Here is a 67483-nt window from a genome sequence, read left to right on the forward strand (position 1 = left end):
TTCAGCTATCACAATTCCAAACAAGATATCAACAAAAACAATCATAAGCCAAGCAAAGAGAGACACACGATATTTAACGTGGAAAACCCCTCCAATGTGAAGGGTAAAAACCACGGGGCCAAGGATACCCAACCAAAAATCTCCACTAATAACTTGAGGTAACAATTACAGCAACTCAAACACCACAATATGCTCACAAACTTAGAGCAAATACAGATTCTCAAACATACAAACGAGAATACCAAAAGCGGTGAAAATAACAGTCAAAAAAACTCACAAACGTGGCTACTGTTCAGGCCACAACATGGAGACCTTCACTACTCCATATCAGATCTCCACCGTTCCGATCGTAGGTCTATGAGTTTTGAACAATCCCACCAAATTTCAGCCAAATCGAACGACAAATGACCCTTGATCAGAATAATTGATGAAAACTACCGCGAAATGTTTTCTTTTCCCGAACAACTACGAGTTGCTTCTGTTCGACCTCAAATAACCGGCGATTCAGAGCTCCGATCAAAGATCCGACCGTTTAGAATGAAGAAAAATGAGTTATCCACTTACTTTCCAATTTTCTGCTCGATCGGACGGTGGATCGGAAAGTTCCGGCCGTTTGATGAATTCCGTGCACTGAGAAATCTGCACAGTATTTCGATTTCTCTCTTTTGCTCTCTCTCTTCAACACGCCGCGCGCAAAAGAAAATCTAACCCTAGTTTTTGTTTTTGTTTTTTTTTTTGAAAAAAAAACAGTTGGCTGAAGGAGAGTGGGCTATAATATGGGTCAATATCCCATAATGGGTTGGGCCCAACAATTCTCCCCCTCCAGCCCATGAGAGAAGGGAGACACTTCAAAAAAGGCAACTATGCAAATTTAAGGCCGGCTGCTCCGGCACACAATTCAAGCTTCTCTCGAGGCACCACTTTTGTCATCATGTCAGCAGCATTTTTGTCAGTGTGAATCTTTTCAAGTTCAATCAACTTGGAGTTCAAAACATCTCGAATCCAATGATATCTTACATCAATATGCTTCGATCTATTATGAAATGTTGGATTCTTACCAAGATGAATAGCACTCTGACTATCACAATATAAGACATACCTCTTTTGAGTGAAACCAAGTTCATGCACAAACTTTTTCATCCACAGCAACTCCTTACATGCTTCAGTAATAGCGATGAACTCAGCCTCAGTCGTAGACAATGCAACACACTTCTGCAACCTAGACTGCCAGGCCATAGCTCCCCCTGCAAAAGTAATCAAATAACCAGAAGTAGACTTTCTAGAATCAACATCCCCAACCATGTCTGAATCTGTAAAACTACAAAGAATAGGTTTCCCAATTCCAAAACAGAGTTTTAAACTAGAAGTATCCCGGAGATATCTCAATATCCACTTCACAGCAGTCCAATGTTCTCTACCTGGATTGGATAGAAAACGACTAACAACACCAACTGCATGAGCTATATCAGGCCTTGTGCAAACCATTGCATACATTAAACTTCTTACTGCAGATGCATAAGGAATACGTTGCATTTATCCTTTTTCTTTATCACTAGAAGGAGCTTGTCTAGTACTAAGCTTAAAGTGTAAAGCAAGAAGTGTACTTACCACTTTAGCCTTATCCATATGAAACCGCTGAAGTATTTTCTCAACATACTTCTCTTGAGATAACCACAACTTCTTGGCCTCTCTGTCACGAGTAATCTGCATGCCAAGTATATGTCTTGCTGGTCCCAAGTCTTTCATTGCAAAAGACTTACTAAGCTCATTTTTCAACCTGTCAATTCTAGAACAGTTATGACCAACAATCAACATGTCATCGACATAGAGCAATAAAATGATGAAGTCATTATCAGAAAACTTATGCACAAAAACACAATGGTCTGAGGTTGTCTTCTTGAATCCCTGTTGGATCATAACAAACTCAAACTTCTTGTACCATTGTCTCGGGGCTTGTTTCAACCCATATAGACTTTTCTTCAATCTGCAGACATAGTCTTCTTTACCCTCACCACGAAACCTTCTGGTTGCTCCATGTAAATTTCCTCCTCCAAATCACCGTGAAGAAAAGCAGTTTTTACATCCATCTGCTCAACCTCTAAATCAAGACTGGCTGCCAAACCAAGAACAACTCGGATAGAAGACATTTTGACAATAGGTGAGAAAATCTCCTCAAAGTCAATTCCCTTTTTCTGACGATAGCCTTTGACAACTAATCTAGCTTTGTATCGTGGATTAGAAGTATTTTCCTCAGTCTTTAACCTGTAAACCCACCGATTTTGCAAAGCTTTCCTGTCCTTAAGCAACTTGACCATATCAAAAGTATGGTTGTCAACCAAAGATTTCATCTCATCATTCATAGCGGCAACCCATTCTTTCTTGTGCTCAGACTCCATAACCTATTTCTCAAGAACTGGATTAAGATCAACCAATCCATCAATACTTGAAGACTCTGATTTCTCCGCCTTATCAATATCCTCAATGGTCTGATCCTCCATAAAAATAACATCACGACTTCTTACAAGCTTCTTTTCAACTGGATCGTACAATCTATAGCCAAATTCATCGTGACCATAGCCAATGAAGATACATTGTCTTGTCTTGACATCTAACTTGGACCTTTCATCTTTTGGCACATGCACAAATGCTTTACAACCAAAGACACGTAAGTGGTCATAGGATACATCTTTTCCGTACCACACCCTGTTAGGAACATCAGCTTGCAAAGCAATAACAAGAGATAAATTAATAACATGTGCAGCAGTATATAAAGCCTCACCCCAAAAAGATCCAGGCAACTTTGCTTCTGAAAGCAAACATCTAACTCTCTCCATCAATGTCCCGTTCATCCTCTCTACCAGGCCATTAAGCTGAGGAGTCTTAGGAGGCGTCTTCTGGTGTCTAATGCCATGCTGCTTGCAGTACTCATCAAATGGTCTACAATATTCACCACCATTATCAGTGCGAATACATTTCAGTTTCTTCCCTGTTTCCCTCTAAACAGAAGCCTGAAACTGCTTAAAAACACCAAGTACCTGATCTTTACTCTTCAAGGCATAAACCCAAAGTTTCCCTGAATGATCATCAATAAAAGTAACAAAATAAAATGCACCACCAAATGTTTTTGTCTTCATCGGACCACAGAGATCTGAATGCACCAACTCAAGCAACTCTGATTTCCTAGAGGGAGGATGGCTCTTGAAAGAGACTCTATTTTGTTTCCCAGCCAAGCAATGAGCACACTTTTCTAACATTGCACCTTTCAAACCTGAAAATAGATTCTTCCTCGCCAAACAATCAATTCCCTTCTCACTGATGTGGCTTAGTCTTTTGTGCCATAACACTGATGAGTTATCACACTCAACTGCATCCACACCATCAATGGAAACTGAAGTCTTTGTCCAGTACAGACCAAAACACTTCTTTCCACGTGCCACAACCAAAGAACCTTTCGAGAGTTTCCATTGTCCATTACCAAAGGTACTAACATAACCATCATCATCAAGAACATTGGTAGAAATCAGATGCAAATGAATGTCTGGTGCATGTCTGACATTTTTCAAAATCAATTCAGTCCCATTACTTGTTTTTAGACAAATAGTGCCAATGTCAATCACCTTTGACAAACCATTATTACCCATCTTTAAAACCCCATAATCACCTGGAGTATAAGATGTGAAAAAATCCTTTCTCGATGTAACATGAAAACAGGCACCACTGTCAACAACCCAACTTGTCTCATCACAAGCAATATTAATCAAATTCTCATCACAGACAATCACAAGATCACCTATAGTGGTGGTGGCAACACGATCATCATTGTCATTATCTTTATTTTGTTGCTTACCTTTGTTACCTTTACTGTCTTTCTTCAGTTGAAAACAAAATCTTTTGATATGTCAATTTTTACCACAATAGTTGCATTCAAGGTTTTTGTACTTAGAACTTGATTTGCTTCTAGCCTTACTTTTACCTCTATTACCTTGTCCTCGGTCTCTATCATTGCTTCTCCCCCTGTTTTCAGTAATCAAAACCTCTGATTGAGAAGATGATGCATGCTGAGTTCGTCGTCTGATTTCTTCATTCAAAACAGCAGCTTTTACATATTCCAAGGTCACTACACCACTAGGAGCAGAACTGGACAAAGTCACGCGCAAATTTTTCCAAGAGTCAGGTAGAGTATTAAGCAACCAAAGTCCAAAAATTTCACCTTCAAATTTTATACCCATGTCGGACAATTGATCAAAACACCCCTGAAATTCACTTATGTGATCAGAAATAGGAGTACCTTCCTTGTACCTCAAATTCATAGCATGTTTCAACAGAAATAATTTATTGTTCCCAGATTTAGAGGCATACAAAGTCTCAAGCTTATCCCACAAGGTTCTGGCATGCGAATCATTAGCAATATGATTCAAAACATTATCATCTACCCATTGTCGAATAAAGCCACAAACCATCTCATGCTCAAAAGCCCAATCTTCATCAGATTTATTTTCAGGTTTTTGAGTAGAAAAAACTGATAAATGTAACTTTTTCACAAATAGTAGATCCTTCATTTTTCCTCTCCACTTGTAGTAATTGGTGCCATTCAAACTAATCATTCTACCATAATTAGGCTCCATCATGCAATCAAACAAATCCACAAACAAATAACTTGGCTCTGATACCACTTTGTTGGGAAGAAACTAAATTTATCCACAAACTATTTCTCTCCCAAAAATAAAAACTTGTAGATATTCAGCTATCACAATTCCAAACAAGATATCAACAAAAACAATCATAAGCCAAGCAAAGAGAGACACACGATATTTAACGTGGAAAACCCCTCCAATGTGAAGGGTAAAAACCACGGGGCCAAGGATACCCAACCAAAAATCTCCACTAATAACTTGAGGTAACAATTACAGCAACTCAAACACCACAATATGCTCACAAACTTAGAGCAAATACAGATTCTCAAACATACAAACGAGAATACCAAAAGCGGTGAAAATAACAGTCAAAAAAACTCACAAACGCGGCTACTGTTCAGGCCACAACATGGAGACCTTCACTACTCCAAATCAGATCTCCACCGTTCTGATCGTAGGTCTGTGAGTTTCGAACAATCCCACCAAATTTCAGCCAAATCGAACCACAAATGACCCTTGATCAGAATAATTGATGAAGACTGCCGCGAAATGTTTTCTTTTCCCGAACAACTACGAGTTGCTTCTGTTCGACCTCAAATAACCGGCGATTCAGAGCTCCGATCAAAGATCCGACCGTTCAGAATGAAGAAAAATGAGTTATTCACTTACTTTCCAAATTTATGCTCGATCGGACGGTGGATCGGAAAGTTCCGGACGTTTGATGAACTCTGCGCACTGAAAAATCTGCACAGTATTTCGATTTCTCTCTTTTGCTCTCTCTCTTCAACACACCGCGCGCAAAAGAAAATCTAACCCTAGTTTTTGTTTTTGTTTTTTCTTTTTTTTTAAAAAAAAAAAACAGTTGGTTGAAGGAGAATGGGCTATAATATGGGTCAATATCCCATAATGGGCTGGGCCCAACACAGCCTTGTCCATTAAGTTGGTATACCAGATTGAGAAGTTGTATGGTTTGTGCCCGACCACTGGGTAGAATCCACAGATGAACCATTTGTTAGGGGAGATAAGAACATTTGAAGCAAAAACTTTGACTGATAGAGAGGAACATCTGTTCAAATAACTCCTTGGGGTTGAAAATGCAAAAGAAGAGTAAAAGAAGAAGACACTGAACATAAGAGAAAAAAGGGATGATTGGACAACAAGGAATTGGGTGTGTCGTGTAGGAGAAAAGATAAATTGATCTTAGAATTCGTCTGAAATATTTTTGGAAAATTTGGGGTTCCGCCTTGATTTCTGGTCTCTGTGGACAAACATCGAGTTAACGCTTTTACCAAGGAGGACACTCAAATTTTCAACGATACTAACGTGAAGGCCATGAGTGAAAGAGAACATAAAGAATAGTCATCGGCTAATCATCGAGAGAGGCTTATCTCTTTTTCTCTTCGAGGTTCATTGAATTCATTTTCATTGGAAGCGATCAGTGTTCGGTGGAACCTGTAGTTTGTTAGGAAAGTTACTCAATCAAACTTCACCGAAATTGGCTATTATCGTCAATTTCTTAAAGCCACATGTGTATCTGGAGGCGGTTCTGGCAATTCGTGACAGAAAACTCTTACAATTGCACATCTTCGCAAGTTCTGGAGGCACTTCCGACAATTCGTAACAGAAAATTCTTATAATTGTACATCTTCACAAGTTATAGAGGTAGTTCCAGCTTACAGAAAATGTTTGAGTCGGTGAAGGCCAAACTGGAGGATGGCGTCCTTTCAATCTCCTTGGCCAAGCTGTCCCTGGACCAGATCAAGGGCCCCAGAGTGGTTGGAATCGAAGGTGGTGATGGGGAGCAAGAAAAGCTGAGTGAGGCCAACGCTAGTCGTGCCAAAAGACAAGAAATATACAAACCAATTTAAAAAAGGGTAAAATGGCTATTTAAAAACATTTGATGCATGGGTTTAACGTTTTCCGTTTGGATCAGTGACGGAAGGGAGATGTTTGTTGAATTTTTTAAAAATTCAAGAGAGGATTTTATTAAAATATAAATATAGGGGAAGCTTTTATGATTATCATAAACTTGAGGGTAGGTTTTTGTATTTTACCTTTTTTTTTTTCGTTTCATCTACCAAATACTTTTAGAACATACAAGGTTTTGGATTTGGGCTCTGCCTAATTATCAAATCTCCCTGTCGAGGTGGGAAAATGAGATAGAAAGATAATTACGAAGCGTTTTATAATGGGCTTTTGCTCTAGGATAGTTGGCATGAACAATGAGGATTTGATTCTCCTAACGATGTCTGTCATTGACAACTATATCAAATATGATTTTGTGACTTTTGTCAAGGATAAAATGAATAGGAAATTAGGACCGGCCCCCTCAATGACAGAACAGGTCCAGTTCTAGAAATTGGGTTCTGAGCTAACGTAGCATTGTCATCTATTCTTGACAAGCCTGGCCCACTTTTAAATTCAAACTAAGTCCAGCCCGATATTTAGGCCGAGAATTTTTCTCCCACCATCGTCCGTCGTTTCCGCCTATAGCGACTAGGGAGTGATGTTCTTTAGGGGTGCAACTTGGGCGGGCCCAAGTTTAACTTTTTATACAGATTGGGTTTGAATCCAAGAATTTGAACTTTTTATTCTTTGGGTTAGGCCCATTAAATATCCCAAACCCTGTCCAAACATGATTCAAGTATACATGTATACTAGTGGGGATCCGTGCAATGCATGGGCTTTATTAAGTGGCAAAATAATAGAAATACATAAGAGTATATAATTGTTTCATATTTTAATTTTTTAATAATTAATCTTGTCGAAGTCAACCCGAATAAGTCAGTTTCTATTATTTCCGATCAACTTTGGTTCAGCAATTTTTCAACCCGACCAAGTTAGGTTAGTTTTGGTTTGGCCATTTATAAACTGACCCAAATTGAACTTACCTGACCATAGATATACATTCATATTTTATATTTTAAATATAGTTTTTTAATACTAGAATGTGGAAAATTTCTTATATTTCTTAGTCTAAAATATTTTATATTATAAATTTATTTTATTTATTTATTTTTAATAATACCACTATAATTTATTAAATTTAAAATTTAATTTTTAAGTATAAATCTTTTGATTAAACAAACCAAACCAAAAATAGACCCAAACCGATACAACCCAAGTTGTTTGGTTTTCACTAATAGTCAGTTGGTTTCGGGTGACAAACTCTAAACCAAACTAGGTCGATTTGGTTGGCGAAACAACTTGCAACCGAACTGAACCAATCCTTGAATGCTTCTAATTTCATCTAAATTAATAGTTTAATCTCTAATAAATAACAATAGCTTAATCTCCAATAATTATCCAAAAATTATAGAAAAAATGCACAATGGTTGAAAATAAATTTATAATGAACTAGGTCAATCTGGTTATTGAAAAAAACTTGCAATCGAACAAAACCAATCCTTGAACACTCATAATTTCAGTTAAACTAATAGTCTAGTCACTAATAAATAATAATAGTTTAATTTCCACAAATTATTAAATACTTAAAGCAAAAATACACAATTGAAAATAAATTTATAACAAAATACAATAGATATCTAATAAAAATACAATAATTACAAATATACAATAAATATTAATTTTAGTATATATATAAATATATAATGAATATACACTATTATTGTATAATTATTACTAATAAATATTAATTTTTTAAAAGTTATTTCTATAATTATTAATTGATGTAAGTCAATTTAGTTACTTAAATAATATTGTTATTTAAAATTTTAAAATATTTATTATTTATTGAACTTAATAATCCATAAAATTATAATTAATGCTATTATTACATAATTCGTTATTAATTTTGTAAATATTAAATTATTATTAATAAGAATATTATGAAATCTATTATAATGATTTTTCTATTTTTTTTTATTTTAAATTTATTACATAATTTCATTATTTTAATTATTTAAAATTTAGTCATGTTAAATATTTTATTATTTAAATACTACGTAAAATATAAAATTTTTCATTATTTGAATTTTATTTATTTTAAAGTTATTAACTAATATTAAATATTTTGCTATATAATTATTTATTTATTTTTAACATTTTGTTATTTAATATTTTTAATTATTAAAATATTTAAATAATGTTTTTTAATATTAAATTTTATCATTTGAATAACATTTAAATTGAATAATTCGTAAAGATATAATTCATATTGTTACTACATATTTTCATGATGAATTTTGTAAAAATATAGAGTTATTAATAATATTAATATTTTTAAACCTATTTTAATTAATTTTTGTGTTTTGAATAAATATTTCAATGTTAGTATATAATTCTGTTATGATATTTAGATAATTCCGAAATTTTTTAATTGAAACTTTCATTAGATAGATGTAGATAGAAAAGTGGAAGGGATAAATAGAAATTAGTGATAATTTAGGAGAGAATCTCTCTACTAAATTAGAGATAATTAAAATATAAATAAGAGTTAGAGATAATTTAAGAGATAAATAGGAATTAGAGACAATTTAGGAGAAACTGGAGAAAAGTGGTGCCACTTGGCCAAATATTACAAAAGCAAATCCCTCTTTCTCTATGGTTGTTAGAAATAGTTAAGCCTATGTTATTTCTTTTTTGGTTTAATGGGTGATTATGTGGAATTAAAAAAATAAAAAATTCAAAAAACAGGAAATTAGGAAGGGGGCTTGGAGCAAAGAGAGGCATGGTGATGTGAACCATCTTATATATATATACTAGCGGGGATTGTGCGATGCACGGGTTTTGTTAAGCGAAAGTTAAAACAATAGAAATGCAAAGGAGTTATAATTTTTTTATATTTTAACATTTTAATAACCAATCCAATCAAACTCAATCAGAATTTAATTTTTTAATAATACCACTGCAATTTATTATATTTAAATTTATTTTTTAAGTTTAAATCTTTTGAGCGAACCAACCAAAGTGAAAATAGACCCAAACTGATACAACCCAAATTATTTAAGATATTTAGTTATTGAAATATTTAAATAATATTTTATTTTTAATGTTAAATTTTTATTATTTGGATAACATTTAAATTGAATAATTTTTAAAATTATAATTTATATTGATACTACATAATATTTAAATAATTTTGAAAATTTTTAATTGAAACTTTCTTTAGATGGATGCAATAAAAGTGGGGGAGATGATACATAGGAATTAGAGATAGTTTAGGAGGGAATTTCTATACTTAATTAAAGATAATTTAAGAGATAAATAGGAGTTAGAGATAATTTAGGAGATAAATAGGAATTAAAGAGAATTTAGGAGAAAGTGGGGGAAAGTGGTGTCACTTGGCTAAACATTACAAAATCATATCCCTCTTTCTTTATGGTTGTTAGAAATAGTTAAAACTATGTTATTTCCTTATTGATTTAGTGGGTATTTATGTGGAATTAAAAAATAAAAATTCAAAAAACAAGAAATTAGGAAGTGGGTTTGGAGCAAGGAGAGGCATGGTGACGTTGAATGTTTTGCTATATATTAGGTTCATTGACCAACTTGAACCCATCTTGAGACCGAGCCCAACCCGAGTGAATCAAATTACAATTTGGGTTGGGCTCAGGTTGTGAAGATCGGGCTTGACTTCAGTTCCACACTCAGGCCTTAAATCCAAATTTTAGGGTTGGGTCTGGCTTGACCATAAACCCGGCCAAATCCGCCTGACTTGCACCCCTGATGTTTACCATGATAGCAGTAAATTCAATTCCCATTGCATATTTATGGTAAAAGACTTAAATATACCTTTGGTTTATGAATTGACTTAAACATACCTTGACTTTTTCAAATAGACTTTTTACCCTTCATTGTTCATAAAAATTTCAAAAAATAAAATCAGAGAGACCCAAGCCTCAAACCTCAACAGACACCACCAGGCCGAAATCGGATTTGGTGCTCACACCATTCTCACAGCCTTTTTCAACCATGTATTGGGAATATCTCCCCATGAATAAAAAGATTTAAGTATGAAGATGTTTCCTAATACATGACTGAAAAGTGCTGTGAGAACAGTATGAACACAATTTTGTGAGTATCGAATCCACCCACCACCAGGCGACACAGGATTAGTGATTGTGCCTATAGGAGGCCAGGCAGATCTTCAGTGGACCATTCCACGTTGATCAACTCCAAATAGTCTCATCTTAAGTCTTATTGGGTCTTCAAAGTTTATTTTAGGTGACAACAGACCAGCACCTTTGTGACTGTCATCATTAAACCTAGAACAAAGTCCTCCAACACCTGCTCTTTACCCACTGCATTAGCTTCCTCCGATGAAATCTTTCAAGTCAGAATTCATAACAATCATAAAACATATATCTTTGTTTCTGTTTCTCTCTTTTTTTTTTCTCACTCTACTGCGACCCTAGGGAGAGAGGTATGCGACCATGATGAAGCCACAGGTTGAATTCTTATAACCAAATATCAGAATCCAAATCACGCCCGAGATCTATTTGACCATGAAATCAGAGTAATAAATAAACAAGCACCTATATTGAATCTATGAATCTTCATTCTCTTGAACCAGAAACTGAACACCAAACACAGTCAGACATTGTGTTTAGTAGATTGGATGTCATTGCCAATGAGTAGAAAATGCCATACTTTGGTTCTTGGTCAAGAAAGAAAAAGATGCACAATATGTTTAAGTCAATTTATGAAAATTAGGATATGTTTGATTTTTTTGCACTAAAAATATTGAAGTACATGATAAAAGGAGTGTTTGGTTCAAATGAAATTAGGGCTGTCAATGGGTCAGTTCTGTCCGAATGCCCAAACCGAACCAAACCATTAATTATATTGGTTATGGTTCGATGATTTTTGTCCCAATTAATAATTGGTTATGGTTCCTAATTATTTTATTAAATATATAAGGTTTTCTTAATTTTTTTTTATAATTTTATCATATTTTATGTTCTTAATTTAAATTTGATAGGTAATATATAACATAATATTAGTTAAAAATATCTAATATATTAACATATAAATAATTTAGTATTTTATTATCATTTTTATTAATGTTAAATTATCAAAATTTAAAATTTAAGTTATTATTTAAATATATATATATATATATATATATATATATATATATATATACTTTTAACTATAATTGTGTCTATTGGGTCTAGACCCGATAGATCCAACTATTGACCAAGATGGTTATGGATTTGTAATTTAGTTTAGATTAATAATCGGTTTAGGACTAGGGGTGGCAACGAGCCGAGCTTTTCACAAGCTGCTTGAGCTCGGCTCGTAAAAAGCTTGGCTTGGCTCTGTTTCTACCAAATTCGAGCCCAATTCACTGGCTTGATTATGAAACAAGCCGAGCTCGAGCCTAGTAGAGCTCGGCTCATGAGGCTTGCAAGCCAGTTCGATATATATTATAATTATTAATTATTATAATTCTTAATTTTTAAATATCAAATAAAAATATTTCTATATATAATTTTTATTTTTAGAAGACATTTTTCTCAAAATCGAGCTCGAGTTTATGAATTTTTTAGTCGAGCCAAGCTCGAGCCTTGTAAAACAATCTCGAATTGAGCTCGAATCTCATACTATTCGACTTGGCTCGGCTCGAATCCACCCCTATCTAGGACCACCCTGTCCCAACCCAAACCCATTTTGTTGACAGCCCTAAATAAAATATTCCTGATTTATACAGTATCTGCATATTAAATTAGAAAACATTAAAAAGAAAAAGGTGCAAATCTAATACTTAAAGAGTATCCCCTAGGTTTCACAAAATGGATTAAGTATGTCCCTAGTATTTAAAAGAATATCTTAAAGTACCCTCAAGTTGTTTTGACAATTACACATTATCTGGATGAAAAATGTGAAAATATCAATTATACCCTTTTTCATTCTTCAATTTTAAAGGTTCTTCTATTCCCACCAAAACAACCCTCCATCATTCATGAACCCAAACAACCCTCTCCTTTCTCGAAGATCCCTTTCAATGTCTTTGGCTAGCAGTCCAGTTCTTCAGGCTCGGAATCCCGGCCAGCAAAGCAAACAGGGTAAGGTTTTGTTAAACAAGAAATCAATAGTGTTTCTGGGAGCGGGACCTATCTTACACCAGCCTGAAGTTGCATCACATCCCAGAACAGAGAGTTTTATTTTTAGGAAAGCTCGAAGGCAACTTCATCCCACAGAATAGTTATATATATATATATATATATATATATAATTTATTTATTTTTTAGGGTCTGTTTTATTTATAATTAGAATTGGAGTCAGAATCAGAATTGAAATATTTTGGAATTGAAATCAGAATGGTCTATTTTTATAGTCTGTTTGGTTCAGACAGGAATGAAAATGAAAATTGGAATCAGCAGGAATGAGATTTCATTTTCATTTCCAAGAAAAATTAAGGAATGACCATTCCCTCAAATGGGGGAATACCATTTCAACAGGAATAGGAATAAGATTCTGATTCCGCCCAATCAAACAATTGCAATCGGATTCCAATTCTAATTTCAGATCCCTATTCCCACAAACCAAACGGGGCCTTAGATTTTTGAAATATGAAATATCTTTCTATCCTCCAAAGAGAAGAGACGATACACAGCAAGGAGGAACTCAACGTCAAAAGCGCATATGCTAGGCATTGATCCAATACATTTTGTTAATGCTTTGATATGCATTTTTTTTCTCTGTTTTTTGGTTGCATTTCTTTATTTTCATGCTTCCCTTCCTTATTTCTTCAATGGATCCAATAGATTTTCAATGGTATGTTAGATGGCTACATGTATATTAAAGGCAAGGCATCATTATTTATTTATTTATTTTTTCTTAAACTCGATTTGTTCTGCAATGCGAAGAAGGAACAGCAGTAGTGGAAAGTGGACACAATAACTTCATATTCAGAGGAAAGGTGCCTCTTCAGCATCATTTTATAGAAGAGATGATATTATGCCTGTTTGTAATGTAGGATTTCAGGAGCTCTCTTGTCTTTCCGGCAGTAGATTTAAACACTGTATTTCTAGTTTTCTACCTTTATTTTGCATTTTGGTTTATTACAAATGCAACTATATATAGAGAGAGAGAAAAGAAAAAACAAAATCTTGGCGCAAAGCAACTTCTTAATTCAGAGCTCAGACCAAACAAACAAATTAGGTTCAGTTTTGGAAGGAGCACAAATACAAATACTTAAAAGTGTTAAACCTTGTATTTTGTGTTGTGAATTGAGTGGATTTGTCAAAACCAGGGGTTCATACACGTATATGCATGTAGGACTCGCATACAAAAGAGGGGCACCATAAAAAAACCCAAAAGCTTAAGTTATTGGGTTATGGACCACTCTTATATATAAGTCCTTTGTAGTTATCTTACTCCTTTCCATTCTCTTCTACTATTCATACATGTGAATTTCAACATTTTGTATGTATTTATACTGTACATATTTGTATTTTTACTCTTTAAATTGAGTCGACTCAGTTTAGAAAGAATACAAATGCAAATATGTACAACGCAAATACAAACGAAATAATACAATTAAAATACAAGGTTTTGCACTTCACATATTTGTATTTCAGTATTTGTATTCCTTCCAAGCTAAACTGATTGGAAATAGTACAAATACACATATGTACAGTGCAAATACATATAAAATAATGCAAAATGCAAGGCTTTGCATTCTATTCATCTATATTTGTACTCCATCCAAATACAGATAGGTTGGAGAATAAAACATTTTCTGATCGGAATCAAGAACCAGATCTGAGTTTTTCCTAATATCCTCTTTGCTCATGAACAAAAAAAAACAAAATATTTTCTCTTTAGGCTCAGTTTGGAAAGAGTATAAATACAAATATCTAGAGTGCAAAACATTGTATTTTATATTATTTTGTATGTATTTGTACTTTACATATTTGTATTTGTATTCCTTCTAAACTAAGCCTTAGATTCGATTTAGAAAAAGTAAATATATAAATATATACAATATAAATGCATACAAAATAATACAAATACATGGCCCAATATTTTAAGCTAAGCCTTACTATTAGGGGTGTCAATGGACCTGTTTTGGGTTGAACTCCTTCCAAATCAAAATCCCTTTGGACGGACCAATAAGACATTGAATTTGGACAAACTGGACGAACCAATATAACATATTGGATTGGACCCGGTCCGTCCATAATGAATTTATATTGGATTGAGCCAATATCTGGTCCATTGATAGAAGATAAGAACATATTTGTCAATGGACCAGGTTTGAGTTAAAATCAATCTAAATTAATAGGAATTTGAACAGATTGAACAGTCTCTGGACCGGTCAAAATGGTCCAAAATATTCATTGAACTGGATTGGACCAGATCCATTTGTAATGGACTCACATTGGACTGGACAGATTGGACCAAATCCAGTCCAATTGACACCCCTACTTATTGTCAATTGCCCCTGAAAGATACAAAGGTCATTTCATTTTTATTTGAAATATGATATATATATATATATATATATATTCATTTCAAAAATCTGAGAAGCAAATTATCTAATTACTTTTTAACACAAACTTGAATTGGAATTTGTTCTTGTTGGGGCCTTACAACAACCACCCGTAGTAAAAAATCACAAGGTATTTGAAATATCAATAATAAGAAATCTAATAGCAACAAAAGTGATGAAATCCAAACAAAGACAAATAAAAAACAAGCACAACAAATAACACAAAGGTTTACACGATTCAGCTTTACCGCCTACGTCCACGAGAGAGACGAAACATGTTCTTCAGTATGAAAGAAAACTGAGAAACAATACAAGTATGCCTTGCAACTTGAACCAACCCTTAACCCTTGTACACCTGTTCTCCCTTTCCTCTCAACCTGAAGAGAAAAAACAAGAGAAAAACCCATTCTCACACCAAGAGCACTCTATTTTTCCCTTACACCTTCTCCCCCCCAAAAAAAAAACCTTATTCTTATATACAAAAGAAAGCTTTTATATGTAAAATATCTTTAACCTAAAGAGGAACCACACTAACCATTAGATTAAAATTAATCCAACAATTGTAAAATAAGACACAATTCCAATAATCTCCACCTTGACTTTTTTTTTCAACCACCTTATAGATTTACTATTTGTAACTCCACCTATTTGCAAATACCGTAAACCTCCATTGGCCTTGTAAAACATCACCAGTTACAAATATAACCTAAATCATTCAGTCCTAACTCCACCTGATTAAAACAAAATGACTAGTGTACTTGTGTAATTGCACCCAAGCTAGCAATCCTATTTAATTTCAGAGAGAGACCTCTATCGTACTTTTTTTCCAACAGGAGTCTTCCTCTCACCATTATCTATACCTTAAAAACTTGCAGCACTTATCTCTACTCTATACGCAAAAGATACCTTTCGTGTGGCCACACTACCTTGTGCATTCCATTTCCAACATCTCATCGAGGTCTTGGGAACTACTGTACTCCCAACCAGATGATACAAACCCTTGCATTTTTCTCCCTTTCACCATGACTATACCACCACACATGATTTTCATGGTTCCACTTATAGCAAAAACCTTGCAACCCTTGGAATCCAATTGACTATGTGATATTAGATTCTTGGACATTTTTGGGACACACCATACTACCCAAAGTGTAAACCACAACATCAAACAGTTTGATTTCCATTGTCCCAACACTCGTGATATTACACGTAGATCCATCACCCAACCAGACAACATCTGTCTTCCTCTCTTGGAATGCATCAAAACATTCCTTATTGAAGCAAATATGCATAGAACATCCAGAATCTAAAATCCACTCATTTGGAGAAAAAATTGCACATACCTTTGGAGACTGTGAGAACATCTCCATCATCATAAGATGCAATTGTCATGCTTTCATGTTCATCCCCACTTCTTTTTCGTGTAGGACAGCCTATTTTTATGTGACCAAATTTTTTGCATCTGTAACACTATACTTTGCCATTTTCCCTGACCTTAGATTTAGATTTATTACTCTTAGACCCCTTGTTAGACGACATTTCTTTTCGATCCATTCCCAGTATAATCAATGTAGAGTCATGCCCATTCTCATACTTGGGCTTTCTCCAAACCTCATTGGATAGAAGAGATGTGGTAGCTTCTTCCAGCTTCACTATATCTTTCCCGTACAACAATGTTGTCACCCTGTTTTCATATAAATCAGGAAATGAGGTAAGAAGTAAAAGGGCCTTATCTTCTTCCTCTACCTTGACATCAATTTTCCCTAGTTAGTCTAAAATACTCTTAAATACATTTAGGTGTTACAAGAGATTCTCACCTTCTTACATCTTCAGTGTATACAACTACCGCTTCAGATATAGCTTTGTAATTAAGCTTTTTCCTAAATAAAGCTTCTCCAATTTATCCCACAATTCCGATATAGAATCTTCCTCCATAACATTACACATAATGTTTCAGCCAAGAGCAATTAAATCGTAGTAACACACCTTGACTCAACGTCCTCCCAATCAGCATCATTCATGTCTTGTGGCTTTCCATTCTTTTCCTTCAATGCTCTAGCCAAATCTTATTGAACCAGAACATCATTTACCCTTCTTTTCCATAGGATAAAACTGTCTTTGCCATAAACCTCTCAATATAGAACTGAGAACTTGTACATTTTGTTGCTATTATTTCTCAAACAATTTTATAAGCACCTTGTAAGCAATAACCTGGGAGCTCTGATACCACTTTGTTAGGGGCCTCGCAACAACCACCCGTAGTATAAAATCACAAGGTATTTGAAATAGCAACCATGAGAAATATAATGGCAACAAAAATGGTGAAATCCAAGTGCGTCACAAAGAACACCAAGGTTTACGTGATTTGGCCTTACCGCCTACGTCCACAAAAGAGATAAAACATGTTCTTGACTATGAAAGAAAATTGATAAACAATACAAGTACCTTGTGACTTGCAACCCAAACCAACCTTAACCCTTATACACCCGTTCTCCCTTTCCTCTCAACCCAAAAAACAAAAACAAGAGAAAAACCCACTCTCACACCAGAAACACTATATTTTTCTCTCACACCTCTTTAAAAATAAAAATACTTTATTCCTACATATAAAGGAAAATTTTTATATGTAAAATCTCTTTAACCTAAAGAATGAACAAACCAACATTTAAATTAAAATTAATCTAACAATTATAAAATAAGACACAATCCTAACATCAATTCTTTAAATAATGTTTACACTTCACAGCCATATCCCACGGTGTATTGAAAACATCTTCATATGAATACTGTGAAATATGGAAGATGTTCCCCAGCCTACGTTCTAAGTTCCTGTCTTCAAAACTCATCTGGACCCACTATACTGCCATGTAAGCTGCTACGTGACTGACCATCGACCAGGTTTTTGTTGTTGTGTGGGGGCCTCTTGGACAGAGAGGCAAACACAGAGAAGTCCGAATATGCTCTTCACATAACGATTAATTTATTATTCATGGAATGGGAGATATTCCAAATTCATGATACACGGTGGAATGTGGCTGTGAGGTCCGTGTGACTTGTGGAACCGTGAGGAACGCTTGAGGAGCAGATCCCAATTGCTAATGGGTACAGCTGTTAATGAAAGCGGGAAGCCGATCTCGGGCTTTGGGATTTCCCGGTTCATGAGTCACGACCATTCCACCCTCTATACCATCCACACGTGTGCCACTTGTAAGGACTGCACAACGTAGATATGTAAGAAAGAAAAGAAGGCACGTCAATTGCATGAGTAGAGTGAATCAGGAGCTCACTGGCTCACCGAATAGCCTCACTACTGGAGTCCATATTTTCCACTGTCGGTTGAGGTTCAGACTTCAGAAATCAGAACCCCTCTCTCTCTCTCTCATACACACAAGCACAAACTAACGAAATAAGGGTTAAAGCTTAGATTCAACAACAAATAGCAAATATGGGTAGAGGTGAATTGTTTTCTGCAAATCCTTTTTGGATTCTAAAGTTTCTCGTTATTTTTATTGCTGTTGTTGTTATCAAGCATTTGTTGCAGAGTGGCAAAGCAACTGCTGAAGAAATTTGAATACTGGCCTGTGTAGGTAAAAATAAACGGCAGACGGTGAAAGGCGCCGAGACGGAAGATGACGACGGTGATGATACAGTCAGCACCATTTCCACAGCCGAGTCTTCAGACGGACAACAGTCGCTATCTCATGAAGCTGTCGCTCAAGTTCGGGGAGAGAAGCCCGATATTGAGGATGTCCTGGATATGCTTTATGAAAAGAGGTACAAGCTAAAGGCTAAAGCTACACTACTACTATACGAGCAAGTCACGACCATTAGTCAGAGTAGACATTTATGATAGAGACACAGCCACCCGTCTCGTCCCAGCCCATAAACCAACACATAACATTTACAACCATCATGGCCCAGCCCAGCCCATCTCATCTTGTGACCCAAGCCGAGAAGCTGTATTAATTTTGTTGGTGATGGTGGGTAGCAGTATGGCATTGAACCTTTAATCTTAAATTCTATTGTTGGCAAGGTCCAAGGACCGTAGCCTATATCAATTCTACTCTTAAATTCATATTTCCCTAAGTGAAGTGGGCTAAGATTGCTTTTTCACATTCATAAAATAGGTCATCAACCAGGGAACAAGGACTTGATATACTTTCGAAGGCACTAACAAGCAAGTTGCAGCTAGATTTTGTGATGAGCAAGTAAGGCCCATGAAATGAACTGTCACAGGAAGTTTCATTGATATATAGATAGCCTCAAATATCAGTTTGGTGATTGTATCTCTCTCTCTCTTTTCCTTCCTTCTCTAAATCAATACAGGGGCGAGACCATACTTCGCCAATGCCTATCTATTTTCAGAAAAGGTTCTGCTTCTGAAATTCCATTAGCTGCTCGCACACTGGGTAAGAATTAAGGAAGCATGACTGGCTTCTTTCTCTTAGGCTGTGGAAAAGGTAGGGAAAGGAGGGGAAAGATAGGGAAGCCTTTACAAAATATAGGTTTCTCCACCTTTTCCTTCAAACCAAACATAGCCATAGTATATATAATATAAATGTATAGATACATATACTATTTGAGAAATGTGACTAGTGAGGGGAATGTTGTTGTAGGCTTGCTTGGAATCAGTGCTGGTGAGAGTAAATTAGCAAATATGATTTTCAAAGAATCATTTATTCATCTAAGCCGCATATCTAAACAGAGCCTGGATGAGGCTAGTCGCATTTCGGTATACTATATGATTAGATTACTTTCACGTTGGATTGCTCTTTTATGTACTCTTCATCCTTCATTCAATTTATTATACCATTTGATCATATAGGATTTCTTCTCTCTTTCATTATCTATTTTTTAACTGTTTGATGAATTTTTACATCATAGTATCATACTGCTGCCAAGTTCTGAAGAACAATAAAATGCTGGTGATATTATATACATAATACAATTCTATGTAAACTAGCTTATACATTTTCAGCAGGAAAATTTTGGAAGAGTTAAAAGCTTATACTGCCTACTTCTCTAAATAGTGGGAAGTGAAAAAAGGAGAAGCACAAAGAGTAACCCTGTAAATTTTATTATTCTAATCAGCCACTGTTGAAGGATTTCTTCTGTGCTGATGTATAAACCTATCTTCAAAAGGAGCCACATGGAACATCCATTCCCACTAGTCTGCTATCTTAAAGCTCTCATTTGCTATATTTTGGGATTTTCAAACTTAATTTCAAAATCTAATCTTCGATCATTTTATTGATGACAAATTGGTTAACAGACAAACACCCTCTTTTGTTCGTACTTCTTTCATATCCTCAGGAGTTACCCCCGTATTGATTCAACATGCTTAATAATGGCAATAGCAAAAAATCACTGCAAATCATTGATTGGTCTATATAATAAATAGTATAACTTCAAATGCAAAGGTAAACGGGTGTCCTAATCACTTATTTTTGTATATTAGATTGAATGGAAACAATTTTTGTATGACACTGAGCATGTGGCCCTATCTTTACAACTAGTCTAGAAAATGGAAAAATCCGGTTCTCTTCTTGTTTAATAGTTCAAAACATGCAGGCACTGAAATCTATTGCAATTTTAACATTCACTGCTGGGAATGAGGAAGATACTACTAACGCACTCACTCTTATATGGCAAATTGGTTCGCACAATATGGATGAAAACTCGGATGAGGAAACTGTAAGCACTCTATGATCTGTACTTGTAATGGAGTCGTTCTATTTTTCTACTTCTCTCACTTTTTTCCATCCTTGGTTCTTGTATTGAATTGTAGGCCTCTGGTATTTCAGAACCAACTAATGAAGTTAGGGCATCAGCCTTAACTTGTTGCGCCTTTCTTTTAACTACATTATCTAAAGAATGGTTTGATGACAATCTCTTGGAAGAGTAAGTGGAAAGGCTTTCCAGTGTAATTATCTGACATTAATATATATAAGTAATAACTTGTAGTTTAAGTCAGTTTCTTTGGTTTCAGATATTTTGAGGCTTGGCCCCAACTTCTAACTATGGAAGACAGGTCAGTCAGGCTTGCTGTTGGAGAAGGAATTGCCATTATCTTTGAGAATTTGAGTTCTGATTGCAGAGATTTAGACTATAATGAATCCATATTAACCACAGTGAGTGGGAATATGGTCTCTCAAAGTACCTGTGATGATGTTGTTGACCAAATGAGAGATTTGTCTATTGAGGCTGGTGGCAAGGGAACCTCAAAGAAAGAACTCAATAGCCAACGCAACTTTTTCAATGATATCTTGGACTTCATAGAGGTTGGTGATAGTTTATCTCTGTCCTTTTAGTTCCAACTTTGGTGGCTGGTAAACTTGATTATTATCATTCTCTGTTCCATTTGTAAATGAATACTCATAGGTACAATTGCACACATGGCCTCCCCTATCTGAACATGTGGACCATGGTGAATTTAGATTTTTCCACACATACAATTGTTGGAACATGGTGTTCTTAATAACTTTGATACCTTCCTACTGTATGGATGGAATTCAATTGTAATGTATTAAACAGGATGGTAGTGGACCCAACATATCTTTGAAGTTAAGTAATTCTGATTCTTTGACTGTAACAACATGGGCGCAGTCAATCCAGGTAGGCATGCTTCTTTTGGTAACAAAAAGAAGACTGGTTCTTCTCCTCTTTCATTGTTATAGCTAAAAACAACAGTATGCCATTCTCTTAGGTAAATATGTTCAGAAGCTTTCTTGGAGGTGGATTTCAAACTCACATGCTGGTAAGTTATTCCTAGGGCTTCTACAAATTTCCCCTTTCTCCTAGAGACTTCCAGCCTTGAAGCAGGTATTCATCAATCATCTGTAACCTGTTGAATCACAGAATAACCCATTTCTCCATGATGTTTTCGATTTTAGACCAAAAGCTTCAAAGAAACAAATGCTTTCCACTAAAGAGAAGGTTTGCCTTGCAACTTCTGGTATCAGTCATTAATATGCAATACATCTCCTTTTGTTCAACTGGTTTTCTCGTCTGATGCTCTTCCTAATATGTCAACTTCTATATTTGATGTAGAGGATGCTCTATTCACCCAATTCAGTATCAAACAAAGCTAGGACACAGGAGTTGAATAGGAGGCGATCAAATGCTCAGGTAATTCTAGTTTTATTTGTTCAGTTTTTCTCTTCCAAGTAGTAGCTTCCCGTTGCAAAATACTTTCGTTATGCTTGACCAAGTGTGTTTGGTAATAGTTGCCCTATATATGTTGCGAACTCCCACTTCTCACACAAGTTTACCTGCCTCAAATAGGTCGAGAACTATGGGCACTACAATGTATACATGGACGAGTAGCTGAGCAACCGAAGCAGAAAACAGGGTAGACAGTTCTTTGGCTTGAAAAATATTTCAATGCATGGTGGTGGCTGTTCCACAGGAATTATGACAAAGTCCCTTCAGTTCTTTGGCTTGTGCATAAGGTTTCTCCACTAGCGCTACTTCATGTCAAAAGTAGTGTAAGAAAATAGGAAGTGATCTTTCCTCCTATGATAAACTATCACCATTTGTAACTTTAGCAGCAACGTATTTCAGGCTGAGATGAACCTTAATAAAGATATAGAAGCTAATTTTCCTGCTCCTCTCTTGAGAATCGATGAATTGGAATATCGTGGAACCAACGAAAAACAAATGATCAGATGCTATGATCCAAAGTCGGGGAGAAGGCCGCTCTGTACCGTCATCCATACAATCACCATTTGCAAATCCTTTTATCACCTATAGATTATGAACTAATCTGAGGCTCTGAAGTGCCAATATCTCTTGCCAACATATTTTCCCAAATCAATTCACCATCTATACTACGCTGGGGTTTGAGAATACCAAAATAATTCCACAGTTGGAAACTAAAAAAGCTCCATCTACTAGCATAGAATGCATCAAATTTCTGGGAGCCACTAACCAAGTTAATAGCTTGACTGAACCTTGGGAGAATGAGCTCGGACCCTGTACATTCTCTACAGGGCACTCCATCCAGAACTGGAAGGGTATTCATCTCTATATAGGACAATTATTTGATCAATATCAATCAAAGTGTTAATCTAACCTCTCCTTTTGTAACAACTAATGAGAATGTGTTACAACATAAAGGTCAACCAGATGTATATTTCCTCACGTTCCACAAGAGGAAGAGGTTTCTTCTCTTAGTGTCAGAGGGTAAGCAAAGAGAACCTGATACAAATGGAGAAGCAATTTCATTCGGGGAATGCCAACAAGTACCAAAAAGAGAACCTCAGCTTCATAAGAAGCAATAAAAAGATGTGGACATGTTCACAATTTACTCTACACGAGTTCACAACATACGAGAAGATTAGAAGCAAGTTTTATCTTATAGTTGTCGAAGCATTTCACAAGTGTCCATACTTTCTATTGGTTATCAATTTAGTTCATTAGATTTGACAGTAGGTTTCGCACCAATTATTATCTACTATCTGGTTTTTTCTCGTGGCTAATAGATACCTAGATGATCTATCCATTTTATTATTCGTGCTTTGTGTTCATTACTAAATTTGATCAAGTGTGAGTTGCATCTAACCATAGACGTAGCAGATGTGGCTCTGATCCTGTCAAAAGTAGCTGCAAGCCAGCGGATATTGATTTCACAAAGTATACCTGTTGATTGTCTAAATGGTGGTTGCTCATTTGCATCAGAAATAAAAGGCAAAATACCAAAAAAAAAGCAAAAAATATTAAAAGATAAAATAGAACATTAGTGAGCGAAGTTTAAAGTATGGTTAGTATTTCTATCATAATGTAGCCGAAATTGACATGCCATTACAGGCGTAACCCCATCTCATTCCGCCTGTCTAAAAGTGGAAGTGTTTAGGATAAGGCCAAGATTTCCTGAGAATTATATTGGAAGCTTACTCTAATAGAGACTTTAGAACATCATAACACTACTGCTTCTAAACCTGGTGATATACATAAAACTCAAGTATGTCTGGAAAACAGAAGGTCAGGAGATCAGTGGGCTATGGAGATATCAACGAGAATCCAAAGGAATGAACTTGAGAAGTAGCTCCTGGTGGGCATATGGGTATTGATGTAACCGGTTCTGGTCACGTATCATTTTTTGTGATGTATCATTTTTTTTTGGCTAAGTGCCTCGTCATTTGACCTGCTCCCAGGAGAGGATGGTGGAGCTCCCTGGTGGTGAACTGCCTGGTGGTGAGCTACTTGGTGACGAACTCCCTGGTGGTGGCACCTGGTGACGAGCTACCTGGTGGTGAGCTAACTGGTGACAAGCTATCTGGTGATGAGCTACCTGGTGACGAGCTACTTGGTGACGAGCTACCTGGTGGTGAGCTGCTTGGTGACGAGCTCCCTGATGGCTAACTGCCTGGGGGAGAGCTATGCCGAGCTGGGGAGAGCTACGTCGAGCTGGGGAGAGCTACGCCGAACTCCCTGATGGCGAACTGCCCGGGGGAGAGCTATACTGAGCTCCCTGGTGGTGAGCTACCTTGGTGGCTCGTCATTTGACCTGCTCCTAGGCGGCCTATAACTCAAGAGGATGGTGGAGCTCCCTTGTGTAGCGCAACCCAACTACCCTCTGCATGAGGTGATCTCCTCTCCTTTGTAGGCGGCGGGAGCAGAGGGACCTGCGAGAACTCCATCTTTTCCTCCTCTTTGTAGGCGGCGGGAGCTGAGGAACCTGCGAGAACTGAACCAGGGGGCCCGGGGGTATTTACCCGATGGGGACTCTCCGATGCCTAAGTTAGCACTCTAATTGTCGAGAGCTTGAAGATGATATTAGAGGAATGAGAGAGCTAGAGAGCAGGGATTACCTCCATTTTTTCCTTCTCTACCCCTCCCCCTTGCCTTTGGGGTTGGAGTCCTTATATAGCAGTGTCCTGTCAAATCAGGCATGACCGCCTCTGTCAAGTCAGGTACAACCGCCTCTGTCTCTTTGCCGCAGTCGTCGCTGTCAGAGCTGAGGCGACGGGTGCAGGCAACTGTTGCAGAGTACGGCTCTGCCAGGCAAGGTGCCGCCTGGCGAGAGACGTGGGCGCGAGTCTCCAGATCAGTCAGGTATGGTTGTCAAGCAGGAGATCTTCCTGTGATACGCCAAACTGCTCTTCTGTACCGAGCTACCCTACAAGTGGCGAACTGCCCGAAGGAGCTATGCCGAGCTCCTTGGGCTATGCCGAGCTGCTTGTGGCAAGCTCTGCCGAGCTGCCTGGCTCCTTGGTGGCAAGCCCCTTGGAGAGCTGCCTAGCTACTTGGCGAGCTCCTTGGTGAGCTACCGAGCTCGTGGGGTATGCACGCCGAGTTTATCAATGGGCGTCTTATGGATTGCCAGGTCAGCCAGGTCGGGTCGTGTTTCAGGCTGATCCAGGTTAGCTAGGTCGGCCAGGTCGGATCATGTGCCGGGCTGATCCAAGTCGGCTAGGTCGGTCAGGTCGGATCATGTGCCAAGTTGATCCAGGTCGGCCAGGTCGCGCAGGCCGCGCCAGGCAGTGCGCAGGCCACGTGCAAGCCGTGCGCCAAGCAGTGCACAGGCCGCGTACAGGCCGCACACCAGGCTGGTGCCCGGGTGGGACACCAACTTGGTAAATGTTGCCTAGGTGTCGCCTAGTTTTCACGAGGTGCGACGTGTCACAATTTCACTAGAGGGCCAAATCTGCCCTCATCAGGTATGTTCCACGGATTGAGCTGCCAGAGAATACTGATGGAAGGAAATGGAGGCAAATGTCATTGATGAAAAGATTTTGGAGGTTCCAAAGAAATATCAAGAATCAAATATTCTTGAAAGAAATGATGTGCCACCTAGGGATTCTATATTTGTATGAGTAAATAAAAGATGTCAATAAAGTTGACTGCAAATAAATATATTTATGGAATAAAGTTCGTAAGTGATAAAGTTGGCAGTGGAGGATGAAATCAAGTGGAGACAATGAGCTAAAGTGAGGTGGCTGAAAGAGGGGGACAGAAATACCCAATTTTTTCATAAAATGGCTAATGCCAGGTTGAGGGCATCTTCTATTTCTAAGCTGGAATGGGAAGACAAGATTGGGAGCTCTGATGCGGATATAAAGAGGGTGGCAATAAGTTTTTATAAACATCTCTATACAGAATCTTGGGCTCGTAGACCCTTTCCCAGAAACCTTCCTTTTAAACAGCTAAGTGGAGAGCAAATGTTGTTTATTGAAAGGCCTTTTTCGGAGGAGAAAATTAAATCAGCCATTCTCTTGTTGGCGGCTGATAAATCACCTGGCCCGGATGGCCTTACTAATTTGTTTTACATCAAATGCTGGGTTATGGTTAAGCAAGACATCATGAATGTGTTTCAGGCTTTCCAAGAGAATGCCTCCCTCCAGAGAAGTTTGAATGCTACCTTCATCACTCTTATCCCTAAAATTGAAAGGGCGGTTAATGTGAGAGATTTCGGGCCAATCAGCCTCCTTCACAGTTTTTATAAGATTTTGGTTTAAGTCCTAGCTGAGAGAATGAAAGGAGTGATTGAAAGTGTCATCTCTAACAATCAAAGTGCCTTTGTTCCTGGTAAACAGATGCTTGATTCAGTCCTCATTGCTAATGAATTAATTCACTTAAGAAGAAGAGAGGGAGTTCCAGGTTTAATTTGCAAATTGGACATTGAGAAGGCATATTATCATGTTAACTGGAGGTGTATTGACTCAGTCCTGCACCATATGAATTTTGGGCAGAAGTGGAGGAATTGCATTAAAGTTTGTACGTCCTCTCCTAAGTTCTCAGTGTTGATCAATGGCCAATCGTCAGGTTTTTTTGATAGTTCTAGGGGGCTGAGGCAGGGGGACCCTCTGTCTCCTTTGCTTTTCATATGTGTAATGGAAATTCTGACCCGTTTTGTAAAAGAACAGCTGATGATGGGAGTTGGGAAGGCTTTGCTATCTGCCCGGGAGGAGAGAAGGTTAATATTCTCCAGTTTGCTGATGATACATTGTGCTTCTTGGATGCTTCTCCGTCCCAATTGAATCTCATTCTTGGTATTTTAATATGGTTTGAAGTGGTGTCTGGTCTGAAGGTGAACTTGAACAAAAGCTCTATCATACCAGTGGGGCCGGTTGATAATTTAGAGGAATGTGCTGAGGTCTTGGCATGTAAGATTGATTATCTTCCTGTGAAGTATTTGGGTCCCCCTTTGGGGACTAACTGGCTCTCTTCCTCGATCTGGGATCCTGTCATTGAGAGAATGGAGAGAAAGCTAGCATCTTGGAAGGCAAAATACCTTTCTTTTGGTGGAAGGGTAACCTTGATCAAAAGTACACTCTCAAACCTTCCAACTTATTTTTTATCCCTTATCTCTATCCCAGTTGGTGTGGCTAAAAGGTTGGAACAACTTCAGAGAAAATTCCTTTGGAGAGGTTGGGAGCAGGACAATAAGGTCCATCTAGTTAATTGGGACCAAGTTTGTCTTCCTAAAGCGGAAGGCGGTCTAGGAATCAGGAAATTGAAGAATTTTAATTCTTCTCTCTTATGCAAATGGATTTGGAGGTTCTCAGTTGAAAGGAATGCGTGGTGGAGATCTCTCATTGCTGAAAAATATGGGGTTGATTGGGGAAATTGGAGAACAAGAGATCCCCCTCCAAATTGGGGCAACTCTCTCTGGAAAGGAATTATGAGGTACTTTTCTATCTTTGGGGAAGGGATTTCAGTGTGTGTGGGAAAAATAAATAGAACAAAATTCTAGAAAGACAAATGGTGTTTAGACAGCCCCCTTGCTAGTTCCTTCCCTCACCTTTTCAGATGTGCAATCAATCAGGAGGCTACTGTGGCTGATTACTTATCATTGAATGAGAATTCAGTGTCTTGGTCCCCTCTCTTAAGGAGGAATTTGTTTGATTGGGAATCGGATGGGGTGTTTTCTGTGAAACCCATGGCTGATAAGTTAGATAATGTGGGAGGTTCTGAATTCCCTGCTGGGCAGATTTGGAACCTTCTGAGCCCTTCAAAAGCCAACTTTCTGGTCTGGACGATGGCCCTTGATAAATGTCTTTTCAGGTCTAACTTGTTGAGAAGGGGTATTCCAATTCTGGATTCAAGTTGTGTGCTTTGTGGGACCGCTGAAGAATCTACGGAGCACCTTTGTCTTCATTGTCCATTTTCTCTTCAGATTTGGCTGCATTTTCTTAAAGCTCTGGGTGCTAACTGGGTTTTTCCGAGATCACTTAAGGATCACTTGTGTTCCTGGAAGCTGAAAGGTCTTAGTAAGAGAGGGAAGCTAATGTGGAAGACAATTCCAAATGCAATCCTGTGTGGTCCATTTGGGCTGAAAGGAATAGTAGAATCTTTTGTAATAGGTATAAGGATGTTGATCATGTAATTCAGAGAGCCGTGAGCAAGTTGATCTCTTGGATTTCCATATCTGGGGAATTCAGAGATCTTAGTATGTCTGTTTTGTTTCAGTCTTGCTCCTGGGGGAGGTTGTAATTTTGGTTGCTTTTCAGACTGCCTTCTTGGGTCTGAATTGCAGCCTTCTTTCGCTTATGATGAATAAACTTACATTACCTTTTTCCAAAAAAAAAGTTGGTAAGTGATAACAATACCAGAAAAAGAAGCTAAGGCTATGTTTGGTTTGAAGGAAAAGGTGAGGAAAATAAAGGAAAGGTAGGGAAACCCATACAAAGTTTGTAAACGTTTCCCTACCTTTCCTTTCCTTTCCCTACTTTTTCCTTCAAACCAAACACAGCCTTAATGTGCAGTAATGACACAAAATAAGCACCAGACCGAAAAGGGGCAGCTTCCCCATTCCAAGTCTGGCATCAAAGATAGATATGCCCTTTTTTGATCAACAGAAAGATAGATATGTCCTATTAATAGTTCTACATTTTGTAATGAGATTTTTTTTTCCTGTTTTGAATAAGTTTTTGTAATGAGAGTTATTAACAGTTAAAACATATGTTAACTGCCATCTGTATGAACAACGATGCCACTTCATTACAGGGAAGAAGAGGACCCAACAAATTATTCATTGCATAAAAAACCAGTGTAAGTCTATTCTTCTAAAGAGATGAGATTAATCATTTACATCTGGTGATATCAGACATCCTTTTTCAACACACGCACATAATTCTAAGAGCATAAACACTTGATGGAGTAAAAACCTATATCATCCATCTGAAAATGACTAAGCAAAGTACAAATTTGCAGAGATTTAGAAAGAAAGGATTTCTGTATTTCTATTCATAACTTTATAAAAATACGAAGTGCATCTATGAACTATGATAGTAAGATTATATTTTCATTGACCAAGAAGCATATTAATTTACTTGATGAAAAGAATCTTTACCTCACAATGAAGTATTTGTACGATCACCAGTAATCCCCACAAGAACAAGTCCCATCTTTGAAATGGTGAAAACGGCTACCATCTCTGATGACTATTACCCGTCTGGTAACCATGGCTATCAATTTAACTACATTATGGCAATCACCACAGATCCGATGGCTCTGCACAATCTGCAAAGACGTTGAATCTGGTGTACTGATGATCCCAAAAGCAATAGCTAACTTCTCACTGTGGTAAGACAAAATCCTCTCTTCTTGTTCATCAACATCAGGAAGCAAAGATTTCTTCTCCGGAATATAACCATGCTTCCCTATCTCCAACATTAGTTCATTTAATTTTTTATAAATCTCTTCTGATTGTGCATGAGATCTATCTCCAGAAAGAAAAACATGTGATGTTTTCTTGATTTCAATCCAAGTGCATGCAGGAAGCATTCTCAAGCCCCTTCTTTTCAATGTCTGAACAACTGCAGCAGCTTCCTTCAATCTCCCAGAACTATTGTATATGTTCAAAAGCAAAATATAATTACTAAGCTTTTCAGGTTCCATCTGATAAAGCTTTTCAGCAGCATATTTTCCAAGCTCTACATTCTTGTGGACCCGACAGGCTGTCAACAGTGCCGCCCACATGTTCATAGTAGGAGTAAAGGGAGCACCTCTTATCAATGCAAAGGCTTCATCCAAGAGCCCTTCCCGTCCTAAAAGCTCAATCATACATGCATAATGCATCGCTCTAGGCTTGATCTTGTAGACCCTATTCATTGACTCAAAAATTTTCCACCCTTCATCTGATAAACCTGAATAACTACAAGCAGACAAAACAGCAAGAAAGGTGACATGGTTGGGGACCATTCCCTCACGAAGCATCTGTTCAAACATTTCAATAGCCTCAACTCCCTGGCCATGGTTACCATATCCGGCAATCAAAGCATTCCAAGAAATAATGTTCTTACGAGGCATCTTGTCAAAAACATGCCGAGCATCTTCAATCCTACCCCATTTTCTGTAAAAATCCACCAGCGCTGTGTTAGCTACTATATCTAACCCAAATCCATGACGGACTAATCCTGCATGAGCTTGTTTAGCATGTTCTAGTGAACCTAACCGAGAACATATTCTAATAATTATTGAATAAGTAAAGTGGTCCATCTTTACACCCGAATCTCGCATCTCATAATACAAATTCAGGGCTTCCTGACTATAACCATGAAGGGCATACCCTGCTATAATCGTATTCCATCCAACCACTGTCTTCTCCGGCATCTCATCAAAAACAAATTGAGCATCTTCGATGTTCCCACATTTACTATACATGTCAATCAAAGCACAAGAAACAAAAATATTCCCACTTATTCCCATCTTCAGCACACAGGAGTGTAATTGCTTCCCTGCAGAAACAAGTCCCAAACCAGAAGAAGCCCGAATCATTGTGGCAAACATGCGGGACTCAGCATCGGAAAACTCTCGCCACATGAGCAAAAACAATTGGAAGGCCTCTATGAAATTCCCCGAATCAACAAGCCCACCTATAATTGTGTTCCATGACACAATATTTCGTTCAGGCATTTCTTCAAATAATCGTCGTGCATCAATCATCATTCCACATTTTACGTGCATGAGCAAAACCCTATTGTTCATGTACTGATCTGGTTGAAACCCGCTCTCTGTCATGTAATTGAAGACTTTTTTTACACCTCGAATTGACTTCTTAGCAATACACGCGTCCACTAGAGCATCATACGTGCTAGGTTCAACGTAATACTCACCCTCGGATTCTAATATTTCGAACAATTCAAGTGCCTCTTCGTACCTCTTGTAGAACACCAGCTTCTCTATCTGAGTACATAGTCCTGAAGTGAGTTTTCTAATCTGGGTTTCTTCCGGTCGAATCTCTAGCTCCAAATTTTGGGTGGTTTGCTTGGGTTTCGGCTTTGGTCTTGGTTGTAGTCCTTGTTCAAGAGAATAACAATTGAAATGAAAAGGTAGTGTCCTAAAGCTTCTTCTGGTTTTAAAAAAATCAGACGCAGAGAAGAAAGAAATCTTTCCTTGTGTGAAAATTTTAGAACCCAAAAGGAAGCATGGAAAGCTAGAACTAGAACTGCTTTGGAGCTGATCCAGTGATATGCTTTGGAAACGAGAGAGCGGGATTTCCATCTTTGATTTAGCTAGCTAACAACAAGATGAACTGAGAACGTACCTTTGATCCTTCCCAAGAAAAAGCCGAAATACGAAGACATTAGAGAAGGTATGATGTCGTTTTGTTGCGTTAACTTGTCTTCTTTTCATTTTGATCTGAATGTCTTTACGTTAGGAAGTTTCGGCATCGAGAGATCCGCCATTTTAGATCTTCCTCGAGGGGTACGCGACTGTAGTTGTCATTTATTATTCTTTATATAATAATGTATATTACTTATTGAGGATGTAGCTCGGATGATAGAGCATTCGATTAGCATGCAAGAGGTACGGGGATTGATGCCCGCATTTTTATTTTTTGCATTCTAATCTTTACTTCGTTCCCCCGCATGTAAAATTTCTTAAACTACCCTTTTGATTTAGTTAATTGAGAAAGTTAAACTTTTTAAACTACCTAATAGACAAATTGTGTCCTTATTGTTTATATATTACCTTAAAATACGTTTACTGTTTTTAAAAATTTGACAATGCCCTTAAATGCTAATGAAAAAAAATAAAATGTTTAATTTGCCCTCCACCATTTTTCAAATTTTCAAAATAAAACCCAAATGAAGTAAATCGCTGCTCCATCTCAATCTCCATTTGTCGTCTTTATCTTCAATTTCGTCTCCATCTCAACTTTGACTCCTTTCCGTTCTCGGTCTCCATTCTTGATTCCATTTCCATTTCTGTTTTTCGTCTCCATCTTTGACTCTATCTCTATATTGTCAGTTTTCATACGGATCCAGTGAGGGATAGGCCTATTCTGCCTCATCTTCTTTGACAAGCTTCTTGATTCTAAACGTTTTGTGTGACAACATTGTCAATTTTGAATGAGGGCTTAACGACAGAAGCCTAGAAGAAGCAAAAAAACCCCATCTTGCCTTCTTATATTTGAAGCCTAATTGCAAAAAAAATTGATTTTTTCATCGCTTACAAACATCATTTATTCTTTCTTGGGTAGAATGAGCATCAAAGGCTTGAAAATGCTTCACCTTTTTTTACACAATTGTTAATCTATGACGTGACATTTTCTTACATGGTCCTCGTGAGTTTAGCTCAATCTCATTAGCCTCACCTTTTCTTACATAGTCGGTGCTTTTAGTCCTTACACCCATCATTTATTAATTCATGACATGTTGAGTCGAACCAAGGTAACTTCAAAAAAACTTGTAGACAGAAGAAGCAATACTAAAATGTTATGAATATTTGATGTTGGCCGGTTTCCACTGAAAACGTTTTACTAATGTTAGCTAGATCCTAAACTTCACCAAAGAGAGAGAGAAAACTATTGAAAACACCGTAGCACTGAACGATAAATCAATACCGGTAAAAGAAAATGTATTATTGTCATTTTGTTAAAATATAACAGTCATGTGATGTGACATGTGAGCAGATTGTGACGGAACCCTAATAGTAGGGGAATACTTGGTCAATTGTAAGAAAATTTAGGGGTACTTCAAGACAATATATAAATAGTAAGTCTAGTGTTAGTCAATTAGCTAAACCATAGGGATACTTTAAGAAATTTGCCCAATATATACTCTTTAGCTAATTGATTAACTCACCCTTATTGCTTACATATTGTCTTAAATTACCCTACTTTTTTAAGACAACTATTTAAAACCTCCCTACCGTTAACTCTTCGTCATAAATCATTAGGGCACGAGATCAGGAGCATTTGGTGGCGAACGCAATTTTGCTTTTCAACTAAAGCGGAGTTTGGTAATGCTGAATCTGCCTCTTATCTCTAAAAAACTTGCTTTTCAGAGGTAATAGACGTTTGGGATCATGTCTTAAAAGTGGATCTGAATGCCACTTTTAGATCTTAAACTTTAAGACCCAAGTCAAGCATTGTACACGATCAGATGGGTATGACTAAGGTTAAATAGGCTTTAGTTATAACTCCAACTAGCATGAATTATTTTGGTATATCAATATTTTTACTTTGCCTCCTAAATGTAATTTAACCATTGTCTATCCGCAATGTAATTACCATCTTGACTTAACCATTGGTAGCAAGTATAAAACCAACTTCTTGGAATGTAGTCACCATCTTGGAGTTAAGTTGGGTTGGGGTTACAGTTGAGCTTTAATCTGAATCCAATTCAACCAACATAACATCATAATCAAGTTGGCTTAAGGTTGTAGTTAAGATTTCACCACTGTGGGTGAGCTATTGCTGATTTAAATTCATCTAATTAGGTTGGCTTAAGGTTGTAGGGTAAGATTCTAACACATTGGATTGAGCTATTGCTAATTTCAATTCATCTAATCAGGTTGGCTTAAGGTTGTAGGGTAAGATTTCAACACATTGGATTGAGCTATTGCTGATTTCATTTCATCTAATCAAGTTGGATTAAGGTTGTAGGGTAAGATGCCAACACATTGGATTGAGTTATTGCTAATTTAACTTGATCTAAACCAAATGAGTTACAACCCTAAAATTTCAACACATTTAACCCAAATGATTTAACTTGATCTAACACATTGGATTGAGATATTCCTGTACTTAGACTATGACCTAATACATTGGATTTAACTTGATCTAGCACATTGAATTGAGCTAGACACATTAGTTCATTTGAATTGAAGGTTAAGGCCAAAATAAGGGAGTGTTTACATATGACAACCATGAAAGTAATGCTAAAAAAGTTTCATTACGCATCTTTAATGTGCAACTTTTGTATGCAACTCAACACCTTATCACACAATTGGGACTTACTATCCAACTTTGTCCTTCTCTAATTGCAACACCGATTCAACCTCATCTACTATATCTCGTAGATGATGAAGCTTGCATGAAGATGATGTGGAAACTCCCCCTTCGATGAATTCTCTACTTTGGTTAGGTTCTTCTTGCTTATGTATCCAAGCAAAAAACCTACACCCTCCTTCCTCCTGCATTAACAGACCAAGGCACAATTATGTATTTGACAAAATCCATATGAGCTAGGCACTACCTATGCCTTGGCACAAACCTAGAATTGATTACCATATGAGCTACGTTATTTGGATGAAAACACACGACAGATGCCAAGTTCGCATGGGAACATTTTCGCCTCATCTATCCATAAGAAGAAGTTGCAGTTAATGTCCCTAGTATGGTAAAACAAGCCAATAACAATTGTTAGTTATCCGTATGCACCAACGTTGCAATTGAAATTGCATGCACACAATTACATTCACTCACATAATAAGGGCATCCATAATACTTGTGCCCATTATTCTCAAATTTCCAATTTCTAGACTCCATAGTAATGCATTCACCACATCCGCATGGACAATTTATCTTCATAATTTACCTGAAATATATGTCTAAAAAAAATAGAAACAAAAAGAAGTCAAGCATGTGCGGGTGGGCGAGGTAGGCAAGTGAATGGGAAGGGTAAGCAGGTGGAGTGTGCAGGAGCAAGGGGATGGACGGGGTAGGCACGCAGGTGGGCGTGTGTGGGCAGGGTAGGCAGGTGTAAGCAGGCATGTGTGGGTGGGTGGGTGTAGGCGGGCCAGTTATGCATTGCACACGCACAAGGCTATCCCCTGACATTTTGACAAACAGTTGCAGAGCAGGGACTGTGACCCACCCCACCTCGCTTGCTAGTGACCCTCCCCTACCGTCGGGTGACCCCCCTATGAAACACCTTATCACGCCACCTCACTTACTTGCTGCTCCTACCCAAGTTTCCGTCACCAACACAGGTAACCTACTATGATTCCTCACTGCAACTCTCAGCTTGTCGTGGTTGTCGATGTTGTCAATGGAGGAAACCTGTAAAGGGCGACAAGTTATGGTAGGGGATATCCTTGTCCAATTTCAAAGACCGAAGGGTATTTTCGATCATAAAAGAATAGTTTTGGCATTTTAAAAACATAATAATGTCACGTGATACATGCTGATGGATCTTAATAGGAAGCTGACGATAAGGGTAACATTTGTCTATTATCATAAATGTTGGGGGTACGTTAAGTAATTTCTTAAACAGTTTTTGTCCATTTGCTAAACCTTGGGGGTGTTTAAATATTTAACTCAATTTTCTTTCATTGTTTTAAAGTTAAAAAAATAAATAAATAAAAGAGAAATAAAGGAGGAAGTTATCGTTTAAGAAAGCTGGCACATGTATGCCAGGGCGTCATGCAAAGTGTGACATACAACTCTCTAATTGGAAGTACACCCTTAGCATACACGAAACTGGATTTAGGAGATCCGACCTCCAATTTATCGGTCCTTGCCTCCTAGGAAAATGACTGTATTTTCCAAAAAGGTCGTGCATTTTTTGTAACAAAGGAGGTTAAAACCCGCAACCACCCAAAGCTCTAAGATCCTGTTTCTATTTGTGTCAAGGATTCCAACACATAAGAAACCTATTTTTGTAATACATAGAGAAGGTAGGAAAGCTTCGAATTGTTTAGAGGTCTTCAACAAACTTGAGAGTTTGATCTCAAGTTTTCTTGCAAAATATACAAATTCTCTCCACAAGTGGATTCTCTAGGCAAAGAAAACACAACATGTTTCTCAAGTAATGAATTCCCATATTTGAGATCCTTACCGAATGCCCATCTTACATTTCATCTAACCTGGATTCCCAGTATGAACAGTTGCTCCAAGCTAATCAATCAATAGGACTAAGATTTTCCATTTGAGAAGGATAATTTGCTCTAAACAAATGATCCTTGAGATTTTGTCCAATAATCCCACTTTTATCTCCGAAAGTAATTCATGATATCACCCAACAATAAAGAAAACATGGCAAGGTCCATAGTTTATGTGTTCCACTAAAGATTATTTTATCCCAAATCAACACTCAGGAGCGTTTTTTTTTTTTTTTGGATTTTGAGAGGGGGAAAGTTGGTCTATGGGATTTTGATTCTATTGACCAAGAACCTCATGTTTTTTTTTTCAGATTTAGGTGGGGACCAGGGAAAGTGATACCCATCTCCTAGGTGGTAAATAACTTTCCCACTTGGGGGAAAAGTTGCCAAACCTTGATTAGAACAAAAATGTTTCTTTTAATCATAATTTCAAGGCATCTAGGCGATTTTGGGCAACACTGGGGTGCCTAGTCGCTTAAGTGATAAAATTTTATAATATGAAAAACTGACTTTTGACTAGTTTCCTAGTTTTATATACCATTCAGCATGTATGTTAATTGAAAAATAGCAATTCTCTTTATTAAGAACATTAAATTTCCTCTAAAAATATGGAAAATCTTTTACATATATTAATTTCATTATTTTCTAAAATACTACTACCATAATAAATACTTAATAGAGTAAATTCATATTAATTAGCAATTAAAGAGAGTTATTAACTTTACATGATAAATATTCAAGATAAAAAGTAAAATAGAAAAAAAAACAAGATGGAGTTTCTATTTTATTTAATTAGAGAGAAAATAAAAAAAAAAAGAACTTTATTATCCTATTGATTCTTTCCCCTTTCTTTTCTTTTCTTTCATTCTTTGCTTCTTTTTCTCTTATCAAAACCCTTTGATCTTTTAAATTTTAATAATAAAAAATTAAAACAAAATATAATTGATATATATATATCATATAATAAAATGTATTAACACATACATTAATAAGATACAACAATATAAACGATATTATAAAAAGCGCCCGCCTTGTCATTTTTGTCACCTAGGCGGGTGTTTAATCGCCTAGTTGCTAAAAGTCAAGGTGTTTGGGCAAGGCACCCAACCAAGGGCACCTAGGCAACGCCTTGACAATTATGCTTTTAATAATAGATTTTTTTGACTAAAATGATCATTATCTTATTTACCTATGAAATAAAAGAACATGGGTTAATGTACTTATCCCGACAAGTATTTCCAAGAAAAATTTACCCAGGTTATTGCACTTATACGGGTAAAAAGTGATTAAGTGCAAATGTGTAATCAGTATTTTAGGCAACACCAATGAGAAGACTTGTGCTTGATACAACGATAGAGATGCCAATAGGACGTTATTTTCCTATTTCCCCTCCTTTCATAAACAGTCCAGAAAAACAAGCAAAGCTATCTACAGGGTCAGTTATGATAACCAAGTAATAGATACAAGCTTTCCTGGAGGGGAAATAGAATCTCATTATTTTGAATGCGACGGTCATTTGTTTTAACTCATGGACTAGTCAGAATGTCGAAAACCTTTAGGCTATGTTTGGTTCGAAGGAAAAGGTAGGGAAAGTTAGGAAACCTTTACAAAACCAAACATAGTATGAGTGCAAATTGGAGGATATGTATTCCTGCACATCCACATGTGGATGTATTTCTCTGGCCTTTTACAATACAAAGTTAACATTTCCTTCCAAAGAAAATATGGAACTTTGGTGGTGAGGCTAGAGCACTCATGGATGGTATAAGTTAGCTATAGAATAGACTTGAAAGAGAATACAATGAGGAAAGAAAAAAGCTATATTGTGGACAGCCAACAGATAAAGAGTGAATTTTAGAAGTTACTCGCACAGGAAAGAAATATAATTACTTGTGCAACCTTTACCTTTTGCAACTGAATAGAAGGTGCTACTTATATAAGCCTATAGCATTATAGTTTACAGACAACAACAAAATAGTAAAAAAATCCTAATTTTTCCCATGTCAATAAAAGAATGTAGGAACTGGGGTAGCACCCTACCTCGAACCTAATTTCAACATAACTAAAAGCTAATTTTATCAATGATTCCATACTGTATCCAATAAGCCTCCTAGATCTGGAAAGCCCAATGGTCATTGAAGGCGCAGTTTTTCTTGTAGTCTGCAGTTCTCAATAGGATCTCCACAATTGGCCAGCTAATCAATAGGGGTATGGCCATTGTTAATCAGTTTGCTCCATGCCAGTCAGAGGTTGAAGATGTAGCTCATCTATTGCCATGGTGCCCCAGTCGCCTGTCATATGTGGTACCATTTTTTGTAGTTGTTCAGGATTGTTATAGTAATACTGAGGGATCTGCCTTCCTCCAATTGCATCTTGGCTCTCTGAGGTGTTTAGTCGAAGGGGTAAGGTGATGTGGCATTTGGTTCGTGGTGCCCTGTGTTGGGCCACTTGGCTGGAGCATAATAATAGAGTCTACAATCAATAAGGTTCAGAGATTGAAAAACTAATTGGCAGGCCAACGGGTTCATGATCGAATGGACCAATTTTCTGAAGGAGTTCACAGGCATGAAAAAAGAGAAATTAACAAATGAAAGGGAGAGAATTATTTTTGTTGATTCTAGAAATGAGTGAACACAGGATACATCTTATACAATCAGTATACTTTTTGTACAGTTCTTCTGGTTCTGGCCTGTATTGCTCATATGTATTCCTTTCGTAATTAGATTGAGGGAACCTCTCCCTCCTTTTGGACCTTTCCTCTTGAAACCCCCAAACCATTAAATATACTCAACTCAACTACGCCTTTCCCCAAACTATATGGAGTCAGCCATATGAATTCAGTTCTACCATTCTACCCTGTTCAATGTTATTTCCATTGCAAAATTACTTTTTTATGATAAAAGACAAATTTAATAAAAACAAAAGAATGGTAATACAAGTACTGCAGCCCCAGCTTCAATTTGTAAATCTCCCCAAATCCTATGCAGGATCACAATTTCAACACAAATGCAAACATCTTGCTCACCACCCCAATCTAATGACTGCAATCCACATAACAACTCTTACAACTCTGACCCAAATAGATCAGCCTTCTATCCCAATTTAAAGATCAAAAGGAAAAGATAGAAGACCAACGTCAGTATTGAATGACTCTGCAGCTAATCATCCCCGCCAACACAGTCACTACATACAATGATACCCTTAAGTCATTTCTCACTTCAACTTATATCCTTTTTTGGTCTTCCCTAGCTCTTCTAGACTCTTCAACTTGTGAATTGTCGCAGGTAACTTCTTACCATTGAATTCGAAACTCTTACCGTATAAATCCAGTAAATATCCATTTCAGGATCTGGGGCTTCCTTATAACTGTTATGATGCTAATTGTAAACCAGCCCTTTTAACCTTATTATTCCCTTAAATGCTAGCAATTTTAAACCGTCTAAAAACCCACTAAACCTTATACCTCATCCCACATCCAACCTTGGACCTTCCAACCTATCCACTGTCAGTGGCATAAAACTTATGGAAGAGCCAAAAAGACATGTCTTAATGAATCATAGAACATTCCACAGAAATTGGCATTACCACGATGGCATACTTGAAACCTAACAGCTTCTAGAATGACAAAAGCACTGCAAATTACCTATAATTTTTTAACAAGATCCACTTATATCCTTCAATCTGCAAAGAGACAACCTTAACTACAGTTTACAGAGGAGACTATAGATATCCAAACAATAACCTAAGCATCATATCATTCAGAAGTTCCGGTTACCTTCATCCCCATCTTCAGTCGTTCATTGTGAAGATATAGTAGATGGTCAAAGACAAGACAATAAGCACACCAGGAAGAAGACTCTAAGAAAAAGGATGGGGTTTCCTTCCGCTTTTAATATGAGATGCATTTTTTTTCTGAAAAGTGGTAGGACAAAAAAATTCAAATTAGTTTTTCTTTCAAAATAAAGTAGTTCGGTTGAAACATATGGATTCTAGATATAATTATTAGACTACAGAAATTTTGATACTTCACTGCATCTATCCAAATCAACCACACTCAGGTGCCGATACAACAAGTGAGATCAATTTGTAAGTAAAAAATATGAGAATATAAAGATTTAGAGAAAATCAGCGGCCAGCCGGACAATACTAGAGAGACACAAAAATTCTAGACGGAGAGGAGAGAGAACCATCTGAAATACTTTCAACTAAAATGACCTAAAAACCATCAAAGATACTAGTTGATACAGAGAGACACTTCTTCCGTGGTAATTTGAAACTCAACTAAAGTTGAAACAAAATCCATAACACCTCATGATATTTAGAGCACTTAAAATCGATGAGATAATTCAACTAGATACATTTTTTCATCAGTAACTAGGTACTTATTTTAATCAGTTTTGGCTTCACCATGGCAGAATGTAGAAGTATAGAATGTGGAAATACAAGCTAGAGCACTCATTAAGTATTAAATGATGTTATGTAAATAGATCCATTACTCTTTTTTTCAAATATCTCATCAGTTTCGTGGTTACCCTAGCCAAATGAGAATGAGCAAAATATAAAATTGCAGGGGAAACCCAAAATTCAAAAGTTTGCTAAGACAGTGATCAACCATTAACCGGAAAAAAACACGCCATGCACAGAAACTCTTTCAACAAATTATCTACCATATCTCAAGTTTAATTGGCCCTTAAAGACATTAAACAAAACCCATTTCGTTTTCCACGGAACGGAAGTGATTAAGGTTCTCTGTTATACAAATTTATCAGAAAACTACCCGAAATTGCGGAGCTTCAGAACCAGTAGCAGGCAAGATTTCCCAACGGCATGGTTCGAGTTCATCTGAAACTGGGCAGTACCCTGCAAGCGTCACCTTATCGGCCGAAAATGCAACTGACCCGAATTCAAAAACTGTTACTTCACCCGGTCGAGGAACCTCCATGGCTCCGTTCATGCCCAATGTTTCTGACTTCTCGGCCGACTTTTCGGGTTTCGGCTCTGTTTTCTGCTTGGTTTTCATCTCAGGAGCTTCTTTGCCCTTCCACCAAGAGAGAAGACCCATGGCTATCACTGAACGCACTCTGCTCTAGGGTTTTCTACAGCTTGCAGTCAGTGCCTTCCTAAAGCGGAGCCCTCGGTGAGCGAAAGCCAAGAACTACTTGCACTAGGCCACTACGTTTCCCGCTATGGATAAATGGGCCTGCTTTGTCACGAAAATAACGTTAATACCCTTCTGTTTTATATGCTCGGCAAGGACTATTCTATGGGAGTATTGTCCTGTGGATAATGGATTATGGTAAAATATAAAAACCTCCCCTAACTTTTTTTACAATCTTAAGAACTTCCACTGTGCTTTGATTATAACAGAATCTTCCCTTAAAATTAGTGTTTTTAGATGAAAACCTGACGTAATACATAAGTTTTATTAAAATATCAGATTTACCCTTGAAATGGTTTCTGTGAAATTTATAATCAAATCCAGAGCAACGAATCAACGACAACCGAAGTCTCCTACCCCAGTTTTTACTTTTTTCCACTATTTCTCTATCTGAGGTGAGCTAATCAGTCGTCACCGACCCACTAATCGGATTTTTCCTTTTCATGTGTGTTATTTATTTTTTGCATTCTCTTCCCATTTCTCTTTTATTCTTCTTCTCTCCCTTTGCTATTCTTTCTCTTTTCTCTGGGTGCATGTGAATCTTTGGTTTCTTTATTTTTTTTAGTTGACAAGTGAACATGAACCACACTCTGAGAATGGAAATAGAACTAGAAAATGAATTCCTTTTTATTACTCATAAAATGACAGTTTATTACAAATCATAATTCAAAACAGACATAGAGACCTTCTCAACTAAAACTTCAACATAAAAAAGGGCAAATTACAAAAATCTCCATGAAATTTATAAGAATCATAAAATCTTTTCCTGTAGTTTTATTTTAATAAAAACTTTCTTTGAATTTTTAAAAAACTCAACAAAAACCTCCCTTCCATTATAGACCCAAACAGAAAACGTTCAGATATTTATGGGATCGGATCAATGCATATTCGAATTCAATCCGATAATTTAATCGATAAGAAATTAATATTCGAATTCGACTGAATATCTGAATTTGATTCGATTGTGTTGAATCTCGGATTCGAATTCGGATTTCCGAATACCATTTATAGGCCTAGATGAGAGCATATGTGTAACAACGCACGTACAAATAAAGATAATGGGTAAAGGTATAGTTGTTCATAAGACCGATCAAACCAATTAAACCGACTAATCTAACCTAATTTGACTTGAGTTAGTTGGTTTTCAACTATTTTTGGTTGGATCAATTTTGGTTTGATAGTGTGTAAACTAATCGAAACAAACATGACCTAAAAATATATCTATATTAATATTTTATATTTAAGTTTAATTTTTTTAATATGGGAAAGTGGAAATTTTTCATATTTCCTAGTAAAATATTTTATATTATAAATTTAATTTTTTTAATAATACCATTGTATTTTTTAAATTTGATTTTAATTTTTAAATTTAAACCTTTTTAGCTGATTGACCGAACTGATACAACATGAATTTATCAATTTCAATAATGGTTTATCAGTTTCGGGTAAACCAATTCCCCAACCCAACTAGGTCAGTTTGATTGGAAAAGCAACATGCAACCAAAACAAGCCGACTCGTGAACACCCCTAGATATAACTAATAGGGTAAATTTCTTAAACTACCCTTATGGTTTAGCTAATTGACTAAGTGTACCCTTACTGTTTGAAAATTGATTGATGCTACCCCTACTGTTTCTGCCAATTGACCAACTCTATTCTTACCGTTTAACCTTTGTAAAAACAATGCAAAATGCCTAAACTACCCTTCGGAGTTCAGATGTTGTTGCTGTCGGGTGGAGTTACAGGGCAGAGTGGTAGTCATCACCCAGGAAGAAGAGAAAGAGATCAGACTTCAAATGTTGTGTCGTCGCCCAGAGGAAGAATGAAAAGGAAGAAATGTCTGCCTTTAAGTTAAAAGAAAAACTCCTTCCCTGGCCTCTTCTCCCCTCTTTTGAAATTTGAATGTTAAACATTGAACCGGCCAGAGTTTGCATAGATGAGTTTGAGTCTGAGATCTAGAGTGGCATGAGTCTTTGCGATGTGCAGATCGACCAACTAAGTTTTGAGTCTAAGATTTTCAGCAATGTACAACATGAGTCGGATCTCTAGAGCAGAGGTTGAGATCTGGATTGTATCTGTTGTGAAGTGAAGCATGAGTCTAAGTATGAGATATGTTGTGTCAGACTTGTGCCACTCTAAAGGTCTGAGATCTCTGGTCAGATACAAACCAACTAAGTTGGTGGTGGCGTTGTTTCTGAGTTGAAGAGAATTGAAATTTTGGAGCAGGAAAAGTTTGGGTTGTTGCATGATGAACACACAATTTACCTATAAATTATGAGGTCTTTGCATAGAATATTATGCCGGTTTAATTAAATTTTGTTCTATTTTAGCTTGATTGCAAGAAAGATTTCAGGGGCAACCAACTCAAGGAAAAGAAGGCAAAAGACAAGAAAAGAAAGCTAAAATTTTATCAAATTCAGCCCAGACCAGCCATGAGAGAAAGGGAGTATCATTCGGCCCAACTGATGCAAGCTAAATCTTTGGGAAAACCCAAGGAAAGAAGCCTAGCAAGAAGGAAATTTTGGCCCAGCAAAGAGGAGGCCCATTCAACCCAAAGAAACAGCCTAGAGTGCACTCTAGAAGGTTCAAGAGGGGTGTAATACACCCAATTCTAGATGCTTCAAGAGGCAAGAGCTTCCTTGAAAGCCTATATAAGAAGGCCTCTAGAGGGGGGATAGGTGTTGATTTGCCCAAGTTCAAGGCTCTCCACTCCTTTGGGGTTTGAATTCCTTGAAGAGAAGAAGAGAGAAGAAAGAGCTAGGCGTAAGAAGGAGAAGGGCTGAAGAGATCCAAGCAAGGAAGAAGAGAAGAAGGTGAGTTCGAATTTGGGGAAAATTTGATAGAGAGTTCCTTTGTTCTATTTCTACTTAGTTTTTATTTTCTTGAGTTCTAATTCAGCTTCTATCTATGTAATTTTCTCTTCCTCTCTTTCATTCTTTCTTATTGTAATCAATGTTGTAAATTTTCAGATTGAGTAATCAAATTTCTTTATCATTCGAGTAGACCAGATCTCTTCTTGTTGTTTCTTGAATAGAGTGTGAAATCTATATCAGATTGGCCGATTTTATCTCTCACAAACTCAGATTTGAGATTTGTAAGATCTGAATTGCTTGAGAAATAATTCAGATCTTCAATTCTCAGGTTGGCCGATTTGATCTAATGCTTGGAATTTCTAGAGTGCTTGAGAGATACTCTAGAAATTCAGATATACTATTCAAGAACTAAATTGCATACAAGGTTACAAATAACTTGCACAATTCAATTGGTGATCAATTCAGATTTGAATTGATGCCCTTGATGTGTTTGAATTAATGCATGCATGAATGATTAGATCATTGATAGAAATATAAATATCATCATTTATGCATAGGATGCACATGCTCTTGAAAAATGTTGTTCATGACCTTGCGGTTTTACCAAACCAAGGCTAAATCATGGCCTATTCGAATGAGTTAAGTAGTTTATTTGCTGAATCATGAAATTGGATTTTTTTGCTTACTCTTTTAACTTGAATAAAAGGTATTTGAGCCAATGCTTTTTAGTTAGATTGTAGCTTAGGAATTTTAATTTTTGAATAAAGTTATGATGTTTTGTTGATCAGATAAGAATTGGTCAATTTAGTAATAGTAGTTGTTTCCTAAATCCTCGTAGGAATGATACTCTATTCACCTTTCACTACTTGAACGGCTAGTGCACTTGCTATTGCCACAATGATACGGTCAAGTTTTTGGCACCATTGCCGATGATTCATGGAAGCAATATTAGGAACTATTGGTCATTCTTAATCTGGTTTTTAGTATCGCATTCATGACTGGTTTTCAATTTTTCATCTTACATTTCGGCCTCGGATGCAATGGTTGCATTGATGGAGTCATGTTTCTTCTCTTGATACTTCATTGTTCCATCATTTGTTTCAGTTTTAGTGTAACTGAAGTATATCTAATTTCTCTTATTTGTGATTCTCTTATCTCCAAAAAGAAAAAAAAAATTATAAATCTCAAAATGAGTTCAGATCTGAATTGCATTCAGCAATCAAACCTACACTCATCCAAAAAGATTTTGGCTGCCTTGCTGTAATCTGTTTTAGCTTTCTTCCATTCTAAAAAGAAAAGGAAAATATATATATATATTAAAGAATGACATGTGAACTTTTAGATATGAAACTCATATTTGAGTTCAGATCTGAGCTCAGATGGTTGCAGGTCTGAATACATCTGAGTTTAGATGAATTCAGACCTGAACCCACTCAATTCTGATGTGAATTTGGGTAGTAACAACACCTAATTCACAATGTGATATATCAGACTTGTCTTAAGGATCAAAGGGTAGCAAGGAATGAAAAATATATGAAAGAATGACATGTGAGCTTTCAGATCTGAAACTCATATTTGATTTCAGATCTAAGCTCAGCTGGTTGCAGGTCTGAATACATCTGGGTTCATCTGAACCCAGACCTGAACCCACTCAATTCTTATGTGAATTCGGGTAGTAACAACACCCAATTCACAATTTGATGCATCAGACTTGCCTCATTAATGAAAGTATAAACAATGAATGGTAAAATCAGATCTGAAGTGCATGAGAATCTGAGGCGGTATGAGATCTGAAATCTTTGTGGACTGATGTTTTGTTTTAGATCACTTGCACCCAATCTGAAATTTCTGAAGACTAATGCTTTGATTGGTTGGAACTAATGTTTGTGAAGCCTGAAAGATCCAAAAAGAGCTTCATATTTTGGATTGTAATTTACTGGCATTCAAATCTGAATCAAAGTTGCTTACAGTATAAAGTTGCAGACCTTATTTCAAGATTCTGCAATCACTTAATTTGAGCTACACAGGTTTGGATGTTCATTACTAAGTTTAAAGCTTTTGATGGCCAGCTCTGATTTCTAATATGGACTGATATGAGATCCGATCTAAAATATCTATGGGCTGAGTTTTGTTCTGTAAAACTGCTAACATCATATCTAAATTGCAGCAGTTAACAATACCAAACATTGCAGACCTGGTTTCAGGTCTTAGCAACTATCTGATATGTATAAGCTATGCAGGTTTGGGCTTCAAATACAGAGCTTAAAACCCTTGAACCAAGCCTAACTCAGCTCTAATTACAGTTTATTTCAGATCCTCTTTGTGTATGTTAGGATTCCAGTTTAGATCTAATATCAGCCCTAAAGCATATCAGATCTTATCCCAACCTTAATGGATGTGTATTACAGTATATACCAGATCCCAATGGATGTGTATGAGTTATACAATAACAACTCAGATCTGAATGATTGTTTGTTATCTTATCTATGGACTAACAATACCAAAAAGTTGCATATTTGAACTCATCCAAATCAGATCTGAATTCGGATGTTAACAATATCAAAAATTTTAGACCTAATTTCAAGTCTCTACAATTAATTGATGTAGATAGATATGCAAATTGGAACTTTGAATAAGCTCTTGATTCCAGTCATTTCTCAGACTTGGTTGCAATAGATTTCAGATATACTTATTGATGTTAGGACTGGAATTTTGTATTCTAAATGCCTCGTACATTTCAGTAGTCACTGCTCTCAGCTTTGAAATCATAGTTCATCATCATCTGAAATTCATTTCAATCACCTTGCATTTGTTTTCAGATCTGATATATAATAAATTTCAATTAGCCTGAGGCTAGGTACCAATGCTAGTATCTGATAAACAGATGTAAATACTATTCATCTCTTTACTATTCAACCAGCTTTGAAATCAAATTGTTTTTGGGGCTGATGCGGCATCCATGCTACAACCCTATCACTTTGGGGGGTTGAATTAAAGTTGGGAAGGGAAGGCTTCATACTGAGGAGTAGCAGCGGCTTCAGGGGCAAATGGAGAAACAACCGCATCTTCTTTGTTTTCTACATCTTCTCTTTCTTCTTCTTTGTCGAGATCCTCCATGTCCTCATCTTCGTCATTGTACATGGACAATAGAGTGATACCTTCGGGCGCCTTCTTCTTGGAAGCCATGGAAACTAGGGTTTTGTTCCTCAAAAACTTAATTTAACGGAGAAAGAAGGAAACTTTGGAGTTGTCCTCTACTAACGCTTGTCTGAGAAGACGAAGGTTGAAGATGGAAAGGAGTGCCGCTAGGGAGACTGAGGGGGAGCGAGGGAGGAGAAAATGAGGGTGAGAAAGAGGAGCGACGTTGGGGAGGAGAACTTGCAGTTGCAGTTGCAGAAGCAGTCGAAGAGAAGAGAGTTGAAAGCGTGAGAGAACGAAAGTTGCAGTTGGAGAAGCAGTCGAAGAGAAGAGAGTTGAGAGTGTGAGAGAACGAAAGAGAGAATAGGGAGGGTGGGAGAGAACAATGGTTGTGGGCCCTAACAGGGTCATTTTAGTCTTTGCAATTTAAGGGTAAATTTCAAAATAAAAATTTGAATAAATGTTATTGTGACATGTAATCCGAGTTGGATTGCCACCTCATAGCAAAAGCATAGGTAGAAGTGTGATGCTTACATGGCGTGGGAATCGGTCTTATAATTTCAAAAGTTGAATTCAAGAGTCATCATAAATTTTGTATGGGCTGGCGTGGTGTTCAAACTTCTGCAATGGGCCTACTTGTACTTTTCCCTTTTTTATCAATAACCAATCAATCAGGGTGGTTTATGAGAGGAAGCATAAACAACTTTGAATACAAAACTCTCCCCTTCAAGTAATAACCCCTTAAGAACTAGTTACTAGTACAGTGTAAGCTAATTGAACTTGATGTCATTATATGAAGTACTAGGGTGTGCTAAAGACCCAGTATATATACCTTAACCAATTTTTTATCATTAATATCCAAAACCTTGGACTCGGACCAGTGCAGGTGTTACCAATCCAAGTTTTCTTAGGAAACACACAGCCCTTTTCTTGGGAGCCCAAAAAACAATTCCATTCAAAAACTCAGTTGGGTTCGACTATGATACCGAAAAAACTTGTAAACAATCAACTATGAAATTACTATATATGTTTGCATTTCTTCTTTCTACAGTTTTTCCTGGATTTTAATTTGTAGTATATAGTATAAAATTTGAAGGGACTTTAGTTTTCACCTTTCTTTAGGTAATCATCCTTGCACGGATTGATTTAATGTAGATATAATTAGCAACTATTAAAACAATCAGGATAATTTCTGGTAGTTCTATTTGAACAATTTTCATTGATTTTAATGGGTGGAAATGTTTCCACACATGAAACCAAACAGTAGTGATTACAAATGATAGAATTTCAAGATCCGTGAGTGAACAACCAATTGAAGCCCGGTATCTCTCGCTGCTCAGAAGTCAGAAGTCACCCCAAAAATTGCATTTATTGGGGAGCCAAAAAAAAAAAAAGCTTCAACCTGAATATGATCTTCGAATATTACCTCCATTTATGGGTTCATTCTATGTAGATATTTGTCCCATTTGTCTCCTTAATAGTGTTGTAGTTACTACTAGTCAACTACTACGACTATTGTCCATAAAGTAAATACATATATAATTTTGAGAAGCAGACTTCCAAAAAGCAAATTCTCTTTGAATTACATCGAATCAGGAAGTGTCTTCTACAAGAAACAATTAATATAGGATATTACAGCAACACAAACAGAAATTCCTTCTCACATTGACTAACCAATCTTGGCAAGAACGTCGTTTAGGGTTGACACAGTCTCGGCATAGTACTTCTCTGCTTCTGGAGTGCTCTTGATCTTGGCAGCATGGTCCAGCTGATTAGACATTAACCACCAAATCAGACACCATTTCTTTTAATCTGGAAAACCCGTTAATTAAATGAGAAGACAACAATAAATTTGAGAATCTATATATATACGTACATTGTCGATGGTCTGGAAGAGCTTGGAAGTCAGCTCTTTAAGGGGTTTCTTCTGGTCTTTGGGCTTAGCAGAAATGACGGTGTTAAGATCGAAGCGGAGATACTCAGCCTTGAGACGGAGGTCGTTCTGGACGTAAGGCCATGCCTTCTTGTCTATCAATTCCTTCACACTAACAATGTCCTTGGCCGATTCTTTTGCTCTCTGTGCTGCTTCTGATGGTGTCAATGGCTGAAGGTAGAATCGATTCTTCAGTGGTAGCTTAAGGTCCCTTGCCTCATCCGAGTTTAGAGTTCCCGCTGCCAAAACATTAAATTTCGCCGGCATTATTTGCCGGGAATGTCAGAAATCAGAAACCGACCAAACGGCAAAATGGATCTTTTCTTCAATTCCTATACGGCCCTGTCATTTACTTGTGGCTCTTGGTTAAGAACTATTTTTTTTCTTTGCCACGTGGAAAGAGAGCCCACTGAGCTGGGACCTGCCACCTAGGATAGGGTAATGTGGCTAATGTGTAGAAAGCTTTGGTTGGGCTGCCAAGCCTGCCAACCTTGGATCGCTTAAGGCTTTCTTCTGCACGGCTCGTTAACCGAACCTGTCGGCAGAGCCAGTCCGACTAATTCTCAAATTGCAGAAAAAAGAAATCCTGACAGCAGAAAGGATCAGAAACTTACGCAGTCCACCGGACGGCGGTGGAGGAGGGCCCACCTTGATAGACTTAGCATCGGCAAGCACAGCTTGAACGAAAGACCCAGTGGCCAGGCCGGTGGCAACGAGCCGAAGGACAGCACGTCGGCTGCTCTGGGAGAGGGACTCACCTTCCGATGATACTTGCTGAGCTCTAACGGTGAAACCAGATCGGCTCTCGGATACACGGTTGTTGCCCGGTAGGCTCAAGCGGGTGGAGCTGTTGAGCTGGAGGCTGCCTTCCAAAACGGCATGAGAGGAACCGCATAAGCCAGCCATCGAAGCCATAGCTTGCGCCATTTCTCGACCTCTATTTCGCTATCTGTCTCCGGCTGTTCAGAAACGGTTTCAAGTAAGCGAGAGAAGGAGATTGAGATCGGGAATTTATTTTGGATATGTTAGGTGAGTCGTTCCCGAAGTGAGTCTGAGGTTTCTGTGATGTGGAACGATTTCGGGCAACCAGTCAGGTGCCTTATCTGCCCGTTCTCGTTGGATAAGTTGGATTTGCAATCAGCCATTTGTGCTCTGACACGTGTCACTATATAGGCCACTTGGTGATTGGCTGGAACCTGGAAGTTGTTCTACGCAGTCAATGGACGTTCCAAGTAGTCATTGATTCGTGGCTACTCTTGTTTACCAAATGAATAATTTGCATGGCTAGATCAGCCTGGCGGAGTGGTGGAAACTACATAGCATGTTTGCCCAATACCATCTGACCACGTGGCAAAAATATGTCCTGTACTAAAGCGAGAATCATGGGGTTGTCTTACCATGGTTTGACATTCCACATCAAATGAATGTGAATGAATTGAATTATCAGTTCACCATTTATCCGTCTATCAATAATAGTGCTGTCAATGGGTCGAGTTTCGTTCAGGCTCAAGCCAGTAGTTTCCTAGGATGCAATCGAGCCAAGTCGAGTTGAATTTTGTTATGTTTTGGTTAGACTTGACTGAAATATTACTAGTTCGAGTTAGAGTTTAAATTTAACTTGAATAATATTTTCTAGTTCGAGTTTGGTTTGATTAAACATTCAATGAGCTTGAATTTGGCTCAAAAACTCAAAATTAAATATATTTATATATTTATTTTATATATGTAACATTCTTATAATATATAGTATATTTTATATTCTATATAATATAAAAATATTTTTATAATATATATTAGAAAACATATTTTATAGTATGTGTTAATCAAGTTAAGCTCGTGAGTTTTCAAGCCAAACTTTTTATTAGTCAAGCTCGAGTTCAAATAATTAATCAAGCTCGATTAGAATCGAGCCTAATCGAACTTGTGCCCAAACTATTTAATTAGAGCTCGATTCAATTTGCAATCTTGCCTGAACCAACAAGTAAATGTGCAGAACTTTCAAACCATCCCTTGTTGGGTTTTCAAGCCAATCTTGCCTGAACCAATAAGACCTTATCATAGTTGATAGTTATACTCTTAACATGTAATTGACAGTAGGCCTATTTGGTTAGTTATTAACTGGGACATTTGATATGGCAATAACATTACAAGTATATCATAAGAAAAATAAATAAGTATTACATTAAAGGTATGTTTGTAGAAGGCATGTTCACAAGCTAGGTTTCAGGCCTTACTTTACATTATGTTGGGCCAGGCCCATTCATATTTTGGCAAAAGTCAAATCCAAGCCTGACCCATGAACAGATAGATCTATTTGTAGTATGTCAATATGGTGATATACAATTCAGATTTAGGGCCTAACACATTCATAGATGCTAAGCCAATAAGCTTGACTTAGGATCATCTCTAATTTATCATTGTGAGTTCTAGGAAGCTCATGGCCAACTCAAAGAAATGTTGACTTTATTACTTCAATAGCGACCCCATCCTCCACAAAGGAAGGCATTGAACCGAAAGACTTTGGATCACAAGGATTAGGAGAGGGAAGGTGTTAGGCACCCCTCTCTCCAAACTATTGTAACAGCCCCATACGGGAATAGTTCATGCTCAAATTCTAACTTAACACCAATGAAAGTGATTGCTTAGAGCTCCTGAAATCAAGCAAAAAGCTCCCAACTTCACCCAAAATTTATTTGAAGTAATAGTATTGGGTCTTAGGTACTAATTTCCCTAAGATCCTTGCCTCTCTACATCCTTTTATCAATTTGGAAGAAACTAAGAATGCAAGTTTCCCATGGTTTTAGGATTTCAAGCAACCTAGAACTAAATTAAAAACAGAGATTACAAAATCAAACTTAGAAAAGCAATGGAATGATAGGCTTACCTCTTGTGTGCAACCTTGAGAAAAGTTTTTAGTAGCTAGAAAAAGTTCAAATGAAGATTGGACAAGTTTTTGAGTTGGGGTGAGTGTTTTAGGTTTTAAATATTCAGTTTGAAAAATAGGGGAAGCAGATTTGAGGCTTGATCTTCAAGGACTTTAGGATTTTAGGTAAATTGGAGGCATTATAAAGGTTGGGGAAATTCTCCTTTCTCCTCTCCTACTCAATCTCAAACTAGACCTCTATTTATATAGGAAAATAAAGGGAAATGAGTCTAAAACTCATATAGCTACAGTGTCTGTGATTCAACAAAATTCTTTCACCAAAATGGGCAAAGTTTTTTTAGAGGAAAGGTCCTACATTTGACCTTTCCTTGTACAACAAATTTTCTTGAGTTTGGATTATTTTTTATGAATTTTGTGCATCCAATGAGAGCTCCGGGCGTGCCAGATGTTGCTCTCTCCTGACTGTGGCAAAAAATGTAAATTTGAGTCATGTGCACATATGGTTTTGGCTTTCTTAATTTTAAGTGGGGGTATCTTTGGTATTTTGGGCTTCTTAAGTCTATTAGGCTCAAATTTATTGGTCCAAGTGTTCCAATGGGTCAGGTAAGGTGTTAACATCAGTTCCCACCCTCTTGAGGTCCTTGATTGGGCCAGCTAATGTGGCGATTCAATCTGGTGCATATAAATGGCATCTTCCTAGTGTAACGGTCAAACATGTCAATTAGGATGTGAAATTTGATGTGCTAGAGTTTTTTGGGACTCTAAACATGATGGTGGGGTCTAATTAGCCAAAAAATGGCTTGGATGACAAAGATCAATTACAGCTAAGCTCTTGATTAATAAGATTTGTCAAAACGGAATCAATGCTTAATGATGGGCCAAATAAGGGAATTTTGGAGTGAAATTTGATGGGTAGGCATGGATTGGGATTTTAAGGCTGCTGGGAGGATTTGATTGTGTAAGGTATGTACAGATCACAGGTTTTAGGCTTGGGAAGCGTCATAATGTCAGACACATCAAAATGGAATCTCTGATGGATGATTGGCTATATCAAGGAATTTAGGGTTAAAATTTGGTGTAACTACTTTAAGGATTTTGTCTCATGTGATGGAGTTTAGTTGGGATCAAGTATGGTGATGTGGTTTAATCAAGAGCTTCAAAAGGGAATCATGTATAGATAGCGGTGGATTTTAGGGTATTTAAGCTAAAATCCAGCTTCTTGGGGTTTTAGCACTTTCTAAAGAGGTTGGTGTGTTTTGATTGGGCATTCGGGATGCGAGAAATGGGTTACAAAAGGGACCAAGCAAAAATCGGGTGCTGACAATCATTGCCATCTGAGCCTTATCCCAAAACTATATAGGTCAACTACATGAATCATGTTCAAATATTTTGCTCTATACAATGCCAAATCCATTGTAAAATAATGAACCACTAGATCCCTCCCCAATTAAATGCTTTGACTACAACTTTTTGTGGATCGGTTAAAAGGTCCCCCTTCCAATAAGGCCAGGTAAATGCCTAGAGTATGAATTATCTATTTAATAACTTATATCAAATTTATGTATTTTTTATTTATTACATACATATTTACTAGAGATGCCACCAATCACTTATTATGCCATTGGGGTTATTAGGAATCTGCACCAAGTCTAATCATTAGCCAAACTTGTTTAGCTATGCCCTTTCCTACTGACCAACTCCCAAAATTTTGTATTTCTTAAATACTTCTAACATGCTACTTGGACCCATATAGTATCATTTTCATTCAGAATTCTCTAGTTGAACTTAGCCAAGTTTGCTTCATTGCCCACCAGATATTTCTTAAACCCAATCCTACCCAATGCTTGGAGGTACAAACTTTGCTTCAATTAACTAGGTGTAAAGGTTTTTTATCTTTGTGATTTGTCCACAAGAATTCTCTTTGTTTCCTATCCATTTCCTCTATAGCATTTTTGTGATTTTAAAGGCCATCATTATGTATTGAGGTATCATATTAGTTAAGAATTTAAGGAGGATGACTTTTCCTACAAGAGATAGAGTGCTTTTCTTCTAACCCACAAGTCTCCTTTTGATATTGTCATTTAAAAAATTGGAAGTCTTCTTACAATACCTATTAGAGAAGACAATGGCTCCTAAGTACAAGTCACTTCTAATACCTAGAGGAATTTTTAAAATTCTTGATAATATTTTTTGTAATCTAGGGTGAATATTTTTAAACAAAATAATGGTTAATTTAGAAAAATTAAGAACCTGATTAAAGGCTTTAGCAAATTTCTCCATAATTTCCTTTACTATCAAATAGATTTAGATGTTAGCCTTGGCAAAAATCCAACGGTCATTAGCAAATTGGAGGATTGGGATGTTAGGACATTGTCTTGAGGCTCTACATCCAATAGGAATGTCATGGCTAAAACTCAACCTCTCTTCAAATTTTTTTGCTAAAGCTTCAACACAAAGGACAAATAAGTATGGAGAGAGAGGGTCCCCTTGTTAGCTACCTCGAGGAGTGGTTTCCCTAGATGGAACACCATATATTAGAATTTAGTAAGATATTAACTTGGTACATTCCATCACCCATCCAATCCATTTGGGATGGAAATCATATCTCTTGAGAACACTCTCAATAAAATTCCAATCTAGTGTATCATATGCATTTTCCATATCAATCTTGCAGGCCATTACTCCAGAACTACCTTTATTTTTCTTCATGGAATGGAGAACTTATAGAAAGGAAAAATTCACATTTCTACTTTGGCAACTTTGGAAGAATCATAATGACAGTGTTTTTAATAACATGAAAATGCCCCTCTCCATTACCATTGAAAGAGCTCGTAGTGCATTTTTTTGGAACTTCAATGTATTATGGATAATGGTTAGAGTGAGCAGAAAAAGAGGGAAATTATCCTTATTAGATGGTCTTGTATTAAGTATGATGTAATTAAAATCATTTTTGATGCCTCCTATATCAATGAAATCTGTACAATTACATGTATTTCCAACGATCATATAGGTCAAATTTTGGACCTTAAGGCTTATAGGTTAGGCAAATATTACCACCAATGTCACGAAAGTTGGGCTACTTAGGAGGCCCATAATGTTGCTCTTAATTTTCCTAACAGGTTTATCATCATTGAGGATGACTCCAAGCTAGTTATAAATTATTTGAAGAGAGTTGTCAACTTTAATATTACTATAGACTAGTTAGCTAATTTTATTCACTCTAATGAAGTTTCTAGCAATTCCATTCTGAGGCCATTAAGTGTTATTAGCTATTTTGATTTTTGAGGACATGCTACCCCCCATTTTGTGTAGCCCCTTTCTATATCTATAAAAATCAAACATATTTTACATTTATAAGATTGTCAAAATGAAATAATCTGCTTATTATATATTGTACTTTATACTTTAATATAAATTAATTTATAAACATTTTCATATATTCAAATGGTTTGTTAGTGAGAGTAAGAGATTGACAATTTTGTGATTATTTTTTTATTACATTGATAATTATATTTATTTAATCATCCTTTTTTATTTAACACAACACCAACATTAAAATACCCTAACAAAATCATATAAATAATAATTGAACTCAAAGCCACACATACTCATAAATAAATCAAGAACAAATGTAAGAAACTTGAATTGTGTAAAGAGATGTATAGACACCCCAATTTTTGCGCTCTACAATCTTTTTGCAGCACTTTGAAATTGAATCGTGCTTTAACTAGCCTCTAAACCAACCTAGGGGCATTCTTAAATTTATACAAAAGTTTGGACTTCTAGGATCCAATACCATAAGCATGTAAAACCCAAAAATCCAAATTCGATGATACCAAACCACTCAAATCCAACACCGTTTACCCATTCATCTTAAGACCCGAATCCAAAACCAATTCTGATCATTTGGTTGGGGTCATTTTGATCCTAAAACTCATCTTACATCAAGTAAAAAATAAAACACCATAGGTATGTAGAGCCCAAAATTTAAAATTTGACGACACTAAGATCACCTTAATCCGACACTATTTACCTATTCATCTTAAGACCTAAAGTTAGAACCAATTGCAAATACCTGATCAGGATCATTTTGATCCTAAACATCATCTCACATCAAGTAAAAAATTGAACACCATAGGTATATAGGACTCAAAATTCTAAATCTAACGACACTAAGATTACCTAAATCCGACACCATTTATCCCTTCATCTTAAGACCCAAACCGGAGGGTTCGGCTTGAAAAGAGAAGTGTAAAAAAATTTTCGAAGTGCTTATTAAATGTGCTTGCAATGTTGTACCTACCTAATCCGAATTGTCTCAGCTAAAACCAACCTTGAATCCTCCCTGAGCTTCGGAATCATCTCATAAAAACATGATATGAGATGCTTAAGGTTGTATTTGGGTACCACCAAGTTGATTAAAACTGGGGTGACAATTGCAAAACCAATAATTTGTGAAGCATATAATTACATTAAAGAGAATGCGTGAAGCTCTAGAAATTTTTGTAGAGATAAAAGAATACGAAGGATTAAGGACCCATTTGGCGCATCTTTCCGTGTGGTCTTTCGACTGTTTACAAGCTGGGAAGACCGATTTTTAGTCTATTTCCATTTGGCGCACAGAGGATCTAACTAGCAAAAGATGGAATGCCGAAAAGATGCAAGAAGCCCCATTTGGGCTGATTTCGGGAAACTACAAATGAAGCTTCTCGCATCTTTCGTGTTTTAATTTCACGCGAAAAGACACACGTCTGCCAAATAGTCTTCGGGCTGCCTAGATCTTATGTCAAAAGCTCAATGCGTCTTTTGACTATCAGAGCTACAAGAAGATCTTCTCAAAAATACTTTCCAAATGAACCTTAAAGAAGCCCTTTGTCTAGTTTTATTTCAAATGGGCCCATATATTCCATTAAACATTCTTTTATAAAATAATATAGTCCAAAAACATAAATTGGGCCTGAGGGTAAAAATGACAAAAGATTGAAAAATGAACAATTTACTCAAGAAAGTGAGTGAGGCAAAAGAACATGGGAAAGTTGAGAGACCACATTTACTTGAATAAATTAAAAAAAAAAAAGAACATGGGTAAGTGCACTTACCCGACTAGGAAACACTTACCTAGGTAAGTGCACTTAATCGAGTAAATAGCTTCTTGATAAACAAACAATGCCTAAATCTTATCCATTGATCTCCCCAATCTCAAATTTTATCCATCTATTTCCTTCTAAAATCCTCTCCAAAATCTATAAATATCCACCCCTCCTCATAGAGAAAGACACATACTTTAACCTAGGGAGAAAACTCTATCCCAATTAGCCTAAACAATCCCCTTTCATGTCCCAAGCAGCTCCATCGTTTATCACTCATGCCCAAAGCCTTAGATAAAGCCCCTCACTCTTTCCATACATGTTTCAAGCCTTAAGACTTCCCCAAGCCAACCATGTTGCTACTAAAACACACATAGTAGAGTACCCTACCTTTATAAGACTCCCATTACCTCTCGACACTTCCATACACTAAGAATAATCCTCACACATCCTTAACGTCCTTCCATGTCATTTTGAAGTCCATAATCCCATAAGGTCATGAGTACATAAAGAAGAGTTCAAAGTATGCTTGAAGCTAAAAGATATAGTCGAAAGCATCATAATATTCAATAGCGTTCTTAAATCATTTTGACTATGTAGTTTTTTTTTTTTGCTTTAGCCTCTTAAAATGATAAGGATCTTATCTTGAAGTCAATTTATCCCCTAAAATGCAATAGGTATTCAAGGGTTGTGCATTCACTAGTTCAAAATTCAACGGTGGTTATATATATAGATGAAAAAATAATCATCAAAAAACTAATCACGAGGCATGATATATACTTAACGACTTACCCAAACAACATGTTTGATATTTAATTATTTTCTCATTTTTTCCATTTCTTGTTTTTTAAGTAATTGAGTAGGATTGGCCAGCAAGCCAAGACTAATTTTGTTTTTAAGACCTCTAAGTTTCTCGTTGTATGTGCATGATCATGCATTTGAAATTTATTTTACTCCATTAGTTTAGTAGTTACATATTATCTCTTTTTTTATCTTTGTAACCAAGTTTTTCTCTTTATTTTTCTTTTCATAATTTCTTTCCTATCCCCTTAATTCTCATTCCATACATTAGAATCATAGTCCCCTAACAAGTCCTATAGGAAAGTTTTCACATCGTTAAAGAATTTGTAATAATCTTACATCATGTAGTTAAGCATCCAAGTAGGACCTGATGGTGCATGATTTGAATGCTCCTAGCCGGTGGGTAGTTTGGACGTCGGTCCACTTAGTTGGCTGGTCGAACTGCAAGAAAAGAATGCTCAGAGGACCTGGGGTGGGTGCTCCAATGCTTAAGTTAGTAATTGTATGCAAGCTGAAGACTTTTAAGCTAGAACGTTAGTGAGCAAATAATCACACGTACCTTGTAGCATTGGGGTTGATGCCCTTATATAGGCGAGTTGCCGTAGGTCTTATGAAACACCTCCGGGATTCCCGACCCGTGCTACTAGGAATCTATTCTGCACTCGGAGGTGGAGTTCATGTGAGCTGATGAGGCTTATTGAGTCTGTCTGACCTGGGCGGGATAAGGATAAGGCTTGCGGACGTGCGACGTGATCTTGGAGAGGTTGGAGACAGATGGCTAGCTACTAGAAGTTGGTTGTGTCACCTCAGTAGGTCGGGCCATCATGAGCTGCTCGGAACTTAGTCTTGGCCAAGGTGCCTAAAGCACCTAAGATGACTTAGCTCACTAAGGTCACAAGGAATGCTGAATTATCATGCATGTCATCAGGTTGATCCACGTGTTCGGGTATTGACAAATTAAACCAAATTACCCCTCATCAAGACCCACTTCAATATTACAATATAACAACTATCATTATTATTTCCTTTTCATTTAGATTTTAGGACCATTGCATTCCCTTAGCTAGTATTTTCGGCATTCGGAATTTGACATGTTCTTTTACATAGACCAAGCATTTAATTTTTCTTTTCTTTTTTTTTTTTGAATTCAGCCATTCTATTAAGCAATTATCCTTCTTCCTTTTACAAGTGTCATTTTTAAGATAAAATACCCTTTTACTCTCTCTCTCTCTCAATCAATGTCCTTATTAGGCATTTGTTAGGCCTTAGGTTGCATCGTCCAATTCAATAGCCAATTTATTTTCAACCCATGCATTAGTATTAGGTTAAATTAGAATTCCGTGTACATTATCCATTTTTATTGGTTTAGTTTTAAATTATTATTTGTGGCTTTATACCTTAGAACTTGCACACCTAATTTGTCTTTAGGAGTCCCCTTAGCTTTTGTGTTTACACTCTCCACCCTCTTATTTACCCATTTTGATAGCCACCATTTGAATTTTCTAGCCATTTATTCAATCATTCTTTCATTATTTAGTGCATGTTATATAATTATTATTCTCCTATTAATTGTTAGATTGTAGTTAGTTTTCCTCTCTTGGTTAATTTAGAGTCATGTCGTTAGTTTTTTCCAAATTAATTTAGTGTGACATTTATCATTTTATTTTAAGCCCAAAAATCATAAAAATTTTCCTCGGATATTGGTGAAGTAAAGGCTGGTTTACCTGGGCATGTGTGGGGTACCTAACAACTTCCCACACCATACCCCAAACCTAAAGAATCTCTATCTCATTGAGCAATGAGTCACCAAGAAAAAAAAATGTTTTCTTGAAAAATCCTGAATTTTCCTAAATTCTCATTTCCCAATAATTTAGGTGGTGACTCCATCTTTTGTCTCCCTTCCAATTTGGATAGCCACAAGATGAACATAACTTGAAGACGCCAAACTACTAGGGGGCTTGTCCACTCTTTGATGATTCCAATAGAGTATATATTCTCATTGGGATGTGTAGGGTGAGTGCTAAACTTCTTTGACTTCATCTTCTTTGGAGTATTGACTTCACAAATGACTCTTTTCTAGTCAAGTATGCCAATCTATTTTGGATAAAATCTTTTGTATACAATGAACCTTGGAATTTTAATAATGATTTTATAATTATTAAAGGATGTGATTTGAATATTCTACTAGAGGCTTATGCTTTGAACCAAATCACTAAAACATTGTCGTTCTATGGATTGCCTTTGGGTTACCCCATTATCTTGACGGTGATTCATTTAGCTTATAGAATTGGAATCCCTATTATTCCCAAGGTTGATGAAGCAAAACTCTTATACAAATATGCTCACATTTGAGTTTGGGTTGATGTCATGAAGCTTCTAAATCATTCCCTAGATCTTACCCTTCTCACAATCAAAATACAAAGTGTCTAACAAGAAATGTGGAGAAAGTCCCCAAGTGTAGATTTTAGGAACATGAAGAGCTTTTTTGGCAGGAATGTGAGCTGCTTTGTTGCACTCTCTGGGAATCCCATGAGCTGATTAGCTGGAGCTGATTTAAAAGGAGCTTGCAATCTATTATTAGAGATCTAATGCGCCATGGATGAGCAAAGTTTTCCTCCAATAAATTCTTAGGGGGTGTTCTTTTTTTGGATTTTGAGAATGGGGGAAAATTGGTCAATGGGATTTTGGTTCTCATTGACCAAGAATCCTATGTTCTTTTTTTCAGATTTATGTGGGGATTAGGGAAAGCTTATTTTCCTTGGTATCACTTACTATCCATCTCCTAGGTGGGTAAATAACTTTCCCACCTAGGGGGAAATTGCCAACACTTGAATGGGATAAAAATGTCCCTTTTAATAATGGATTTGTATGGCTAAAATGATCATTACCTTATTTACATGAGAAATTAAAGAACATGGGTAAATGCACTTATCCAGGTAAGTGTTTCCCAAGAAAAACTTACCCAAGTAACAACATTTACTTGGGGGTAAGTAACTATCTGAAAAGCGAATAGGGTCTTAACTTGAGAGTCTCCCTCAAGAATGACAGAAGTAATCCCAACCTCTAATGCAAATTGAAGGCTAGATAGAGCCGCTTTTGCTTCCACTTCAATGGGAGATGCTACTGCGATTTGTATTGCTCTACCAAAACAAAACTCACCATTGTGATCATGAATTGAAATTCTAACTCCTCCCGCACTACTATTCAAAGCCCCATCAAAGTTAATCTTAACTAAAGGAAAATTTGGTACTCTAATGATATGTGATTACTCCTCTCAACTAAGTATTCTAATGATATGCAATTTTATCCCACCCGTAGCATAGGCTTGAAACCAATGCATCCGGTGAATAGAGTATCATTTGATGAGGCATCAATCAATGTTGACATTGTTAAAGATATCCCTCAGAAAGTTTATTCATTTGCTTTTGCAACAACCCTAAGCTCTGATCACTAACGGGATTTAGTTGGCATGGCAAGGTTAGAGCAGGCAATTGTTTCAGAGCAAGATACGGAGGTGGAGGCTGTAAATCTCATGAGTGGAAATCAAATCACAGTCCATTCGGAGCAAGTTTTGCAACTTACTAAAATTTTGGGAAGGTAAGAGTTGAGGGAGAAGTTTGCTTGGAAAATGGAGACTAGATCTGCTCCTCACACAGGACATTTTACACCTACTTCATAGGCACATCCCACCATGCATCGGGAACATCCTGTACTTATACATTATTATTGAGACCGGATTTGATCCTCACACCTGGTGCCTCACACACATCCTACCATGGATTGGGAACATCCCCCGTACTTATTAGTTATTATTTACGGGAGATGTTCCCAATGCACAGTGGATGAACCTGTGAGGTGCCCATTTGTGAGGAGCAGATCCCACTTCATTATTATTCATGGGAGATGGTCCTAATTCATGGTGAATAGAGGTGTAAATCGCGGCCCGACCCGACATGGCATGACAGCCCACAAGCCATGCCAAGCCCGACATGATAGTCCGTGTCGTGCTGGGCCTAGGGTTTGAAGTCCACGGGTTGACACGGTACGACACGATCAAGTGGGTCGTGCCGCCTGCGGCCCGTGTGTCAGCATGACCCATATATACTATTTATATATATTTATATATACACATAATATTTATATATTTTATATATTTATATATATATAATATTATATAAATTATAATTATATAATAATATATTAATAAATAAAATATATTTCAATTTTATTATACTAATTTATTTAATTATCGTATATATAAGCAATTGTATATATCAAAATTCATATAAAATTAAAATTTTAAGTTTTTTCTCATTTTTTAAATAAATTGGCAAAAATAGCTTTGGCCCAGTCCATGGCCTGACTTGGGCCAAGGCTTGGCCCACGGGTTAGCCCGGCTTGCAGCATGGCACAAGCCCACGTAGGCTTGGGCCGTGGGCCATGCTAGGCCGATCCCCAACATTTTCACCTGGGAGGGCGGCACAACCCGCAAACCATGCTGTGTTGACCCAGCACGACCCACTTTACACCTCTAATGATGAGATGTGCATGTGAGGTGCCCTGTGTGAGGAGCAGATCCCAATGATATGGAAAATGGTATGGAACTTAAGAGAAAGGACCTACCCCTTGAAGGCTCTAACTTTTTTTAGGGATATTAAGAGATATCTGGGGTTTACACAGTTTGATCATTGACATCATAGATTTTTCCTTTTCAACTATGTGGTTTAAGGACAAAAGGGTTCTTAATTAAACAAAAGCATCAATTGGGTCCATAGGCTCACAACCTTGTAAGGCCAAAGTGCAGCTTTTATTATTCTTCTTTTCTTTGTTTTTTTTTGAGAAACACCAGAGAGGGTTCAGTCTTCAAAATTGTTCTCACGACTTTTTTCAGCTCTGAATTGGGATGTGAGAATGGTGTGAGCACAATTCTTGGCTTATAAAAAATTCTTGACTCCACCCTCGTATGCATGGTTTTTAGAACCAAACCGGTCAGGGGTCCAGTTACTGGGTCAAACGGTTGGCCCATTCTGATAAAATATTAAAAAATTTGAAAAATGGTCAAAACCGTTGAAATAGTTAACCAGCCGGTTCAGCGATTTGCTGACCAAAATCAACGGTTTGGGGGAAAAACGGAACGATCAGGTGACCGGTTCCCAATTTTTCTGGTCCGACCGTCCGATCTGGTCCAGTTTTGAAAACCATTCTTATATGAATTCCCAATACATGGCTGAAAAAGGATGTGAGAACAGTGTGCAAAATTTTGTGATCAAATTCAATTTCACAATTCCAATCTATGGTTCTAAAAGTAACATTTATTTTGAAACCCAGCCAAAAGCAAATTTATGTCGATGCAAATACCGAAGTAAACGAATTAGAATTGTATATTGTGTATCTATACACTTCTAGTTGCAAGTCTTCTTTTTGGTGGATTGCAATTTGAGAACAAAGACATTTACAAGCTGAAAGGACACTTTTTAATTCTTGCATCAATAGGTGCGTGGAAAGACGCTTACCCTAGATGATGAGAAGAGAGTATCAACTTTCAGGTTTCAAGTGTTCACTTTTTTACGCTTCATTTGATGCCTATCTGAAGGGGAGCGTTGAGAAAGAGCCGGAATTGTTTATTGACTATTGTTGAGCGCATGTTCGTGGAGCGTGATAAAGTTTTTTTTTTTTTTTGAAGGTTTGAATGACTCTTTTATCCTTTCCTTCTCCCCTTCCTCGCCTAATCATAGAATTGTTTAACTATTAATTTCTTAAGAAAAATAATCATGATTTGATGTTAAAGAGTAGTGTTAATTTAGGTAAATTATAAATACTATGGGGCCAATGATAAATACCCCTGAGTTTTTATTTGCAATAAATACCCTTTAAACTTTTACTTTTGCAATAAATACCCATGACCATTAAGTCAAATGACAAAATGCAATAAATTACCAAAATACCCACCTAAACTTTCTTTATTTTTTCTTTGCACTTTTCTCTTCATCCCTAATTAACCAAAAATGCCTCTACTTTCTCAAAACGTAACTAGCTAAAATAACAAGAACATTTCATTTGTATAGAAAAGGTTCTTATTTTAATTATAGATTTATTTTAATGACATGAATGTCTCTCCAATAAATCAAGAAAAACCAAAACAAAACCATTTAAGAGAGAATGACTGTTCAATCCATCAGAATTCTTAGCCCCATCGTATAGTTGGGGTAGGTGCTAGCTCGAAATTGATGCCAATACAAAGGTGAGTATTGGTGTTTAGGGTGGGGGTGTTTGACATTTTAAATTTATTGTAGGTTTGTAGTAAAATTCAGAATTCTGCAGTGGGTTGTAAAATTCAGAATTCTGCAGAATTCTACCATTTCAATTGAATATTTTATCCAGCCAAAAATTTTCAGTGATTCCATTGGAACAATCAAGAAAACTTCAATGTTATATTTAAAAAATTAATTGAATGATAATTCGTTTATATAAATAAGAAAAACGGAAGTTTATGGACTTAAAATTTTTAAATAGCTGAATGAGAATCTTTTTCAACTCTAAGGGAGGGGGTGTTTGTCATGTAGTGAAGGATCATGGGGTCTTTGTCACAAATGAAAGTTCATGGAGGGGTTTGTCATTGACCCTATATTACAAGTGTGTCTTTGTAATTTATCCTATTTATTTTAATACATCTACATTTAAACTATTAAGGTGAAGAATTTAAAATAGGTAAAATTCCTACACCTTGGTCCCCAAACTTTAAAACGTGATAATTCAGTACCTAAACCTTCAAAATGCGTCATCCAATACCTATCATTAACCAATTCGTTAATTAGTCGTTTAGTGGCATTTGAAAAGACACAAATGCCCTTCGAGTGTATCTAATTTTTTTTATCAACCATTTAAACATTGATAAAAAATGAATAGTCCCAAATCCTTGCCTCTCTATTAAGGAATGTTGGGGTCACCAGAATGCCCAATGAGACATGACCCCACCTTTCTTGATTAGAAGAGGCAAGGGTTTGGCACTATTCATTTTTTTGTCAACAATTGGATGGTTAATAAAGAAAACTAGATGACACTCGAAGGGCATTTGTGTCTTTTCAAATGCCACTTAACGGCTTGTTAACGGGCTGGTTAATGAAAGGTACTAGATTGACACATTTTGAACGTTTGGATATTTAATTTTCACGTGTTAAAGTTCAAGGACCAAAGTGGTACTAAACCTTAAGTACAAGATATTAAACGGGACTTTTCCCAAAAGTACAGGGTGTTTGTTAATATGAATGGTTTTGTTTTCTAAAACAAAAACAACTAATTGACAAAAATGTGTTGCTTTTGTTAACATGGCAGTTTTCTTTTTTGTTTATTAAAAAAAAAAACAATAGAGGTGCTGCAAATCGGGTATCTAATTTGAAGAATTCACAATGTATCCAGCCCTATGCTTCATGACTGGTGCACATTCAAATTTTTGCCGACTTGAGCTGTCCAAATTGCACCTCTATAAAACAAAACCGTTCACATTGACAAACACCTCCAAAGAGTATACATGGACGAAAATTCTAGATATGCAATTCTTGTGTATAGAGTATGCATACTTTGAACCTTGGTTGAAGTTGATGTAGAAGATTCAAACCTTTCATATGACAAATAGACCTGTCATGGGAATTCACACTAACCCCACACCACACTGTAGCCATGCGTTGAGAGCATCCCTCCATGAATGACAAGTATAGGATATGTTCTCAATGACAACATACAAGTATGTGTTGGTATGGGGAGCATACATGAATTTCCCTAGGTCCCCCTAGTTTTTCCCCTAGTAGGTTTATTTGTCATACGAAAGGCTTGAATCTTCCACATCAGCTTTGATACACAAGAATGAAGGTGTAAATTGGGTTGTGTTGGGCCGGCATGGCATGATCTGTGTGTGACCCGTGCAAAGTGTGGGCCATGCTTCCTTCTCTTGGGATGCTTTAGAGTCAGCCTAGCATGGCCCACGCCTTGAGCCCACGTGGGCCAGAACAGGCCATAGACCAAGCCAAGCCATGTTTTCTAAAAATTTTGAAAAAAATAAAAAATGTAATATAAATTTAAAAATACATCAAAAGTTTAAAAATATCTTAAAATTTTATTTTATATGCATTTTGATGTATACAATTGTTAAAATGAAACAATATAATAAAATTGATAATACAATTATATATAAATATAATATAACATATATACATATGCTATATTATATTATATATATGCATATATGTATATGGGCCATGTCGGCACTAGGCCACGGGTGGCATGACCTGTTTGGTTGTGTCATGTTGTGCCAGCCCATGGACCTGAAACCCTAGGCCTGACACGGCCCATACGATTGTGCCATGCCCAACATGACTCGTAGTTCATTGTATCGGTCCATGCCATGCACGGGCAACATGACCTGATTTACACCTCCAAACAAGAATTGCATATTTGGAGTTTTCAACCATCTATACTTTTAAGAGTTATTTGCAAATGTGAATGGTTTTGTTTTATAGGTGTGCAATTTAAATGGGCTCAGGTTGGCATTTTGTTAAAATTTGAATGGACCTATGTTAGATGTAGGGATGCAAACGGATCAGACCATATTTGAATTAGAGTAGATATGAATCTAATTCCATAATATAAACTATAGTTCTGATACGATTGGATCTCACCAACATTGATTCAAATCCAAATCTACTAGAGATGTTGGATATCTTGAATATGATTTGATCCAATTTAATTTTTAAAATAATAATTTATTAAAAGGAAAAGAAAATATAACAAAAACAAAAGGTACAAGTATTTTTTCAACTATTTTCATTGTATATATATGTGTGTTTTCATAAAAAATTAAATAATATAAAAATTTACAAAAATGTAATATATGGGGGGTGATCTGATCCGATAATCCAAAGGGGCATTTTAGAATCCAACAAAATAGGATCGGATTTCAGATCAGATCGAATCGTATATGATCCATTTGCATCTAGTTGGATGCAATATAAATTCTTAAAATCAACTTGCACCCCCATTGTTTTCTAAAATAAGATAACAACTGCCATGTTAGCAAAAAAATAATAACACATTTTTGTCCATCAACAAAAACATGTAGAGCTTTTATTTATTTTTTTAATTTTTTACAGGCCGTTTGGCAAGTCTTTTTGGGAAGATCTTTTGGTAGCTTTAATAGTCAAAAGAAGCATTGAACTTTTGCATGAAGATCAGAGTAGCCTGAAGCTAATTTGACTACCATGTATCTTTTCGTGTCTTTTTGCACGAAATAAAGCGAGAAAGACATGAAAAACTTCATTTGAAGCTTCCTGAAATCAGTCCAAAATGGGCTTCTTTTCGGTGCACCAACTTTTGACAGCTAGATCTATTATGAACAATAAAAAAATAAGACTGTAACACGATCTGCCAACTTATAAACAGCTGAATATAGAAATATGCACCAAACGGGGCTAATTAGCCTAAAATCTTTTCTTTATCTTTTATAATACATGACATAATGCACAC

General features: G+C 36.7%; 3 protein-coding genes and 2 long non-coding RNA genes across 6 annotated transcripts; 1 reads left to right on the forward strand and 4 right to left on the reverse strand.

The window, feature by feature from the left end:
• Positions 1-17749: 17749 nt before the first annotated feature.
• Positions 17750-31844, reverse strand: EMB3141 (Pentatricopeptide repeat (PPR-like) superfamily protein). Of its 2 annotated transcripts, none has more exons than XM_088948636.1 (2): positions 29393-31749; positions 17750-18310 (listed from the first exon to the last, which is right to left on the reverse strand). In XM_088948636.1, the coding sequence occupies exon 1, from the start codon at positions 31543-31545 to the stop codon at positions 29416-29418; it is 2130 nt and encodes a 709-aa protein (XP_088804762.1). In that variant the 5' UTR covers positions 31546-31749; the 3' UTR covers positions 17750-18310; positions 29393-29415. The 2 variants fall into 2 exon arrangements, with proteins under 2 accessions (XP_088804762.1, XP_088804752.1); XM_088948626.1 differs by lacking the exon at positions 17750-18310 and adding an exon at positions 21365-23295 and having other exon boundaries at positions 29393-31844.
• Positions 31845-34039: 2195 nt separating this feature from the next.
• Positions 34040-35150, reverse strand: LOC148878077 (uncharacterized). Its single transcript, XR_016100422.1, has 3 exons — positions 34757-35150; positions 34559-34662; positions 34040-34464 (listed from the first exon to the last, which is right to left on the reverse strand). It is a non-coding gene; the product is annotated as an uncharacterized LOC148878077 (long non-coding RNA).
• Positions 35151-40802: 5652 nt separating this feature from the next.
• Positions 40803-41319, reverse strand: LOC148878078 (allyl alcohol dehydrogenase-like protein). The gene has a single exon (XM_088948650.1). It carries the CDS (start codon positions 41213-41215, stop codon positions 40919-40921), a length of 297 nt encoding a protein of 98 aa, XP_088804776.1. The 5' UTR covers positions 41216-41319; the 3' UTR covers positions 40803-40918.
• Positions 41320-44008: 2689 nt separating this feature from the next.
• Positions 44009-48663, forward strand: LOC148878079 (uncharacterized). Its single transcript, XR_016100433.1, has 2 exons — positions 44009-44124; positions 47045-48663. It is a non-coding gene; the product is annotated as an uncharacterized LOC148878079 (long non-coding RNA).
• A 156-nt stretch (positions 48664-48819) lies between these two features.
• LOC148878080 (oxygen-evolving enhancer protein 3-2, chloroplastic-like) lies at positions 48820-50295 on the reverse strand. Its single transcript, XM_088948662.1, has 3 exons — positions 49810-50295; positions 49139-49434; positions 48820-49030 (listed from the first exon to the last, which is right to left on the reverse strand). The coding sequence occupies exons 1-3, from the start codon at positions 50120-50122 to the stop codon at positions 48932-48934; spliced, it is 708 nt and encodes a 235-aa protein (XP_088804788.1). The 5' UTR covers positions 50123-50295; the 3' UTR covers positions 48820-48931.
• Between the last annotated feature and the right edge of the window lie 17188 nt (positions 50296-67483).

Source organism: Nelumbo lutea, chromosome 1 (assembly GCF_056320005.1).
Source record: "Nelumbo lutea isolate HS-2025 chromosome 1, American lotus-T2T, whole genome shotgun sequence".
Lineage (NCBI taxonomy): Eukaryota > Viridiplantae > Streptophyta > Magnoliopsida > Proteales > Nelumbonaceae > Nelumbo > Nelumbo lutea.

Bases quoted from the DNA above. Each gene is read 5' to 3' on its own strand.
- LOC148878078 (XM_088948650.1), bottom strand. From the start codon at position 41,215: ATGGGTCTTCTCTCTTGGTGGAAGGGCAAAGAAGCTCCTGAGATGAAA.
- EMB3141 (XM_088948636.1), bottom strand. From the start codon at position 31,545: ATGGAAATCCCGCTCTCTCGTTTCCAAAGCATATCACTGGATCAGCTC.
- LOC148878080 (XM_088948662.1), bottom strand. From the start codon at position 50,122: ATGGCGCAAGCTATGGCTTCGATGGCTGGCTTATGCGGTTCCTCTCAT. The intron at 49,435-49,809 runs GTAAGTTTCTGA...ATGTTTTGGCAG, and splicing joins ACCGCCGTCCGGTGGACTGC to CGGGAACTCTAAACTCGGAT. The intron at 49,031-49,138 runs GTACGTATATAT...ATGTCTAATCAG, and splicing joins TCTTCCAGACCATCGACAAT to CTGGACCATGCTGCCAAGAT.